This window comes from Pseudophryne corroboree, unplaced genomic scaffold, assembly GCF_028390025.1.
Source record: "Pseudophryne corroboree isolate aPseCor3 unplaced genomic scaffold, aPseCor3.hap2 scaffold_1071, whole genome shotgun sequence".
In the NCBI taxonomy this organism is placed as follows: Eukaryota; Metazoa; Chordata; class Amphibia; order Anura; family Myobatrachidae; genus Pseudophryne; species Pseudophryne corroboree.
Genome location: NW_026967698.1, coordinates 5,213 through 77,301, shown reverse-complemented (window position 1 = coordinate 77,301; position 72,089 = coordinate 5,213). Strand labels below are relative to the sequence as shown.

General features: G+C 47.0%; 1 protein-coding gene and 1 long non-coding RNA gene across 2 annotated transcripts; one reads left to right on the top strand and one right to left on the bottom strand.

The window, feature by feature from the left end:
- The first annotated feature begins 35,505 nt into the window (after nt 1-35,505).
- Nucleotides 35,506-36,309, top strand: LOC134988513 (uncharacterized). The gene is made up of 3 exons (XR_010193957.1): nt 35,506-35,551; nt 35,627-35,839; nt 36,225-36,309. It is a non-coding gene; the product is annotated as an uncharacterized LOC134988513 (long non-coding RNA).
- Nucleotides 36,310-42,178: 5,869 nt separating this feature from the next.
- LOC134988511 (pancreatic lipase-related protein 2-like) lies at nt 42,179-64,407 on the bottom strand. Its single transcript, XM_063950555.1, has 4 exons — nt 64,292-64,407; nt 63,210-63,321; nt 61,268-61,435; nt 42,179-45,530 (listed from the first exon to the last, which is right to left on the bottom strand). The coding sequence occupies exons 1-4, from the start codon at nt 64,380-64,382 to the stop codon at nt 45,461-45,463; spliced, it is 441 nt and encodes a 146-aa protein (XP_063806625.1). The 5' UTR covers nt 64,383-64,407; the 3' UTR covers nt 42,179-45,460.
- Between the last annotated feature and the right edge of the window lie 7,682 nt (nt 64,408-72,089).

Here is a 72,089-nt window from a genome sequence, read left to right as displayed (position 1 = left end):
CGGGCTGCCGAGTGCCGACACAGAGGTAGCCACAGCCGTGAACTACCGCACTGTACTGTGTCTGCTGCTAATATATAGACTGGTTGATAAAGAGATAGTATACTCGTAACTAGTATGTATGTATAAAGAAAGAAAAAAAAACCACGGTTAGGTGGTATATACAATTATGGACGGGCTGCCGAGTGCCGACACAGAGGTAGCCACAGCCGTGAACTACCGCACTGTACTGTGTCTGCTGCTAATATATAGACTGGTTGATAAAGAGATAGTATACTCGTAACTAGTATGTATGTATAAAGAAAGAAAAAAAAACCACGGTTAGGTGGTATATACAATTATGGACGGGCTGCCGAGTGCCGACACAGAGGTAGCCACAGCCGTGAACTACCGCACTGTACTGTGTCTGCTGCTAATATATAGACTGGTTGATAAAGAGATAGTATACTCGTAACTAGTATGTATGTATAAAGAAAGAAAAAAAAACCACGGTTAGGTGGTATATACAATTATGGACGGGCTGCCGAGTGCCGACACAGAGGTAGCCACAGCCGTGAACTACCGCACTGTACTGTGTCTGCTGCTAATATAGACTGGTTGATAAAGAGATAGTATACTACTAATATTATATACTGGTGGTCAGGTCACTGGTCACTAGTCACACTGGCAGTGGCACTCCTGCAGCAAAAGTGTGCACTGTTTAATTTTAATATAATATTATGTACTCCTGGCTCCTGCTATAACCTATAACTGGCACTGCAGTAGTGCTCCCCAGTCTCCCCCACAATTATAAGCTGTGTGAGCTGAGCAGTCAGACAGATATATAATATATATAGATGATGCAGCACACTGGCCTGAGCCTGAGCAGTGCACACAGATATGGTATGTGACTGACTGAGTCACTGTGTGTATCGCTTTTTTCAGGCAGAGAACGGATATATTAAATAAACTGCACTGTGTGTCTGGTGGTCACTCACTATATAATATATTATGTACTCCTGGCTCCTGCTATAACCTATAACTGGCACTGCAGTAGTGCTCCCCAGTCTCCCCCACAATTATAAGCTGTGTGAGCTGAGCAGTCAGACAGATATATATAATATTATATATAGATAATAGATGATGCAGCACACTGGCCTGAGCCTGAGCAGTGCACACAGATATGGTATGTGACTGAGTCACTGTGTGCTGTGTATCGCTTTTTTCAGGCAGAGAACGGATTATATTATGTACTCCTGGCTCCTGCTATAACCTATAACTGGCACTGCAGTAGTGCTCCCCAGTCTCCCCCACAATTATAAGCTGTGTGAGCTGAGCAGTCAGACAGATATATATAATATTATATATAGATAATAGATGATGCAGCACACTGGCCTGAGCCTGAGCAGTGCACACAGATATGGTATGTGACTGAGTCACTGTGTGCTGTGTATCGCTTTTTTCAGGCAGAGAACGGATTATAAATAAAAGTGGTGGTCACTGGTCACTATCAGCAAAACTCTGCACTGTACACTACTGAGTACTCCTAATGCTCCCCAAAATTAGTAAATCAAGTGTCTCTCTAATCTATTCTAATTCTAAACGGAGAGGACGCCAGCCACGTCCTCTCCCTATCAATCTCAATGCACGTGTGAAAATGGCGGCGACGCGCGGCTCCTTATATAGAATCCGAGTCTCGCGATAGAATCCGAGCCTCGCGAGAATCCGACAGCGTCATGATGACGTTCGGGCGCGCTCGGGTTAACCGAGCAAGGCGGGAAGATCCGAGTCGCTCGGACCCGTGAAAAAAAACATGAAGTTCTGGCGGGTTCGGATTCAGAGAAACCGAACCCGCTCATCTCTAATGTACATAGTGGATCTGTTTGCCTTGTGCCTTTATCACCTTGCACATATCACTGCTTATTCACTTCCTTATGCCTTCTCCAGGTTTATACATCTGCACCACTGTTAGTACATAGAAAATAAAATACACTAATGATCAGCCATCCTTGCAATAATCAACAACAACAAGCAGATGGTGTTAAGGTATTTTTAGATGGATATTTGTCAGATGGGATGTTGGCCATATCAACACATTTTTGAAACATAATTGTTGAAGTAAAAAAACAACAGAAATGTTAAGTCTCATCCAATTGTTTTGCATGGCCAACAACACCACTTCTAAACATAGGGCACCTTAATACTTTTACAGCCATTGTTAATGTGTACATTTTAGGCCACTATATTTTTTTATCGATTTTGGCCAGACCACTGACTGCCTTGAACAATGTATGAGTGTATTGGCCAACACATTTATTGTATTGTGTGTGTTGTTCCAAAGGAAGCTTCATACCCAATATGTAAATGTAGTACTTTGTATTTGTTAGAGTTCTTCGTGTTTAAACAGTAATTATGGCTCAGAATCCAACTATACCCCCCAAAAAAACAAACAAATGAGTAGTAAACGTTAGAAGCCATATATTTTTAAAAAAAGGTGAGCAACATGGTTAAGTTTTATGCCACAATCTATTTAGCAATTACAGTATTAATATTAAGAAGTAATGCATGTTGAGGTAAAGCTATAGTAAGACCAATGCTACATATTTACTAAATAGTGGCTGTCTTCAACCCCATACAGACCCAGCCATCATCACCGAGGATGCCCAGCAGGAACGTGACCAGGAGACCTTCACACTCCACCTGCAGGCCATCGATCCTACCCAGCCAACCACGCCGCAGGACATACCCCAACCACCACAAACATCCCACAGCCCCCAATTAAGCACAACACAAGTCCACACACAAATGGGCCCTGAGTTTTGGAGCCGTTGGTCGTCACAACAGGCGCAATACTGCGCAAACCTCAACACCCACAGCCAATACCTGTCAAGTCTGCCCCATCATTTGCCTAGACTGAGTCGCAACTCAGGCAGACTTATAGTGCAGGTGGGCCGAATCGCAAACTCCATGGAGCAGATGAGGGCAGACAACACCCAAATGCAGTCAAACCTCCAACGCATCTAGGATGATCAGCAGCGGCAGCAACAATCACTTATACAGATAATACAACACAACCAAATGATCAACGACAACCTCTCACGCATGATAGCTAACAACACTGCCGCTAACACTCAGCTCACAGCAAGCTTGAACAATCTAAGCCAAAGCCTTAGTGTGTTGGCATCACACCATGCCACATCTAGTTCTGGGATAACGACACCAAGCCACACCCCAGTTCATTCCCCAGTCCGACGCTCAAGTCGAACCCGCACCAACGAGCCAGCACAATCCTCGGCACCCAGCACACAAAAAAAAAAACATTAATAATGTTCGGTCAGAATATATTGACCATTACAGTGTTTTTTCTTTTAGATTGGTCTCAAAAAGTTGTGTGTTTAAATTAATAAATTGTGAACACGCAATATGTGTATTGTTTAATTAGCTCCACATGCACATTAGTGTCTTGGGCCAGATGTGGATTGTAAGAAATATATTGGATGCCCCTATGTGTCCTCAACTCAACATGTGTGTAAGCTATGTCACCCAGCACATTGTCCATGGCCGCAAGATCAGATAAAGCTACCCTGACTGCATGCCACTGCGACTCCTGGGTAGGGAAGCAGAGAGAGGCATCTATGTAGCCCTTCAAAAATTAAAGGTGAGTGTCATGACCTGTAATCAATACAATACTGTTTTCTCTTACATTACAGAAGCACTACTTAGACATAGACGTGTATGTATGTTTTAACTCACCTGAATTAACTATTTTTAAAAGGTGGCCTGTGAGATACTAATTACATTGCCAGTCACAGGCTGGAAGCTGCCGGTAGCCATAAAGTGCAACACAGCCAGGAGTTTGTGCAGGCCTAAGACAGAGCGAGAGCGTGCTGTCTCAGGGTCTAGGGTCAGTTTGACAAGGTCATACAGAGGGAAAAAAATAATTACATTTAGTCTGCTCATCTGTATAACATGGTCATCAGCAAATTTGATATCGTTTAAAGTCCCTAAAAAAAAAACAAGCCATGGCCAGCCTACGCGGAACATGTACAACCTGCTGACCCTGTTGATTTTCCTGGCCAGGGTTTATTGTAGCCTCATGGAGCAGTGTCAGGTATCCCCCAGCAAACCAGACATCAGTACTACACAGTAGCAGCCATTTCAGAGTGAGAGAGGAGAAAAATGTGCTTGGGTCCCTTTTAAAGGTCCAAAAAGTCAGGTGTGAGTAATGTATAATTGACAACACATGTAAACACGCTTCTCAAAAGCAGGTCTACTTTTTTTTAGGCTTTTTGTATGATTAGTAATTTTTCCCGGCCGCAAATCCATTTTCACGGAAGAGATTTCAAATACGAATGCTTAGTAAATGACCGAGTTCTAGATCTAAACAGCCGCGTTTGACCGATGGTGGGGTATATTTACTAAGGTCCCGATTTTGACCGAGATGATGTTTTTTCTTCAAAGTGTCATCTCGGGAATTTACTAAACTCAAATCACGGCAGTGATGAGGGCATTCGTAATATTTTGGAAGTCCTAGGAAAAAATTACGAATCAATACACCATCGGTCAAATACGCCTGCAATTTGGTAGAAATCGGTCATTTACTAAAAAGTGCAAATCACAAACACTGCCGACAATAGCCAAACACTGCAGTGCAGAAATACAATTCGTGAAAAAGTGCTAAAAAAAACAGACCTGCTTTTTTTCCCCGTGTTTGGATAGGCATGCACGGATCCATGAGATCCGTGCATGTTTTTCAGTGGGAAGGGGATGGGAAAGTGTTATTTTTTAAAAAAAATTGCGTGGGGTCCCCCCTCCTAAGCAAAACCAGCCTCGGGCTCTTTGAGCCGGCCCTGCTTGAAAAAATATGGGGAAAAAAATGTCAGCGGTTCCCCCATATTTAAACAACCAGCACCGGGCTCTGCGCCTGGTCCTGGTTCCAAAAATACGGGGGACAAAAAGCGTAGGAGTCCCCCGTATTTCTGAAACCAGCACCGGGCTCCACTAGCCAGATACATAATGCCACAGCCGGGGGACACTTTTATCTAGGTCCCTGCGGCCCTTGCATTACATAACCAACTAGTCACCCCTGGCAGGGGTACCCTGGAGGAGTGGGGACCCCTTCAATCAAGGGGTCCCCCCCCCCTCCAGCCACCCAGGGGCCAGGGGTGAAGCCCAAGGCTGTCCCCCCCATCCAAGGGCTGCGGATGGGAGGCTGATAGCCTTTTTGTCAAAAAATGAATATTGTTTTTAGTAGCAGTACTACAAGTCCCAGCAAGCCTCCCCCGCAAGCTGGTACTAGGAGAACCACAAGTACCAGCATGCGGAGGAAAACCGGGCCCGCTGGTACCTGTAGTACTACTACTAAAAAAATACCCCCAATAAAAACATAAGACACACACCTTGAAAGTATAACTTTAATGCATACATCCACACCTCCATATACACATACTTACCTATGTTCACACGAGGGTCAGTCCTCTTCTCCATGTAGAATCCATGGGGTACCTGTTGAAAAAATTATACTCACAAAATCCAGTGTAGATGGCTCCTCTTTTAATCCATTTGTAATCCAGGTACTTTGCAAAAAAACAAAACGAACACCCGACCTCGCACTGAAAGGGGCCCCATGTTTTCACATGGGACCCCTTTCCCCGAATGCCAGGAACCCCCTCTGACTTATGTCTAAGAGGGTTCCATCAGCCAATCAGGAAGCGCCACATTGTGGCACCCTCCTGATTGGCTGTGTGCTCCTGTAGTGTATGACAGGCAGCACACGGCAGTGTTACAATGTAGCGCCTATGCGCTCCATTATAACCAATGGTGGGAACTTTGTGGTCAGCGGTGAGGTTACTTTCGGTCAACCGCTGACCACAAAGTTCCCACCATTGGTTACAATGGAGCGCATAGGCGCTACATTGTAACACTGCCGTGTGCTGCCTGTCATACACTACAGGAGCACACAGCCAATCAGGAGGGTGCCACAATGTGGCGCTCCCTGATTGGCTGATGGAACCGTCTTAGACATAAGTCAGAGGGGGTTCCTGGCATTCGGGGAAAGGGGTCCCATGTGAAAACATGGGGCCCCTTTCAGTGCGAGGTCGGGTGTCCGTTTTTTTATTTTGACAAGTACCTGGATTACAAATGGATTACAAGAAGAAGAGGCTTCTACACTGGATTTTGTGAGTATAATTTTTTCAACAGGTACACCATGGATTCTACATGGAGAAGAGGACCGACCCTCGTATGAACATAGGTAAGTATGTGAATATGGAGGTGTGGATGTATGTATTTAAGTTTTACTTTCAAGGTGTGTGTCATGTTTTTATTGGGGTATTTTTTTAGTAGTAGTACTACAGGTACCAGCGGGCCCGGTTTTCCTCCGCATGCTTGTACTTGTGGTTCTCCAAGTACCAGCTTGTGGGGGAGGCTTGCTGGGACTTGTAGTACTGCTACTAAAAACAATATTCATTTTTTGACAAAAAGGCTATCAGCCTCCCATCCGCAGCCCTTGGATGGGGGAGACAGCCACGGGCTTCACCCCTGGCCCTTGGGTGGCTGGAGGGGGCGGACCCCTTGATTGAAGGGGTCCCCACTCCTCCAGGGTACCCCGGCCAGGGGTGACTAGTTGGTTATGTAATGCCAGGGCCGCAGGGACCTAGATAAAAGTGTCCCCCGGCTGTGGCATTATGTATCTGGCTAGTGGAGGCCGGTGCTGGTTTCAGAAATACGGGGGACCCCTACGCTTTTTGTCCCCAGTATTTTTGGAACCAGGACCAGGCGCAGAGCCCGGTGCTGGTTGTTTAAATATGGGGGAACCCCTGTCATTTTTTCCCCTATATTTTTTCAACCAGGACCGGCTCAAAGAGCCCGAGGCTGGTTTGGCTTAGGAGGGGGGACCCCACGCAATTTTTATTTTTATTTTAACACTGATTTAATTTTTTAAAAAGGTGCACAATTAAGCCCAGCACGGATCTCTCAGATCCGGCCGAGATTCATTGTATTAAAGTCGGCAGTGTTTTACAAGTCACTCACGTAAAACACTGGAAAAAAAAACGAATGACATCGACATCGGTAAATCCGAAAATGCAGAATACGACAGCTTAGTAAATTAGTCGTAATAAATTCAAAAAGTTGCAACTTTACACTTTTGATGTCATTCGTGATTGAACTTTGACCTTAGACGGGAAAATACGAATTTTAGTAAATATACCCCGGTGTATTCATTCGTATTTTTACTACACAGCCGTAATAAAAATACGAATGCACTCATCACTGCCGTGATTTGAGTTTAGTAAATTCCCGAGATGACACTTTGAAGAAAAAACACCATGGGGTATATTTACTAAAAATCGTATTTTCCCGTTTGAGGTCAAAGTTCAATCACGAATGACATCGAAAGTGTAAATTTGCAACTTTTTTTAATTTATTACGACTAATTTACTAAGCTGTCGTATTCTGCATTTTTGGTTTTACCGATGTCGATGTCATTCGTTTTTTTTTGGCAGTGTTTTACGTGAGTGACTTGTAAAACACTGCCGACTTTAATACAATGAATCTCGGCCGGATCTGAGAGATCCGTGCTGGGCTTCATTGTGCACCTTTTAAAAAAATAAAATCAGTGTTAAAATAAAAATAAAAAATTGCGTGGGGTCCCCGCTCCTAAGCAAAACCAGCCTCGAGCTCTTTGAGCCGATCCTGGTTGCAAAAATATGGGACAAAAAATGTCAGGGGTTCCCCCATATTTAAACAACTAGCACTGGGCTCTGCGCCTGGTCCTGGTTCCAAAAATACGGGGGACAAAAAGCGTAGGGGTCCCCCGTATTTCTGAAACCAGCACCGGGCTCCACTAGCCAGATTCATAATGCCACAGCCGGGGGACACTTTTATATAGGTCCCGGCAGCCCTGGCATTACATAGCCAACTAGTCACCCCTGGCCGGGGTACCCTGGAGGAGTGGGGACCCCTTCAATCAAGGGGTCCCCCCCCTCCAGCCACCCAAGGACCAGGGGTGAAGCCAGAGGCTGTCCCCCCCATCCAAGGGCTGCGGATGGGAGGCTGATAGCTGTTTTGTTAAAAAATTAATATTGTTTTTTGGAGCAGTACTACAAGTCCCAGCAAGCCTCCCCCGCAAGCTGGTACTTGGAGAACCACAAGTACAAGCATGCGGAGGAAAACCGGGCCCGCTGGTACCTGTAGTACTACTACTAAAAAAATACCCCCAATAAAAACATAAGACACACACCTTGAAAGTATAACTTTAATGCATACATCCACACCTCCATATACACATACTTACCTATGTTCACACGAGGGTCAGTCCTCTTCTCCATGTAGAATCCATGGGGTACCTGTTGAAAAAATTATACTCACAAAATCCAGTGTAGATGGCTCCTCTTTTAATCCATTTGTAATCCAGGTACTTTGCAAAAAAACAAAACGAACACCCGACCTCGCACTGAAAAGGGCCCCATGTTTTCACATGGGACCCCTTTCCCCGAATGCCAGGAACCCCCTCTGACTTATGTCTAAGAGGGTTCCATCAGCCAATCAGGAAGCGCCACATTGTGGCACCCTCCTGATTGGCTGTGTGCTCCTGTAGTGTATGACAGGCAGCACACGGCAGTGTTACAATGTAGCGCCTATGCGCTCCATTATAACCAATGGTGGGAACTTTGTGGTCAGCGGTGAGGTTACTTTCGGTCAACCGCTGACCACAAAGTTCCCACCATTGGTTACAATGGAGCGCATAGGCGCTACATTGTAACACTGCCGTGTGCTGCCTGTCATACACTACAGGAGCACACAGCCAATCAGGAGGGTGCCACAATGTGGCGCTCCCTGATTGGCTGATGCAACTGTCTTAGACATAAGTCAGAGGGGGTTCCTGGCATTCGGGGAAAGGGGTCCCATGTGAAAACATGGGGCCCCTTTCAGTGCGAGGTCGGGTGTCCGTTTTTTTATTTTGACAAGTACCTGGATTACAAATGGATTACAAGAAGAAGAGGCTTCTACACTGGATTTTGTGAGTATAATTTTTTCAACAGGTACCCCATGGATTCTACATGGAGAAGAGGACCGACCCTCGTATGAACATAGGTAAGTATGTGTATATGGAGGTGTGGATGTATGTATTTAAGTTTTACTTTCAAGGTGTGTGTCATGTTTTTATTGGGGTATTTTTTTAGTAGTAGTACTACAGGTACCAGCGGGCCCGGTTTTCCTCCGCATGCTTGTACTTGTGGTTCTCCAAGTACCAGCTTGCGGGGGAGGCTTGCTGGGACTTGTAGTACTGCTACTAAAAACAATATTCATTTTTTGACAAAAAGGCTATCAGCCTCCCATCCGCAGCCCTTGGATGGGGGAGACAGCCACGGGCTTCACCCCTGGCCCTTGGGTGGCTGGAGGGGGCGGACCCCTTGATTGAAGGGGTCCCCACTCCTCCAGGGTACCCCGGCCAGGGGTGACTAGTTGGTTATGTAATGCCAGGGCCGCAGGGACCTAGATAAAAGTGTCCCCCGGCTGTGGCATTATGTATCTGGCTAGTGGAGGCCGGTGCTGGTTTCAGAAATACGGGGGACCCCTACGCTTTTTGTCCCCAGTATTTTTGGAACCAGGACCAGGCGCAGAGCCCGGTGCTGGTTGTTTAAATATGGGGGAACCCCTGTCATTTTTTCCCCCATATTTTTTCAACCAGGACCGGCTCAAAGAGCCCGAGGCTGGTTTGGCTTAGGAGGGGGGACCCCACGCAATTTTTATTTTTATTTTAACACTGATTTAATTTTTTAAAAAGGTGCACAATTAAGCCCAGCACGGATCTCTCAGATCCGGCCGAGATTCATTGTATTAAAGTCGGCAGTGTTTTACAAGTCACTCACGTAAAACACTGGAAAAAAAAACGAATGACATCGACATCGGTAAATCCGAAAATGCAGAATACGACAGCTTAGTAAATTAGTCGTAATAAATTCAAAAAGTTGCAACTTTACACTTTTGATGTCATTCGTGATTGAACTTTGACCTTAGACGGGAAAATACGAATTTTAGTAAATATACCCCGGTGTATTCATTCGTATTTTTACTACACAGCCGTAATAAAAATACGAATGCACTCATCACTGCCGTGATTTGAGTTTAGTAAATTCCCGAGATGACACTTTGAAGAAAAAACACCATGGGGTATATTTACTAAAAATCGTATTTTCCCGTTTGAGGTCAAAGTTCAATCACGAATGACATCGAAAGTGTAAATTTGCAACTTTTTTTAATTTATTACGACTAATTTACTAAGCTGTCGTATTCTGCATTTTTGGTTTTACCGATGTCGATGTCATTCGTTTTTTTTTTGGCAGTGTTTTACGTGAGTGACTTGTAAAACACTGCCGACTTTAATACAATGAATCTCGGCCGGATCTGAGAGATCCGTGCTGGGCTTCATTGTGCACCTTTTAAAAAAATAAAATCAGTGTTAAAATAAAAATAAAAAATTGCGTGGGGTCCCCGCTCCTAAGCCAAACCAGCCTCGAGCTCTTTGAGCCGATCCTGGTTGCAAAAATATGGGACAAAAAATGTCAGGGGTTCCCCCATATTTAAACAACTAGCACCGGGCTCTGCGCCTGGTCCTGGTTCCAAAAATACGGGGGACAAAAAGCGTAGGGGTCCCCCGTATTTCTGAAACCAGCACCGGGCTCCACTAGCCAGATTCATAATGCCACAGCCGGGGGACACTTTTATATAGGTCCCGGCAGCCCTGGCATTACATAGCAAACTAGTCACCCCTGGCCGGGGTACCCTGGAGGAGTGGGGACCCCTTCAATCAAGGGGTCCCCCCCCTCCAGCCACCCAAGGACCAGGGGTGAAGCCCGAGGCTGTCCCCCCCATCCAAGGGCTGCGGATGGGAGGCTGATAGCTGTTTTGTTAAAAAATTAATATTGTTTTTTGGAGCAGTACTACAAGTCCCAGCAAGCCTCCCCCGCAAGCTGGTACTTGGAGAACCACAAGTACCAGCATGCGGAGGAAAACCGGGCCCGCTGGTACCTGTAGTACTACTACAAAAAAAAAAATACCCCAATAAAACCATAAGACACACACCTTGAAAGTATAACTTTAATGCATACATCCACACCTCCATATACACATACTTACCTATGTTCACACGAGGGTCGGTCCTCTTCTCCATGTAGAATCCATGGGGTACCTGTTGAAAAAATTATACTCACAAAATCCAGTGTAGATGGCTCCTCTTTTAATCCATTTGTAATCCAGGTACTTTGCAAAAAAACAAAACGAACACCCGACCTCGCACTGAAAGGGGCCCCATGTTTTCACATGGGACCCCTTTCCCCGAATGCCAGGAACCCCCTCTGACTTATGTCTAAGAGGGTTCCATCAGCCAATCAGGAAGCGCCACATTGTGGCACCCTCCTGATTGGCTGTGTGCTCCTGTAGTGTATGACAGGCAGCACACGGCAATGTTACAATGTAGCGCCTATGCGCTCCATTATAACCAATGGTGGGAACTTTGTGGTCAGCGGTTGACCGAAAGTGACCTCACCGCTGACCACAAAGTTCCCACCATTGGTTACAATGGAGCGCATAGGCGCTGCATTGTAACACTGCCGTGTGCTGCCTGTCATACAGTACAGGAGCACACAGCCAATCAGGAGGGTGCCACAATGTGGCGCTCCCTGATTGGCTGATGGAACCGTCTTAGACATAAGTCAGAGGGGGTTCCTGGCATTCGGGGAAAGGGGTCCCATGTGAAAACATGGGGCCCCTTTCAGTGCGAGGTCGAGTGTTCGTTTTGTTATTTTGCAAAGTACCTGGATTACAAATGGATTACAAGAAGAGGGGACCCCTACGCTTTTTGTCCCCCGTATTTTTGGAACCAGGACCAGGCGCAGAGCCCGGTGCTGGTTGTTTAAATATGGGGGAACCCCTATCATTTTTCCCCCATATTTTTGCAACCAGGATCGGCTCAAAGAGCCCGAGGCTGGTTTTGCTTAGGAGGGGGGACCCCACGCATTTTTTTTTAAAGAAAATAACACTTTCCCATCCCCTTCCCACTGATAAACATGCACGGATCTCATGGATCCGTGCATGCCTAGCCAAACACAGGGAAAAAAAGCAGGTCTGTTTTTTTTAGCACTTTTTCACGAATTGTATTTCAGCACGGCAGTGTTTGACTATTGTCGGCAGTGTTTGTGATTTGCACTTTTTAGTAAATTACCGATTTCTACCAAATTGCAGGCGTATTTGACCGATGGTGTATTGATTCGTATTTTTCCAAAATATTACGAATGCCCTCATCACTGCCGAGAATTTTGCTTAGTAAATTCCCGAGATGACACTTTGAAGAAAAAACATCATCTCGGTCAAAATCGGGAGCTTAGTAAATTTCCCTAATAGTGTCTATTACATCCAACGAATATCCCACTGCTTGTAGTGAATAAAAGCTGTATGGGATATATATATGAATGTGGCATAAAACCCTATAATACATTTTACACACATGTATGCGATCGGTGTTGACATATAAATCAACAAGTGTGGATCACAATCACACAGAATAAGAGCATTGTAATTATAACATTAAAATCACTGCTCCAATGTCAATAGTGCACTAAAAGACTTGACGTGGATTGTGATATATAAAACTTTCCTAATACGTTACATGTGTGTATAATTGGTGTTGATACATGAACTATAAATAAGGTGCATTGCTATATAGAACAGAACACCTTGAAGAATAATTACATGTCTCATATATAGAGAGCAGCAGCACAAGGGTAATAATTCTCCTAGGAGTAATAAATTCCTAGTAAATAATAGTAGACATTCAAAGGATGGTTCACCACCCAAGCATGATTAGCCAGTGATGCGCACACTGCAAACATGGAATAAAAGTTGTAATGAAATCATAACAGGAGCCTTTTACTCCTAGATACAAAGGTATCATTATCAGACATAAGGCAACTAGCATTGCTACAGATATTGCAACATTGTTCAGATACTGGAGACAGTGAAGAAACACAATAATCACAGTGGCCAAGCTTTTGAATTCACTTTATTATTATTTTCTCACAACTTTATTCACATGCACTATATTTCACTCATGTTTTAAAGATCCTAATAAAAGTTATATTTTAGAATTTGTGGTCATCTATCATGACAGATATTTGACTTTATGAAAGTATTATAGTCCGAGTGTGCCCAATAAATGGAATCTTCTTTTTTCTTTTGACCTTCTATCATTTGATATTACACAGCACAGTCCCCCATGCGGTAATGCGGGAGTCGGAGTGTGAGAGAAGGAACAGGTGATGGAGGAGAGGAGGTGCCGGAGTATGAGTGATGGAGGAAAGGGGGAGCTGGAGTGTGAGAGTAGGAACAGGTGATGGAGGAAAGGAGGTGCCGGAGTATGAGAGATGGAGGAGAGGGGGAGCCGGAGTGTGAGAGAAGGAACAGGTGATGGAGGAGAGGAGGTGTCGGAGTATGAGTGATGGAGGAGATGGGGAGCCGGAGTGTGAGATTAAGAACAGGTGATGGAGGAGAGGAGGTGCCAGAGTATGATTGATGGGGGAGAGGGGGAGCAAGAGTATAAGTGATGGAGGAGAGGGGGAGCCGGAGAGAAGGAACAGGTGATGTAGGAGAGGAGGTGCCGGAGTATGAGGGATGGAGGAGAGGGGGAGCTGGAGTTTGAGAGAAGGAACAGGTGATAGAGGAGAGGCGTTGCCGGAGTATGAGGGATGGAGGCGAGGGGGATCTGGAGTGTGAGAGAAGGAACAGGTGATGGAGGAGAGGAGGTACCAGAGTATGATTGATGGAGGAGAGGGGGAGCCGGAGTATGAGCGAAGGAACAGGTGATGGAGGAGAGGAGGTACCAGAGTATGATTGATGGGGGAGAACGGGAGCCAGAGTATAAGTGATGGAGGAGAGGGGGAGCCGGAGAGAGGGAACAGGTGATGTAGGAGAGGAGGTGCCGGAGTATGAGGAATGGAGGAGAGGGGGAGCTGGAGTTTGAGAGAAGGAACAGGTGATAGAGGAGAGGAGTTGCCGGAGTATGAGGGATGGAGGCGAGGGGGAGCTGGAGTGTGAGAGAAGGAACAGGTGATGGCGGAGAGGAGGTGCCAGAATATGAGTGATGGAGGAGAGGGGGATCTGGACTGTGAGAGAAGGAACAGGTGATGGAGGAGAGGAGGTGATAGAGTATGAGAGATAAAGGAGCGGAGGTGCCGGAGTATAAGTGATGGAGGAGAGGGGGAGCAGGAGTATGAGTGATGGAGGAGAGGGGGAGCCGGAGTATGAGCGAAGGAACAGGTGATGGAGGCGAGGAGGTGCCGGAGTAAGAGTGATGGAGGAGAGGGGGAGCCAGAGTATAAGTGATAGAGGAGAGGGGGAGCCGGAGTGTGAGAGACAGAATAGGCGATGGAGGAGCGGAGGTGTCGGAGTATAAGTGATGGATGAGAGGGGGAGCCGGAGTGTGAGAGAAGGAAAAGGTAATGGAGGAGAGGAGGTGCCGGAGTATGAGAGATGGAGGAGAGGGGGATCCAGAGTGTGAGATAAGGAACAGGTGATGGAGGAGAGGAGGTGCCGGAGTATGAGTGATGGAGGAGAGGGGGAGCCGGAGTGTGAGAGAAGGAACAGGTGATGGAGGAGAGGAGGTGCCGGAATATGAGTGATGGAGGAGAGGGGGAGCTGGAGTGTGGGAGAAGGAACAGGTGATGGAGGAGAGGAGGTGCCGGAGTATGAGAGAAGGAGGAGAGGGGGAGCCGGAGTATGAGTGATGGAGGAGAGGGGGAGCTGGAGTGTGAGAGAAGTAACAGGTGATGGAGGAGAGGAGGTGATGGAGTATGAGAGATAAAGGAGCGGAAGTTCCAGAGTATAAGTGATGGAGGAGAGGGGGAGCCGGAGTGTGAGAGAAGGAACAGGTGATGGATGAGAGGAGGTGCCGGAGTATAAGTGATGGAGGAGAGTGGGAGCTGGAGTGTGAGAGAAGGAACAGGTGATGGAGGAGAGGAGGTGCCGGAGTATGAGTGACGGAGGAGGGGTGGAGCCGGAGTGTGAGAGAATGAACAGTTGATGGAGGATAGGAGGTGCCGGAGTATAAGTGATGGAGGAGAGGGGGAGCTGGAGTATGAGCAAAGGAACAGGTGATGGAGGAGCAGAGGTGCCGGAGTATGAGGGATGAAGGAGAGGGGGAGCCGGAGTATGAGCGAAGGAACAGGTGATGGAGGAGAGGAGGTGCTGGAGTAGAAGTAATGGAGGAGAGGGGAAGCTGGAGTATGAGCGAAGGAACAGGTGATGGAGGAGAGGAGGTGCTTGAGTATGAGTGATGGAGGAGAGGGGGAGCCGGAGTGTGAGAGAAGGAACAGGTGATGGAGGAGCGGAGGTTCCGGAGTATGAGTGATGGAGGAGAGTGGGAGCCAGAGTGGGAGAGAATGAACAGGTGATGAAGGAGAAGAGGTGCCGGAGTATAAGAGCAGAGGTGCCGCAGTATGAGTGATGGAGGAGAGGGGGTGCTGGAGTATGAGCGAAGGAACAGGTGATGGAGGAGAGGAGGTGCCGGAGTATGAGGGATGAAGGAGAGGGGGTGCTGGAGTATGAGTGATGGAGGAGAGGGGGAGCCGGAGTATAAGTGAAGGAACAGAAGGAACAGATGATGGAGGAGAGGAGGTGAAGGAGCATGAGTGATGGAGGAGAGGGGGAGCCGGAGTGTGAGAGAAGGAACAGGTGATGGAGGAGCGGAGGTTCCGGAGTATGAGTGATGGAGGAGAGTGGGAGCCAGAGTGGGAGAGAATGAACAGGTGATGAAGGAGAAGAGGTGCCGGAGTATAAGAGCAGAGGAGCCGCAGTATGAGTGATGGAGCAGAGGGGGTGCTGGAGTATGAGCGAAGGAACAGGTGATGGAGGAGAGGAGGTGCCGGAGTATGAGGGATGAAGGAGAGGGGGTGCTGGAGTATGAGTGATGGAGGAGAGGGGGAGCCGGAGTATAAGTGAAGGAACAGAAGGAACAGATGATGGAGGAGAGGAGGTGAAGGAGCATGAGTGATGGAGGAGAGGGGGAGCCGGAGTGTGAGAGAATGATTAGGTGATGGAGGAGAGGAGGTGCCAGAGTATAAGTGTTGGAGGAGAGGGGGAGCCGGAGTATGAGCGAAGGAACAGGTGATGGAGGTGAGGAGGTGCCGGAGTATGAGGGATGAAGGAGAGGGGGTGCCAGAGTATGAGTGATGGAGAAGAGGAGGAATCGGAGTGTGAGAGAAGGAACAGGTGATGAAGGAGAGGAGATGCCGGAGTATGAGTGATGGTGGAGAGGGGGAGCCGGAGTATGAGCGAAGGAACAGGTGATGAAGGAGAGGAGGTGCCAGAGTATGAGTGATAGAGGAGAGGGGGAGCCGGAGTATGAGCGAAGGAACAGGTGATGGAGGTGAGGAGGTGCCGGAGTATGAGGGATGAAGGAGAGGGGGTGCCGGAGTATGAGTGATGGAGAAGAGGAGGAGTCGGAGTGTGAGAGAAGGAACAGGTGATGAAGGAGAGGAGATGCCGGAGTATGAGTGATGGTGGAGAGGGGGAGCCGGAGTATGAGCGAAGGAACAGGTGATGAAGGAGAGGAGGTGCCAGAGTATGAGTGATAGAGGAGAGGGGGAGTTGGAGTGTGAGAGAAGGAACAGGTGATGGAGGAGCGGAGATGCCCAAGTATGAGGGATGAAGGAGCGGAGGTGCCGGAGTATGAGTGATGGATGAGAGGAGGAGCCGGAGTGTGGGAGAAGGAACAGGTGATGGACAGTGGCGGTTCTTGCCACGGGCAAGCGGTACTTTTGCCCGGGGCGCCACCTTCCGGAGGGCGCCGGCGCCATCCGGAGGGCGCCGCACCAGGGCAAGATCCGCCACTGTGCCCCCCGTAGTGCCCTGCTGTGCCCCACCGCTTTGAAGGGAACCAGACGCGTAGTGTCTAGTTTCCCTTCATGGAGAGGACCTTAGTTGTGCGGTGCGCGATGACGTCATCGCGCACCGCACAGCAAAGGTCCTCTCCATGAAGGGAAACTAGACGCTACGGTCTAGTTTCCCTTCGTCTTGAGGACCTCTGCTGTGCGATGCGCGATGACGTCATCGCGCACCGCACAGCATAGTGGCACAGACACTAGGGGTCATAATTGACCTCTAGTGTCTATGCTGTTCTATGGGAGAGACGTAATAACGTCTCTCCCATAGATCGAAGAGAACAGAGGAGAGGAGAAGAGCGGCGCCGCCGGCGGAGGGGGTCTGGATCAGGAACGGGGATGGTAAGTATAGTTTTTATTTATTTTTATTTTTTCTTTCAGCGAGCTGACCACGCCCCCAATCGAAGCCACGCCCCCATATTTTGCCCGGGGCGCCACAGATCACAGAACCGGCCCTGGTGATGGAGGAGAGGAGATGCCGGAGTATGAGGGATGAAGGAGAGGGGGAGCCGGAGTGTGAGTGATGGAGGAGAGGGGTAGCTGGAGTATGAGCGAAGGAACAGATGATGGAGGAGCGGAGGTGCCGGAGTATGAGGTATGAAGGAGAGGGGGTGCCGGAGTATGAGTGATGGAGGAGAGGGGTAGCCGGAGTATGAGCGAAGGAGCAGATGATGGAGGAGCGGAGGTGCCGGAGTATGAGGGATGAAGGAGAGGGGGTGCCGGAGTATGAGTGATGGAGGAGAGGGGTAGCCGGAGTATGAGCGAAGGAACAGATGATGGAGGAGCGGAGGTGCCGGAGTATGAGTGATGGAGGAGAGGGGGAGCCGGAGTATGAGCGAAGGAACAGATGATGGAGGAGAGGAGGTAGCTACTGTATGACCTCCACGGCGATAGCCACACTCATGGCACAGACCACACCCCCTATTTATACCAAACTGGTCACATCACTAGTCACACCACCGCAGCGCTTGTCACACCTCCTTCCGAGGCACACAATAGGCCCTTCATACGTTTCAGCTCCAGGTCCATGTGGACCTTAATCTGGCACTGCATACATACATATATACATACATACGTACATACAACATACATACATACATACATACATACATACATACATACAATGTAGCGATCCTCCTTTAGGTAAAGCTGTCACTGACATCCGTTACTTTCCTAGGTTCTATCCCAAGATAATTGAACCCTTTAATCACGCTGCATCTTCTTTTTTCTTACAATCTTAATTTTATTAATCATAAAAGAAAGACATAGGGTATTATGAAGATGCATGTAGTAACCGCATTGTGGATATGGGGATACGGAGAGTACATAATGCAATGTATAGCACAAGGCTGCATCTCTTATCCCTAGTCTCTGAGCTGCAGCTGTCAGATAAGAATTATAAACCACAGATACAGCACGCTCATCGTGGCTACATCTGCACCGTACCGCGCCATTCACGGCGTGACATCGGGAACTTCTGGGGTGCACGCGTTCTTTGACGCACACACGCCTCATTTGCATAAATGGGAGCATCTTTTAAATCTGCACGGTGCGGCTAGGCGCGGGCATGCCAGGTGGCGCTGAGAATGCATGTTTGTGATGTAGCCATGGCTACATCTGTATGTTTTCCTAACTGAGCCAGGCTGCTACCTCAGGCTGTAACTATGTATACAACTCAAGCTAAACTAAACTTTTAGTCAATGTAGAAGTCTATGTATAGATACCGCTCATTACTATATAAACATTTTATTCAATCACATAAAATAAAAGCATAAAAAATGTAATGCATATTTTCATAAAATAATTATTCTCACTGCTGATATTATTTACATGCTGCCATATACTGTATCCCAATTGTATATTGCACAGATGTCCACATCCAAAAGACCAGTGTGGCTGGTTCGCTCCAAAGCAAATTATAAAGTCCCAATTTGTTTTAGGGAATGTGAATGGTGTTCACTAGATGGTGAGTGTTCAGCTATATAAACGGTGGGCGCTATGCTACTACCTCCCCCAAACAATTTTGTGCTCGCCACTTATTCCTTAGAGTCTCATGTGAGGCTGGCTGTCAGCATGCGGAATCCGTTGTGGTTGGTGGGAGGGCGCCGTTTGTAGCTGCAGAATTCAGCCAGTTTGCCGTGTGCTGGAGTCCGGACTGTGGTGCTGTGCTTGTGTAGATCTCAGGGAAAAACATTTTAGATGCAGTTAATTTTATTATGACCCACAACTATTTTACTTTTGATGCACAGTATTATCTGCAGGTTCTCGGTGTGGCCATGGGTACCAGGTTCGCCCCAGCTAAGCAAACTTATACATGGGCCACCTTGAAGAATGCTATGTGTGGGAAGGTCCATTTAGGGCGAACCTGATGCTCTATGGACGCTACATCGATGATATGTTCATTATTTGGGATGGGGATATGCACTCAGCTTCTCAATTTTTGACCCACTTAAATGACAACACATTTGGATTATCTTTCACTAGCACTATCAATAAATCTCATATCACATTCTTGGATATTGCCCTCGATATAAACAAGGGATCCATCATTACATCCACCTTTCGCAAAGAGGTAGATACTAACAATTTTCTCAATTATTATAGTTGTCACCACCGCCCCTGGCTGAATAACATACCAAAAAGCCAATACCTTAAACTTAGACGCAATTGTTCCAATACGGAACAGTATAAAGCCCAAGCTCACGAATTGGCAGAAGCTTTCCATGAACAAAATTATCTGGCAGATCTAACAAGTCAAGCTTTCTCTGAGGCACTGAGATGCGATAGAGAAGCGCTACTAACATCTAAATTGAAAAAAAATACAATAGAGAACAATACGGATAATCAACCTAGATTTATCACCAAATATAATTCCTTTTCTAGGGAACTTAAAAACATCATTCAAAAGAATTGTCCTATCCTCAAAACGGATTATATCCTCTCAGGGGAAATAGCGGAAACTCCATGTATTACATTTAGGAAAGCATCAAATTTGCAGAACTTCCTTGCCCCTAGCCATTATAAATCTGATACCAAGTCACAAACTAGGAAGATTACCTGGCTCCATGAAACTCAAATAAAAAAAGGGAATTATAAATGTTATAAACCTAGATGTACTACGTGTAAGTACACGATGGATAAAACTAGTCAAATTAGATCTCATTCATTGGGCATTTCCTTTAATATAATGGAATACATAAATTGCCGTACCTCTTATGTGGTCTATGTAATTAACTGCATTTGTGGGGTGCAGTATGTAGGGCGGACAACGAGGATGCTTCACACCCGATTTCTAGAACATAAAAGCACTATTTTGAGGGGCAAGAGTAAACATAGTTTAGCTCGACATGTCAACTGGAAACATCAAAACAATATAAATTGTCTTAGTATACAAGGTGTAGAGCATATTAGAGAGACCACAAGAGGTGGAGATCATTATAATCTCCTATGTAAACGTGAAGCCTTTTGGATATTCTCTCGAGGTACTCTGTCCCCAAATGGTCTCAATGATTGCATTGAGATGAATAATATATAGATTTATTCTCTTTTCTTCCCTTTTTCCTTTATGGTCCATACTGTGATGAGTTATATGTATTCTCTGTTTAACAGCATGATTATAAGGGCATGTGCTAGTAGCATGAACAGCCTACTTCTGAAATGTATAGCTCTAAGGAGGTAGATACATCTGCCATAACATTTTTTTGTATCACTTTCAGTCTCATATAAATTTTTCTAATCATAATTTGTATCAACCAACGTAATATTTATGGTTAGTTTACAACATATATATTAAATAAATCCTATGTGTAAGAACTACTGTCAATAATATGGTTTTATATTTCTTACGAAATATTCATCTTTCTGTCATCCAGTCAGGTGCCCCAAGTGAGACCAATCACTGGATGGGACAGCATTGTTTTTTTCTGGTTTCCTTCCGAAGAGCTATATTGTCTTATGTTTTGTTTAATAAGCAATTGATACTTTCTTCCCAAAATATATTTTATTTATTTGGAACAGGGTTAATAGAAGACTATCCAGTTCAGCTTCTCCTCATTGTCAAAGTCAGAAAAATATCATGCTACACGTTGCCATATATTCACCTCATGCGCGTGCCTGCTGCACGTGCACATTCTCTCCCGTGCGTGCGGATACTCGCAGCCGCGTGATGGCGACTCGGCCATGCGCTCGATCGCGTGGTATGTGCATTTACGGTAAAGTTTGTGTGCGTCTAGCGGGCGACTCAATCATTAAATAATAACACCAAATAGTATGTTTTATAGATAATGTTCCCCTTAGTGATAACTGTAAGTTTGTTTAATGTGACTTGTTCACGGACTTGGGAATCCCTCTTTACGTGGTACAAGGGGTCTGATTAAGGTTGAACAGTGGTGTCTGGTACCTAACCGAAGAGTATTTTAATAGCAATAATCCGGTGCTAGTTAGGTAAAGATTAATCGCTCCTGCGTATAGATATGGCCATTAGTATTTTCTGGACATTTACTATATTTGCGATTCATTACCCATGCGGCGGGAATCTTCAGATTCCCTCCCACCTGAGCAGTTTGATATAGTCGCAGCCCACCTGTTCAAACTAACCTATGACCTTTTGTTATGATGCGAGGAGACATTCCTGTGTCCAATGAACAATGAGATTATAGGTCCCTTTGTAGTATACTGTACTCAGTGTATATAAGATCAGCCAGCCTGGGCAGCTCTCTCACTCTCCACAAACGGTTTTCATCTTGACTAACTCGGAGCTGGTACCGATCATTCCCAGTGTGTGTAAGTAATTCTCTGCAAACCAACTTATTCTCTGTTTGTATTGGCCATTCCCTCTCTCTCTGTTATAGTATAAGTTTGTGACGCTATTGTATATTTCTGTCTAGATATTCTGTTAGAATTATATGTTAGCTTGTAGTGTATGACTTGTAACTGTTTCCCCTTTTCAATATAACTGAAAGCTTGTTAGTAAAGGTGTTGGAACCTTAGCAAGGTATCGTGTGTTCATTACATTGCAGTGGGTAATAGGAGCGTCTCGATCGCTCAAACAGCTTTAGCATAAACAAGGTTAAGCAGCGTTATATCGCTACAGTATTTCAGTACAAGGTTTACAGCATAAGAGTATCCTTTCTGTGTGTGTTACATTCAAGGTTTACTGACTGACATCCTGTGAGCGTCTGCGCCGCTCGTGATCTCCTCGTGGTCTCGAGCGTCCGCTACGCTTGTAGCGTAGCATTACGGTAGTCAACCGCCTGTAGCGTGCTCGACACCACGCATTAAGCTGTGAACGAGCGTGTCGCATGTGCGTCTCGATCACGGCTGAGCGTATGCTACGCTAAGTGCGTACCCTTACGGTACCCCATACGCCAATTACGTACTGTGTCTCTTACCCATTATTGTGAATGTTATAAGATACATAGTTAGCTTTATCAATTGGCGGCTTGTCCGTCCTCCACATATCCGCACTAGCGAACACAGACTTTATCTGTCAGCAAGGGCGGGAAGGCAGTATCCCTTCGTATCGGGATACAGTAGTGCTGGCTAGATAAGCGTCTGTTTCGCTACGTTGAAGGAGTGCTGGTGGAATCCGGAACCGGAGGTAAGAACAATACGCTAGTGTCTTTTAAAACTGATTATTTCTGTTTTGCGTACACACGCACGCACACACCTGTATTTCTTTTCATTTGTGTATTTTCACATATCACTTTCCTGGTTGCCATTTCACAATTGATAACGTGCTGAGAAAGATTTGTTGCTATTAGTAGTTAAAGAGTAAAGATAATACGTTAAGGAGTAATTTGTAACACACGCGCACGGCTTGCCTAAGATACAAGGAAGTTTGGTGTGGTGTTCAGTAGATGATTACAGTTAAAGATCATCTACATTGATATAAAACGTGTTAATTGTATTTCTATGGATATACCTGGCTGGCGTACACGTGTCTCTAACAAAGGGCGGGACTAGTGTACGCGACGCAAGGGCCGATGCACGGAGCGTATATTACGCAACGGAGCGTCTGGGTATGCCCACATAATACAAATCACATGATAGTATTGTTTTAGTTAGGCGATAAGGAGGCAACGCGATAATAGCGCAAATCGATCTCAGTGTCCAAAATGTTAAGCTAATAGATCCTTCTCTAGTTGTAACTCCTCTGGATTAGCCTGTGATACTGAATGAAAGGGATTTCTGCGCAGAAACGAAAGTAAAGAGTATATGAGGTGAAAGAGTGTGTATACATATATATAAGTTTCTAATTTTTGGGGTTGAACCAAAGGAAATCATCGAGTTCTCGTGAAGGTACATACGTGTAAGTGACTGCATGGTGGCTTGGGAGGCATCCCTTGTTAAACATTTAAAAAAGAGCATTAGAGAATAGCGGACCAGGAGGTCTACTGTAGCACAGACCAGGAGGTCCAGACAGACCAGGAGGTCTAGGTACAGCAGACTAAGAAGTCCGCTATAGATAAAGAGTAAAAGAGCACAACACCAGAAAGGGTTGGTGCGGTACCCATATAGGCCATTAAGCTCAGGCTGAAGGAATTCGCAGCCGCAATTTTCGATTCCACTGGTCTCTCCGCACATAAGATTAGTTGCTTATGTGCAGAACGATTGTACCGCACGTAATTGTGTGCATTAGTTAGTAACTTGACCCAGTACCATTTGCGTACGCTAGAGGGGTCATAAACGCTATTTGTACATTCTAACGTGATTTGTGTAATTTTTTTATTTTAAGGGAAGTTCGCTGGTCACTTGGGAACTATCCAACAACCAATAGTTACTGGAAAGGGTTAAGTGCTCTTTGGATCACACCCACATGTTCCAGTAAATAGAGGTTCAGGTCGCAGGGGCCCTAGGTCGAGTATGCCAGCGCTAGAGCAGTGTGTGGGCGTATTGGTCGACGTGGGCGAGTGAGTGGAGTACTCGGTAAACTTCCGCCGCCGGCCTACCCCGGACATCTTGGTTTTTGTAAGGGTTCGCTGAAGACCCTGATTTGAAGGTCAGAGGTAGTGAAAGCAACACCTGCAAAGATGGGGGCCGGTTGTTCAGGTAGGGGGCGATCAACCTCGGTTCGGGTTGATTTAGTAAACCGACCAATCGGGTCGGCAAGGTATGTAATGTGTGAGAAATACGGTTCACACACAGAAGTTTTGTGCGATGAATGGGAAAGAATGACTGTGCACGATGGGGAAAAGTTCCCACGGGTAGGCAGTTTTAGTCCCGAGGTGTTACAGAATCTAAGGAGAAGGATATGTCTCATTAAATCTGCAAAGAGACGGATCAAACATTATGATTATTTACAGTTATGGCAACAGGAAGGTGAAATACAAAGAGGATTGGCTCAAGCGGGTGGATCTAACCCTATCAGAAAACTGATAGCCACCGCGCCACCACCACCATACATAACGGGAGAGAAGGTGGTTGCAGAGAATGGCACACTGGTGAATGATAAACATGCACTTAGTAACTGTATAAATGTTAAGACTAATGTAACCAAGATTGTTGATGCTAATGTTAACCCGTGCAAGCTGTACCCTGTTTTAAACTTTCCCCAGGATTGTGACCAAGAGGATGAACCAACAACAATATCGGCACTCTCTCTAGCAGCCACCATAGCAGAAACAACAGTGGGCACGGCCCAACCCGTAAGATTAGTATCAAAGGCCCCTAGAGGAGGGACAGGTGAGATCGTATCAACTGGTAAGTACGGCACCATACAATATGCTGAAACCATTTCACCACATGCTGTAGAATCTACTCAGAATGATGTTACTGGACTTAATCCCGTTAGGGTAATTGCAGTGCCAAATGGGAAAACTGACACTTCAGGAGTCACTCCTCTCAGACACATTGCCATGCACTGCCCCTTTTCCCGAATGGAATTAAGATCAATGGTGTCTGAATTCCCTGATCCTAGGAAAGATCTAGTTGCAAGCCAGGAATACATTAGAGAGCTAGGAAATACTGTGGAGCCCAATAACAAAGACTGGCAGATATTGCTGAGGGCATGTTTACCCTCCAATGTCGACTCAGATAAATTTTTAGCTGACTGTAAATTAGATGAAGATGTACCCCTTACGGATGTGTACAACCAAGATAATGTAAAGAGAATAAATTTACAGTTAAAAGAGTATTTTCCAGCTGTTGTCAAATGGAACAAAATTTCTCCATCAAAAAGCGAAGATGTAGTGCTAGGACACAACCTCACAATTCATACACCACATGCAGTGTCAGCCTTACTGAATTCTGCCCAAACCAGACACATCTCATCAGCGCGGTTTACAAGATGGGAATTGGCATTGATGGCCCCCGTAAACATCACCATAAGGAGATGCAGCGCATTAAATCCTGCAACGTATCTCCCAGGTGTGCCTGGACAGGCACAAAGGGTGGAGCATGAGAGTGATGGCGAAGGAGGATTTAATACAGGGGATGACACGCATGATTGTATGGAATATTTGACCCAAAATTTCACGGCAAGGCCTGACATCAGTGACAACCCACTGGAAGATGTAGATTTTACTTTCTACACTGACGGTAGTTGTCACAGACAGACGGACTCGGGAGACTTGTGTACTGGATACGCAGTCGTAGATGACCAAGGTACCATAGAAGCAAAACCGCTAGGCACACCACACTCAGCACAAGTTGCTGAACTGGTTGCCCTAACCAGAGCATGTGAATTGGCTAAGGGCAAGTCAGCCAATATTTACACAGATTCTAGGTACGCCTTCGGAGTAGTCCATGATTTCGGAGCCCTATGGCGCCTCAGAAATTTCATGACGGCAGCTGGCACACCCATAGCGCATGCAGCCCACATCAAAAGACTTCTAACAGCGATACAGGAACCCGACAGAGTGGCTGTTATCAAGTGTAAAGCTCACACATATAGCCAAGACCCGGTATCACTTGGTAACAGCCGAGCAGATGAAGCTGCTAAATCAGCAGCTAGTAACCCCATACAAACAGATAGTACACGACTGATGGTATTTAATACTGTAAACACACAGAAATTGTGTGAAATGCAAAATTTGTGTTCCCCGCAGGAAAAGGCAGTTTGGAGGTCAAAAGGATATGGCCAGGAGTCCTCAGGACTCTGGACAGATGGACATGGTAAACCAGTGGCACCCAGAGCATACCTTCCAAGTCTAGCGGAAGCAGCACACGGGCTGACTCATCTAGGCAAAGAAGGAATGTGTAAGCTAGTAAGAGCTTATTGGTGCGCCCCAGGGTTTTCTTCCCATGCAGGTAAAAGAGCGATGACATGTTTCACCTGCTTGAGGAAGAATATCGGAAAGGCAATACCGACAGAGCCATCCCATATCCCTCCGACAGATGGTCCTTTCCAGGTAATACAGATTGATTTCATACAATTGCCACCTTGTAGAAATTTAAAATATGTATTGGTCTGTATTGATGTGTTCTCAAATTGGGTTCCCGCGGCCACAAATACCGCTGTATTTACTGCAAAGAAAATTGTGCAGGAATTTGTGTGTAGGTACGGTATCCCTAGAATAATTGAAAGTGATAGGGGTACCCATTTCATAGGTGAAGTCTTTCAAACAATGTGTAAGTTGATGGGAATTAATAGTAAGCTGCATACTCCGTACCGCCCCCAGGCGAGCGCGAAGGTGGAAAGAGTAAACAGCACTATTAAAAATAAATTGAGCAAGGTAATGACTGAAACAGGACTGTTATGGCCTGAAGCTTTGCCAATCGTACTATACAGCATCAGAACCACCCCCAGGTCCCCTCTTAATCTGTCTCCTTTTGAAATTCTGTTTGGTCGACAACCCCATGTTATGATTAACCCCCAGGATGATTTGAAATGTAACAATGAAGTAACCGTAAAGTACTTGGTTAAGATGAGTAAGCAATTGAGGAATCAGAATGATAATCTAAAGTTGGTGATTCCTGATTTGCCAGACAGTAATTGTCATGACATTGAACCTGGGGATTATGTAATGATACAGAATTTTCTACGCTCAGGTTGCCTTATTGACAGATGGGAAGGACCATATCAAGTCTTATTGACCAGCACAACTGCTTTGAAGGTTTCTGAGAGAGAGACTTGGGTCCATTCGTCTCATTGTAAAAAGGTCACTGACCCAGAGAGGTCCCGTGATAAAGAACAGACGGTAGAGGTTGTATCACTAGAGTGTCTGTTCAGGGAGGATTGAGACGACACCTGAGCGCTGAGAATAACAAAACCGGAAGCTTGTTGAGCCAGATTTCTTTTTCCCGTTTGTTATTTTCTCCAGTTCCCACCTCCCTCCTATTTCCTTTCCCCCTTCTTATTTTTCTCCTTTTACTCCTCTAAGATGGACTTGCCCCAAGAGACTGTGATCCGGATTTTCCTGTTGACCATGATGTTGACCAGAGCAGTCTGTTTCGGTGAGAGTACCATGGAGGTCGAGAAAGGATCGGGAATGGGTTCTGATGACCAGGATGCAGGCGTAGATTTCCAAGAACAACATAATCTCCGAGTAAAGGCGAGTATCAGAAAACGATCTGGTAGCATTGACAATAGAAGGAATTGTGAAGGATTGTTAGCTGAAGAGAACTGCATCTGTAGGCATTGTGACAATATAGTTGAGGATGGGTGCATAAAGAAATGTCAGTCCAGTTTTAATGTCCACATGGACCGGCATCCATTGAGTGACTATCACTCCTTAGTGGGTAAAGTGTTAAATCAGACAGACTGTTGGGTATGCTCTCAAGTACCTCAAGGCCATAGCAAATCAGGACTAGTACCATTCCCATTAACTGTAGGAGAGGTACTTGAGCTAAGTGGTGGGAGGCCGGTGGACAAGAGGTTTAATATCTCTAGTCCTCCTAGTTTGAAGCTCCACCAATATCATGTGGATAGGTCTTTAGTATGCTTTAACATTTCCAATCCCCGAAAGCCGGGAAATTGGGAAGTGTCATGGAGTAATCAAACCATGACCTTTTCATACAGACCCGACAGAATGCCCATAGACACAGAACTTATACGCCAGATAGCCGACCACAGGAAATTTTTCCGGTATAGGTACACCTTAGGAAGTAGGACCATGCGAGTTGGAGAGGTATCACCAGGATACTGTGCACAGATCGTACAAACTGATACGTGTACTAAACAGATGGGAGAATTAGGCTTAGGAGATTTCACATGGAAAATTTGTAACATGATAATGTCATACTCCATCCCATATGTTCTCCCCGATGATGCATATTTCATATGCGGGAGGAAGGCGTATAAGTGGCTTGCCCCAAACTCAGAGGGATTGTGCTATATTGGAAAAGTACTGCCTGAAGTAATGACTGTAACCCTTAACAAAATGAAAGATATTCACCGCAGTGCCCAAGCTCCTTATACTCACACTCATTACGAGCACGTCGTTAAACGGCACCTGATAGAGAGAACAGAGCATCCGACCTCTGACCTGATCCATGAATCCACCGGGATTCAATTCCTAATCGCGTTAGATATTACTCGTACCGCCAGAGGAGTGATAAATTATAAATATATATCTGCGCTTGCAAATTTATTAGACAATATCACCGAAATGTATGACGACACATTCAGGTACACTGGGAAAGAGTTACAAGCCTACAAAACAGAACTGGTTCAGCATAGGATGATTCTCAATTACCTCACAGCTGTGACAGGCGGGTATTGTGTTACCCTGGCAACTCAATATGGAATCAAGTGCTGCACGTACATTACAAACAGCACGGAGGACCCAGCCGAGGTCATAGACCAAAAGATGGATGACATTTTACAATTAAAATGGGAGTTTCGAAGGAAACACAATCTCACACTCGCTGCTGTGGGTAATGAGCTGACCAGTTGGGTGTCATGGTTGAACCCACGAAATTGGTTCTCGGGCTTAGGAGAATGGGCCCAAGGTATTATTATGGATGTAGGGAAATTTCTTTTGTGTATTCTGGGAGTCGCCATATTGGTTGGCCTGATATTTAGATGCGTTCGGGTTTTAGCGAAGCGTAAAAGTAATACCAGAGTGATGAGTCTAAGGAGCGAAGACACTGTATCAACAACAACTAATATGATTTATGACCCAACGATAGAGACAATGTTGTGATGAAAATGTGATTCCACGGTCCGTTTCTTTCACCCGTTTCTCCTTTGTTTTCCTCCAAGGTACAAAGACATCCGCTTGGAAGAAGAATTTGACAACCTCTTTTATACAGACCACTGATGGACAATGCCATAGACCCCCATTTTCCCTAGTGACTTTAACTTTCACGATAGCCCAAAACTTTAAAGATTGTAAGTCTATGGACATTGAGAAAGCTTTTTGCTCACCACATATAGCAAAAGCATCGGGAGACTACAGTCAACATGTACATCGAGACAAGACACAAGACAAGACCTCAATCGGCAAATGTATATTAAACTCACATAGTTTATGACTGCATTTACCATAACTGCTTCTTATCTTCATTTCTACAATCTTCAGGTAATGACACACATAGTCAATAGGGAATATAGGCACAGATATCAGTACTCACATATCCCCCCAATCATGTATCATCAACTAAAATGTGCTCCCCCATTTTGTTACAACTAAAAGCCGAAAAGAGCTCGGTAAAGTTTGACAGCCCATCCACAGGCCCGTAATACGGGATAAGAAGGAATTCAAATGTATACTTCGCAATACCTCAAAGCTTGATCTAAAACACGTACGGCACGATGATACATGACCCCTCAAACATGGATTCATACACACATGCTTCTACTATCTCACTAGGTCATACTTTTTTCCCACCTGATCCTCTTCTCCCTTTACCTAATCCTAGAAATGTATTTATACATGACATATATTTTTCTCTTTTTGAACTGTTTTAGGAAGTGGCAGTTATTGATGACTGCCAAAGGGTGGACTGTCAAAGTCAGAAAAATATCATGCTACACGTTGCCATATATTCACCTCATGCGCGTGCCTGCTGCACGTGCACATTCTCTCCCGTGCGTGCGGATACTCGCAGCCGCGTGATGGCGCCTCGGCCATGCGCTCGAGCGCGTGGTATGTGCATTTACGGTAGAGTTTGTGTGCGTCTAGCGGGCGACTCAATCATTAAATAATAACACCAAATAGTATGTTTTATAGATAATGTTCCCCTTAGTGATAACTGTAAGTTTGTTTAATGTGACTTGTTCACGGACTTGGGAATCCCTCTTTACGTGGTACAAGGGGTCTGATTAAGGTTGAACAGTGGTGTCTGGTACCTAACCGAAGAGTATTTTAATAGCAATAATCCGGTGCTGGTTAGGTAAAGATTAATCGCTCCTGCGTATAGATATGGCCATTAGTATTTTCTGGACATTTACTATATTTGCGATTCATTACCCATGCGGCGGGAATCTTCAGATTCCCTCCCACCTGAGCAGTTTGATATAGTCGCAGCCCACCTGTTCAAACTAACCTATGACCTTTTGTTATGATGCGAGGAGACATTCCTGTGTCCAATGAACAATGAGATTATAGGTCCCTTTGTAGTATACTGTACTCAGTGTATATAAGATCAGCCAGCCTGGGCAGCTCTCTCACTCTCCACAAACGGTTTTCATCTTGACTAACTCGGAGCTGGTACCAGAAGCTGCGCAGCGATCATTCCCAGTGTGTGTAAGTAATTCTCTGCAAACCAACTTATTCTCTGTTTGTATTGGCCATTCCCTCTCTCTCTCTGTTATAGTATAAGTTTATGACGCTATTGTATATTTCTGTCTAGATATTCTGTTAGAATTATATGTTAGCATGTAGTGTATGACTTGTAACTGTTTCCCCTTTTCAATATAACTGAAAGCTTGTTAGTAAAGGTGTTGGAACCTTAGCAAGGTATCGTGTGTTTATTATATTGCAGAAGGTAATAGGAGCGTCTCGATCGCTCAAGCAGCTTTAGCATAAACAAGGTTAAGCAGCGTTATATCGCTACAGTATTTCAGTACAAGGTTTACAGCATAAGAGTATCCTTTCTGTGTGTTACATTCAAGGTTTACTGATTGACATCCTGTGAGCGTCTGCGCCGCTCGTGATCTCCTCGTGGTCTCGAGCGTCCGCTACGCTTGTAGCATAGCATTACGGTAGTCAACCGCCTATAGCGTGCTCGACACCACGCATTAAGCTGTGAACGAGCGTGTCGCATGTGTGTCTCGATCACGGCTGAGCGTATGCTACGCTAAGTGCGTACCCTTACGGTACCCCATACGCCAATTGCGTACTGTGTCTCTTACCCATTATTGTGAATGTTATAAGATAAATAGTTAGCTTTATCATCATTCTATCTTAGGTGTATTGTATTTCTTGGTCTTCAATTGCCTCATACACAGACGTTTTCAAAATAACTAAAAATTAAAAAACATAAATATTAAAATTAAATTAAAATGATTCTAAAGCTATTCATAACTAAAATGATTCTCCTAAATATGGAAATAGTGATTATAGATATTAATATTAAAAATTAACACTAATTATCCCTGAGTGGGATTCGAACACTGGTTGAGCCGCTGATAGATGCAGGGGATTAGCTCACTGAAAACATCAATACTCCTACGTTTCTCCATATAATTCTTATAAATGATTTTACAAATGATTATATATGTATATATTTATTATATATGAAATGTGATAAGTTGTGTTGCCTACAGCTCTATATATACAGTTTATCCGTGTATTGGTGAATATATAAAATGTTAAGTATGGTGATTGAAACCTGGTCTATTAACAGCATAAAACACCTGCTGATTAACTAATCGAGACACCTGTGAACAAGCACCTGAGAACCTGCAATCACAATGCTTCTATGATTGGTTACCGTGGAGCTTAAATAGAGCTCTCCTCTGCACTGTTTTACCTTCTGATGAAACTGTGGTTTGATTTTCACGGAGAAACATGTTAAGGACATCTCACGCTGCTGTTTTTGCCTGAGATCTACACAAGTACAGCACCACAGTCCAGTCTCCAGCACACGGCAAACTGGCTGAATTCTGCAGCTACGAACGGCGCCCTCCCTCCCCGGTGAACTGAATAGAACACCGCCGCTCCCACCAACCACAACGGATTCCGCATGCTGACAGCCAGCCTCACATGAGACTCTAAGGAATAAGTGGCGAGCACAAAATTGTTTGGCGGTCGGGGGAGGTATTAGCATAGCGCCCACCGTTTATACAGCTGAACACTCACCATCTAGTGAACACCATTCACATTCCCTAAAACAAATTGGGACTTTATAATTTGCTTTGGAGTGAACCAGCCACACTGGTCTTTTGGATGTGGACATCTGTGCAATATACAATTGGGATACAGTATATGGCAGCATGTAAATAATATCAGCAGTGAGAATAATTCTTTTATGTAAATATGCATTGCATTTTTTATGCTTTTATTTATGTGATTGAATAAAATGTTTATATAGTAATGAGCGGTATCTAGCGCTCTCTTGTGATATTGCATGTTTCACAATTACTTTATCTATTTGAGTATCGCAGAATACTCATGTGGGAGCAGCTATAAGTAAATAGATATCAGTATATCAATTCTATTATATAAGTTGGGTGACCAACAGCTTTATTTTGTGCCTTATATCAGAGCGCCTGATTTGATTTTAGGAGTCATAATTATCAAGCACTATAGTCTATGTATAGATGGCAGAACTTGTGAGTGGTGGCCCCTCCGCCTCCTCCCCAACCCAAGTTTACAATGTGTCACAAGGCATTGGGTGGCAGAGAAAGGCAGAGGGTGCCCATAGAGAGGAAGAGAGAGATAAAGGAAAGCAAGGGGAGGCAGGAGGTGACAGCGGAATGCAGCAGGAGGGAGAAGGTAATAGGGGGAGGCAGTGGGTGATAGGAAGAGGGTGACAGAGAGAGACAGTGGGTGACAGGGGAACAAGCACAATGTCCTGTACAGTGTGGAGAACAGGGGGCATGTACCTTGGTGGGGGCTCTGCCCCTGATATGGACCCCCATCCCTCGTGCTTTCCTCAGTTTGTCATCGGTCAGGCAGACTGTAACAGTGCCCGTTACACAGGCTGCGGCTGCCTTTAAATCACAGACAGCAGTGAATAAAAAATATGTGCAGGTATCTGTTAAACATAGGCAGTATGTGGCTGTGACCATCAGCATTGATAGCTGGCAGGACACCTCAATCAGTCCAGCACACGCAGTGGCGTAAGTTTGTCATAGTTGCCCGGAGGCAAGATAAATATTGGTGCGCCCCTATTTCCTATATTAAGATAAATATATGTATGTGTGTGTATATGGAGTGTTCTGAAAAAAAATTATATACTGTATTTATACATTTAATTGTCTTTTATTTTAAATCACACACTTCTTAGCAGTCATACCCAGGATTAGAACCCATGTAACAGCAGACACCTTACTGATGGAGTTATTTGCTCCTGTAGAGGAAGCATGAGAATTCTAACTATATGAAGTTACGTGTAATTGTCAGAGAAGTTTCTTCATATAGTTAAAATTCTCATATTTCCTATACAGGAGCAAACAGCTTCATCAGTAAGGTGCCTGCTTCCAGTGTAATAGGTTGTGGTTTCTAATCCTGGGTGTGATACCTGTAAAAATAAGATTTTACTTACCGGTAAATCTATTTCTCGTAGTCCATAGAGGATGCTGGGACTCCGTAAGGACCATGGGGAATAGACGGGCTCCGCAGGAGATAGGGCACTTTAAGAAAGCTTTGGACTCTGTGGGGTAAATTTACTAAGATTCGTATTTTTCAAAATCATGCCCAAGTTCAATCACGACTGACATCGACAGTGCAAAATTGCAACTTTTTGAATTGATTACGACTCATTTACTAAGCTGTCGTATTCGTATTTTCCGTATCTTCCGATGTCGATGTCATTCGTGCTTTTCTGCTGTAGATTGCGGCCGCGTTTGCTCTTTCGCGGCCGCGTTGTTGTGTTTTTTTTTACGACTGCGTCACAAGTCTATTACGGCAGTGATTTGGAATTTGCTGCCGCGTTTTTACTCCTAAGTTTCGTTTACGTCACGCGGCCGTGATTGGTTGTATTCGTGAAGGAGGAGTGTCTGTGCATATTACTATAAAAACGCCCCAAACACTCCGCACCTCGTGGGTTTAGCTAGTGGAGAGGAGAGAGGAAGGTGTATTTGGAGTTGGTGAGTTTGGTGGATTTTTTGGAGGATTTGGAGAGGAGTTTGGTGATTGTTGAGTGCTGTACTGTGTGTGTTAGTAGTCTTGTGATCTTTGTAGTATTGTTTTTTCACAGTTTGTCTAATTTTTTGTCCTTGTTTTTTTTTTACAGTCTTTTGTCATTATTTGTGAGTGAGTGAGCGTGTGTGTTGGCTGTGTGGTGTGTAGTAGGAGTAGTGGAGGAGTGTGTTTTGTGTTTTGAGTTTTCAGTGTATTTTGTTGTTTGTCATGTCCGACTCAGAGGTCAGTGTGGTGGCGGAGGTTAGTGAGGTGGAGGCTGGTAGTGAGGTGGAGGCTGGTAGTGAGGTGGAGGCTGGTAGTGAGGTGGAGGGGGGTAGTGAGAGAGAGGAGGTTAGTGAGGAGGAGGAGGAGGAGGGGGTGCCTGTTGCTGTATTTTCCAGTGATAGTGATGGTGTTGTGGCTCCGCAGTCACGCACCACTACCAAGACTGGCAGGAATATAAAGTTCAGCTATGCTGAAAACATGGCGTTGGTGCGTGAGCTGATGAAGCACCATCGCCAATTGTTTGGTCAGGATGCTGCCAAGGTGTCCTCCCGCAGGAAGTCTGTCCTGTGGGGGCAAGTAATACTTGCTGTGAATAGTGAGGGTGTGGTGCGGCGGACTGAGGACACGTGCCGCAAGCGTTTTTATGATATTAAGCGGCGTGTCAAGGCCAAGATGGCCAAAGAGGCCAAATTGGCAAGGAAAACCGGAGGTGGCCCACCTTTCCGTGTAAGCTTTCGGGACTGGGAGGAGCCTGTGCGGGCATTGATTCCTTCCGAAGTGGTGTCTGCTACTCATGTCCGGGATTCGGACCGACCCACGCAGGATGGTAAGTTTGATTTGTTATATTGTTTGTAAAATGTCCGTAAAATGTAGATAATGTCATTTTTAAAAGGTAAAGTATGTTTATTTTAAAATGAAAAAATATTGCAGGCCTATGCTCCCTTAAGGTGTGTTTTTGTTTAGAATGTGTTTTTTCCACCTTGCCTAGGCTATTTGTACAATTTAATTTAGTGCCAAAACGTGTTTTTTTTTTTTTTAAATATTTTTTTTTTTTTGGCGATAATGCTTGAACATGTTTTTTTTTTTGGTGTTAAAAAAAAGGCTTTTTTAAAAAACTAACAGAAAAGCGGGGCATTTTTAAACCCAATTTTTTAATTTTACATTTGCAAGTAGTTAATCTCTGCAATATCTGAGTCAAAATACAAAAATGAAACATATTTATTGTGGGCCACATCATGTACATTTGGATATTCAACTCCAAATCATGAAGCTTGAAGCTCTTAAGCTAAATAAATTTGGTTAATCAAAACCTAATAGATGGTTACAGTACAATAATGCTTTGCAGTGGTTTTTGTATACAAAAGCATAGTAATAATGTTTGGGTCTCTTTTTCAACAGTCACACAGACCAGCTGCCCAGACAGGCCTCAGCCAAGTCAGGATGATGCTGGGATTGCAGGTAAGTCTTCACTGTAGTCACATATTCTGAAAAAACATAGAAGTACAAAATATTAATTTTTTTTTGGCCACCTAGGTTCTGCTTCTGGAAGCCGACCTCCTGTAAGGCGCCCATCACAGGGCTTGGGCCACTTACCCAGGAGGCCAAGTAAGTCACGGCGTCTTGGCTCGGATTCTGCGGCTCCATCATCCCCACCCAGGCGAAGACTTTCTGCAGTGTCACCCCAGCCACCACTGGCACTATTGGCGAGTTCTCAGAGTGATGAGCCCCGATCACCTCAGTTATCTGGTGAGTAAAATCAGAAATTTTACACATAAGCAATAATATACACAGTACAGTTAATATGTTGTTAGTTGGTTTGGAGTTTACATGTTTTCCAGAACAAGCAATGTGTTGTTCCGTCTTCAATTGCTAAAGGTGGTCTTTTACAAATATATAAGGTCTTAGTGGATGTTCTCGACAACATCTTTGGTTGAAAAATTCTGATTTGTTTCAAAATTAAGCACACACACGGGAACATTTCGCAAAAAAAAAATAAAAAAAATAAAAAATGAAAAAGGTAAAATCAAGTGTTAATAAGTCAAAAAAGGAGTATTATAAATGTAGTAATGTGTATTATTAGCCTTGAAAATTCAAATAAATTAAAACATTGCATGTTGTCCACCCCATACAGAGCACAGCTTGATGGCCGACGAGGACCAGCAGGGCCAAGACCAACAGCCTACCATCACCCTGCAACTTACAGCTGTTGACCCAAGCCAGCCAATACAGTTGCAGGATATCCCCCAAGCATCCATCAGTCCACAACTGGCACAAGCTCCGCCCCCCAGCCAAATTCCAGATGATTTTTGGGCCAGTTGGACAAGCCAACAGGTCCAAAGCAATGCCAGCCTGACCGCACATACACAACACCTTGCCAGTCTGCCCCATCATCTACCGCGTATTAGTCGCAACTCGGGCAGACTGATAGTACAAGTAGGGCGAATGGCTACCTCAATGGAGCAAATTAGGGCTGACAACAGCCAAATGCTTGCCCATTTATCCCGCATTATAGATGAGCAACAGCGCCATCAGCAGGCACTCGTTCAGCTCATTCAACACAATCAAGTGGTGAATGAGTCCTTATCCAGGATTGTAGCCAGCCACACTGCTACTAACACTCAGCTGATTGCCAGCCTAAATAATTTAAGCAGTAATATTTCTTTGATGGGAGCTCAGCAAGTAACCTCCAGCTCGGGGACCACGACCCCTATCCAAACGCCAGTAACCTCCCCTGTTCGGCGTTCCTCAAGAGCACGTGCCAGTGATACAGCACCCAGCACACACAAGCGCAAAAAGTAAAAAATCTGTTAATTTACAAATAAAATTTTGCATTTGACAAACACACAACTTCCTGTGTCCGTCTCCAACATTGTCGAAGCAGCTGTGTATGTATGTATGTTTTTCTAGGGAAATGACTGCAAATGTTTTTTTAGCATAAACTAAGCACAATGGACACTCCACTCTAAACAACAAACAGTAAGTTACAAAACACACAATAGAAAGTAGTGCAAAGTGTTGAGTCAAGGATAATTACAGCCTTTTAAAACTGACCTGTAAAATATCGCTGGATCACTTCTTGCCGTACCTGCCTCCCTACATTTGTACTCACACTGTCACCAGATGGATCTAACTCCTCTGCTTGCTGACTGCTTTCTCCCTCATCATGTGCCAGATGTTGACTTAAACACAGATTATGGAGAAAACAGCAGCAGAACACAATTCTAGTCACCTTTGAGGGACTATACAACAAAAGGCCTGCAGATTTATCCAGACACCGAAACCGTGACTTCAGCACACCAAAACATCTTTCTATCACATTCCGCGTAGCCTTATGTGCATGATTGTAACTGTGTTCAGCAGGAGAATCAGGTAGGGACAATGGAGTAAGGAGCCAAGAGTAGCAGCCGTAACCCCCATCACCTGAAAAACATATATAGTCAACATTAGTACATATGTAAGATTATTCTTTCACCTCATCCAAACTCTAGTTTGTGGTTAAAAGACATACACACAAAACATTTTCAACATACCCAACAGCCAGCCATCAGGCATTTGTCCCTCCTCAAATTTATCGAAGAGCGATGACTGACTGAGGATGAAGGAGTCATGGCAGGCACCAGGGTAACCTGCAACAACACTCATAATTTTTAATTTTGCATCACAGACCACCTGGACATTAGTTGATTGATCCAGATGCCTATTAGTATAGATATATTGGCGGCCCTTAGGTGATCTCAGCTGAACGTGTGTGCAATCTATGGCCCCCAGCACATTGGGCATGCCTGCAAGCTCATAGAAAGCTACCCTGACAGCACTCCACTCCGACTCCTCGGTAGGGAAGCAGATTGAGGCTTTAATGTGTGGCTCCAACACATCCAAAACCTGAGTGGACATTAAAGAAGCTAAGGTGAGTGTCATGTTAGGTAGTCTCTACAATACTGTGGTGTTTCAACTTACAGAAGCAACACTTAGCCATAACCGCATATGTATTTTTAGACTCACCTGCATCAAATATTTTGAAAAGGTGGGCTGTGAGATACCAATGACGTCGCCTGCCACAGCCTGGAAGCTCCCAGTAGCCATAAAGTGTAACACAGCCAGGAGTTTGTGTAGGCCTGAGACAGAGCGAGAGCGTGCTGTCTCAGGGTCTATGCCCAGTTTGACAAGGTCATACAGGTGGAAAATGTTGGTTCTATTTAGGCGGAACATCTGTATGACCCTATCATCGGACAATGCATTTAAGTTTAAACACCCTCTAAAAAAACGAGGCTGCCGCAGCCTCCGCGGTACCTGGACAACCTGTTGACCATGTTCACTTACCTGGGCCTGATTCCTGGAAGCCTCATGGAGCAGTCTAAGGTATCCCACAGCAAACAAAAAACCATTGCCACACACCACAGCCGCCATTTCAGAGTGAGAGAAGTTCAGAATGTGGCTGAAACACTTTTATAGGGCCAAACATTCAGGTGTGAGTAATGGATAATTGAGTACACATGCAAACGCGGTTTTCAAAGGCTGGCACGTTTTTTTTTAGGAAAAAATTACGATTTGTAATTTTTCGCGGCCGCGAAAGCATTTTCGCGGCAGCAATTACAATTACGAATGGTTAGTAAATGACCGTGATTCATATCTAAACAGGCGTAATTTGACCGATGGTGTATTCATTCGTAATTTTAAACTTGGACTTGCACAAAATTACGAATGCCCTCATCACTGCCGTGATTAGTGTTTAGTAAATTACCGAGATGACACTTTGAAGAAAAAACGCCATCTCGGTCAAAATCGGGAGCTTAGTAAATATACCCCTGTGTGTGCACTGGCTCCTCCCTCTATGTCCCTCCTCCAGACCTCAGTTAGGGAAACTGTGCCCAGAGGAGATGGACAGTACAAGGAAGGATTTTTGTACATCTAAGGGCAAGATTCATACCAGCCACACCAATCACACCGTATAACTTGTGATAAACTTACCCAGTTAACAGTATGAACAACAACATAGCCACGGTACCACCGAAAACTATAACATAACCCTTATGTAAGCAATAACTATATACAAGTCATGCAGAAGAAGTCCGCACTTGGGACGGGCGCCCAGCATCCTCTACGGACTACGAGAAATAGATTTACCGGTAAGTAAAGTCTTATTTTCTCTTACGTCCTAGAGGATACTGGGGACTCCGTAAGGACCATGGGGATTATACCAAAGCTCCCAAACGGGCGGGAGAGTGCGGATGACTCTGCAGCACCGATTGAGCAAACAGGAGGTCCTCCTCAGCCAGGGTATCAAACTTATAGAACTTTGCAAAGGTGTTTGTCCCCGACCAAGTAGCTGCTCGGCACAACTGTAATGCCGAGACCCCTCGGGCAGCCGCCCAAGAAGAGCCCACTTTCCTAGTGGAATGGGCCTTAACTGATTTGGGTAACAGCAATCCTGCCGTAGAATGCGCCTGCTGAATCGTTTTACAGATCCAGGGAGCAATAGTCTGCTTTGAAGCAGGAGCGCCAACCTTGTTGGCCGCATACAGAACGAACAAAGCTTCAGTCTTCCTGATTCTAGCCATTCTGGTCACATAAATCTTCAAAGCCCTGACTACATCCAGGGACTCGGAATCCTCCAAGTCCCATGTAGCCACAGGCACGACAATAGGTTGGTTCACATGAAAAGATACGACCACTTTGGCAGAAAGTGAGGGCGAGTCCTCAACTCTGCCCTATCCACGTGAAAAACCAAGTATGGGCTTTCATGTGATAAAGCCGCCAATTCGGAAACATGTCTTGCCGAAGCTAACGCCAACAACATGACCACTTTCCACGTGAGGTATTTCAACTCCACAGTTTTGAGTGGTTCAAACCAAGGTGACTTGAGGAAACGTAACAACACGTTAAGATCCCAAGGCGCCACCGGAGGCACAAAAGGAGGCTGAATATGCAGCACTCCCTTTACAAAGGTCTGTACTTCAGGAATAGAGGCCAATTCTCCTTGAAAGAAAATGGATAAGGCCGAAATCTGGACCTTTATGGACCCTAATTTTAGGCCCAAAGTCACTCCTGTTTGAAGGAAGTGGAGTAGACGGCCCAAATGGAACTCCTCCATAGGAGCAGCTCTGGCCTCACACCAAGAAACATATTTCTGCCATATATGGTGATAATGTTTTAACGTCACGTCTTCCCTAGCCTTGATCAGGGTAGGAATGACCTCCGGAGGAATCCCTTTTTCCGCTAGGATCCGGCGTTCAACCGCCATGCCGTCAAACGCAGCCGCGGTAAGTCTTGGAACAGACAGGGCCCCTGCCACAGCAGGTCCTGCCTTAGAGGAAGATGCCACGGATCCCCTGCGAGCAACTCTTGCAGCTCCGGATACCAAGTCCTCCGTGGCCAATCCGGAACAATGAGTATTGTTCTGACCCTGCTTCTTCGTATTATTCTCAACACCTTGGGTATGAGAGGAAGAGGAGGAAACACATAGACCGATCTGAACACCCAAAGTGTCACCAGAGCGTCTACCGCTACCGCCTGAGGGTCCCTTGACCTGGCGCAATACCGCTTTAGCTTTTTGTTGAGATGGGATGCCATCATGTCGATTTGAGGCAGTCCCCCAACGATCCGTGATCTGTGCGAAGACTTCTTGATGAAGTCCCCACTCTCCCGGATGCAGGTCGTGCCTGCTGAGGAAGTACGCCTCCCAGTTGTCCAACCCCGGGATGAACACCGCTGACAGCGCACTTACATGGCCTTCCATCCCCACCGTAGAATCCTGGTCGCTTCTGCCATGGCCTTTCTGCTCCTAGTTCCGCCTTGGCGGTTTATATGAGCCACTGCCGTGACATTGTCTGACTGAATTAGAACCGGTTTTCTCCGAAGCAATTCCTCCGCTTGACGCAGGGCGTTGTATATGGCCCTCAACTCCAGGACGTTGATGTGGAGACAAGACTCTAGGCTTGACCAGAGACCTTGGAAATTTCTTCCCAGTGTCACTGCTCCCCAGCCTCGGAGGATTGCGTCCGTGGTCACCAGGACCCAGTCCTGAATGCCGAACCTGCGACCTTCTAGTAGGTGAGCACTGTTCAGCCACCACAGGAGAGATACCCTGGTCCTGGGAGACAGTGTGATCCTTAGATGCATTTGTAAATGGGACCCGGACCACTTATCCAAAAGGTCCCATTGAAAGGTCCTCGCATGGAACCTGCCGAAAGGGATGGCCTCGTAGGAAGCCACCATCTTCCCCAGGACCCGCGTGCAATGATGCACTGAAACCTTTTTTGGTTTTAATAGGTTGCTGACCATGGCTATGAGTTCCTGAACCTTTTCGATCGGAAGAAAACCTTTTTCTGGTCTGTGTCTAGAATCAGCCCCAAAAAGGTCAGACACATTGTAGGGACTAGCTGGGACTTCGGTATATTGAGAATCCAGCCGTGTAACTGCAACGTCTTCATGGACAGAGACACGCTGTCCAGCAACCTCTCCCGAGATCTTGCCTTTATGAGTAGATCGTCCAAGTATGGTATAATTGTGACCCCCTGCCTGTGCAGGAGTACCATCATTTCCGCCATTACCTTGGTGAAAATTCTCGGGGCCAGGGAAAGCCCAAACGGCAATGTCTGAAATTGGTAGTGACAGTCCTGCACTGCAAATCTCAGGAACGCCTGATGCGGGGGGAATATGGGAACATGAAGGTAAGCATCCTTTATGTCCAGGGACACCATCCAATCCCCCCCTCCAGGCTGGCGATGACCGCCCTGAGTGATTCCATTTTGAACTTGAACCTCTTCAAGTACAGGTTCAGAGATTTCAGGTTTAAAATGGGTCTGACTGAACCGTCCTGTTTCGGGACTACAAACAGGGTTGAATAATATCCCTCTCCCTGCTGGAGATGAGGAACTGTGACAATCACCTGTTGAATATACAATTTTTGTATTGCTGCCAGCACTAGCTCCCTCTCTGACGGGGAAGCCGGCAGAGTCGATTTGAAAAATCGGCGAGGAGGCAAGTCTTCGGATTCCAGCCTGTATCCCTGGGAAACAATCTCTAATGTCCAGGGATCCACCTGCGAGTGAACCCAGACGTGGCTGAAAAACCGAAGACGAGCCCCCACCAGATCTGCCTCCCCCCGGAAAGCCCCAGCGTCATGCGGTGGACTTTGCAGACGCAGGGGAGGACTTCTGCTCTTGGGAACTAGCTGTGTGCAGCTTTTTTCCCCTTCCTTTCCCTCTGGCGACAAAGGATGATCCCCGTACCTTCTTGTTTTAATTGGAACGAAAGGACTGTATTTGGTAATGAGGTGCCTTTTTTGTATGCTGCGGGGGGACATAAGGTAAGAAATTTGACTTACCAGCCGTAGCCGTAGAGACAAGATCCGAGAGGCCGTCTCCAAACAACTCCTCCCCTTTGTAAGGCAAGGACTCCATATGCCGCTTTGAATCGGCATCTCCCGTCCACTGTCGGGTCCACAAGAGCCGCCTAGCAGAAATAGACATAGCATTTATTCTGGAGCTTAATAAACAAATGTCTCTCTGAGCATCCCTCATATACAAGGCAGCATCTCTGATATGCTCTATGGTCATTTGAATGGCGTCCCTATCTAAGGTGTCAATTTCCGAAGATAAGGAATCTGCCCATGCTACAACCGCACTACAAACCCAGGCCGACGCCATAGCCGGTCGAGCAATAGTACCTGAATGAGTGTAAATGTGCTTTAAGGTAATTTCCTGCCTGCGATCAGCAGGTTCCTCGAGGGAAGCCGTATCCTGAGAAGGCAGTGCCACCTTTTTGGACAAGCGTGTCAGCGCCTTGTCTACTTTAGGCGAGGATTTCCAGCGTATCCTATCAGTTTGTGGAAAAGTATACGCCATGAGAATCCTTTTGGGAACTTGTGGACTCCTATCCGGAGATTCCCAAGCCTTTTCGCACAAGTCACTTAATTCAAATGAGGATGGAAAAGTGACTTCAGGCTTTTTCCCTTTATACATGTGTACCCTCGTGTCAGGGATAAGGGGTTCCTCAGTAATATGCAAAACCTCTTTAATGGCAATAATCATTTACCGTATTACCCTTAGCAACCTTCGGCTGTAATTTTGCATCTTCATAGTCGACACTAGAGTCAGTATCTGTGTCTGTATCTGTGTCATCGATCTGGAATATGGTGCGCTTCTGAGACCCCGAAGGACTGGCGCCCCAGGGACAGGCATGGACTGGCTACCTGACTGATCCCTAGCTTCTGCCTTGTCTAATCTTTTATGCAATAGATTGACATTTGCATTCAAGACATTCAGCATATCCACCCATTCCGGTGTCGGCGTTGCCGACGGCGACCTGACATTCAAGCACTCCCCCTCCACATTAAGCGAGCCTTCCTCATCAAACATGTCGACACACGCGTACCGACACACTTCACACACACACACAGGGAACCCCTTTCTGAAGACAGTATCCCTGTCAAGGCCTTTTGGAGAGACAGAGAGAGAGAGAGAGTATGCCAGCACACACCCCAGCGCAATAACCTTGGAGACCAACACAAATTGTTTTTCCCCAGCAGCGCTGTATAATATGAAAACCGCCAATTATGTGCCCCCCCCCTCTCTTTTAAACACCCTTTCACCGTGTGTAAGCAGGGGAGAGTCCAGGGAGCTTCCTCTCAGCAGTGTTGTGGAGAGAAAATGGTGCTGGTGAGTGCTGAGGGAGAAGCCCCGCCCCCTCGGCGGCGGGCTTCTGTCCCGCTCAAACTTAGTAAAATATGGCGGGGGCTCTTTTATATACATGTACAGAGCCCACCTGTACATGTATATAGTCTTTTTGCCATGCAGAGGTTTATATTGCCGCCCAGGGCGCCCCCCCCTGCGCCCTGCACCCTTACAGTGACCGGAGTATGTGAGGTGTATGGGAGCAATGACGCACAGCTGCAGTGCTGTGCGTTACCTCAGTGAAGCTGAAGGCTTCTGCCGCCTGACGACTTCTGTCTTCTGTACTACTAGCTCTGTGAGGAGAACGGCGGCGCGGCTCCGGGGGTGGACGCCCAGTAAGAACCTGCGTTCACCCCCTCTGGAGCTAATGGTGTCCAGTAGCCGAGGAAGCAGAGCCTATCTTTGACAAGAAGGTCTGCTCCTCTCTCCTCAGTCCCTCGATGCAGGGAGCCTGTTGCCAGCAGTGCTCCCTGTGAAAAAGTAGTAAAAGTAGAAAGAAAAATCCAAACAAAAATGCTTCTAGGCAGAGAACTCTGGAGAGCTCTCTGCAGTGCACCCATCTTGCTCTGGGCACAGTGTAAAACTGAGGTCTGGAGGAGGGGCATAGAGGGAGGAGCCAGTGCACACCCAGAGTCCAAAGCTTTTATTAAAGTGCCCTATCTCCTGCGGAGCCCGTCTATTCCCCATGGTCCTTACAGAGTCCCAGCATCCTCAAGGACGTTAGAGAAATGTGTATATTCAGTATAATAAAGAGGGTGTGATTTGTAAGGTGCAGGGACCAGTGAGGAAGTCGGCCACTGAAAAGACAGAGACCGCTATCAATTAACTTAATTCAATGGTGTCACAGAATGGGAGGAGAGGTGCCCCCCTTCAGAGCAGGAGCCCGGCGGCAGATGACTCCATTGCCTCCCAGAGTTCTGCCTCTGAGTACACACAAGGTCAGCCCTGCCTACCTAAGGAAAGAGGCCCCTCATGCAGTGGAGCCCACCCTGGTCTCTGCACTGAGCCATTCATCTGACATTTGCTCAAAATGGTCTGTGAGGGGGATCATTGATGGTCTGGGCTGCAAGAGGCCCCTTAGTCCTCAGGGGCCCCGGTGCAATGCACCTGCTACACTAGTGGCAGTTCTGCCCTCATATGGATGACAGCTAGTGTGTCTGCATTTAGGAGACTGTTAACTATTCGCTGAATTAATGCAGCCCAGGGACAATACATTGTAGACAGCCACAGGTCTTCTTACCCTCACCTGACTGGATGTAAAAATAGCGGGAATACCAGCCATGGAAGGTTGCCCTGGGGAGCCAGAGAGGTTAAATATGCCCTGCATCTGGTGGGAGGTGTGCAGTGTCAGCGTGGAGTGTTTTCTGCAGTGTGTCCAGCTGTCGGTAGTGTGAGAGGGGGTGGGTGTTGCAGCAGCCCCAAAAAGAGTGCGCCCAATCTATGGGAAGTGAGCAGAACAGTGTGATAGCAGTGGGCAGCGGTGACCTAGACTCAGGAGTTGGAGGAAGCTGTGCTGCAGAGTGCCAGAGACACAGGCTACAGAGAGAGAGTGACAGCAGTGTCGGAAGCTGTAAACCTCCACCAGGCAGAAGATAGCAGAACCCTGGAGCCAAAGCTAATAGGTCTGCCACTTCTGATTGTGTGACGTCTGCAATCACACACTGTAGCTGCAGCCAGAGGGCACAGACTCTTCTTATTCTCTGCAGGGATCCAAGGTTTGTACAACATTGTTTCTGACAGTTCCTGTTGTGCAGAATGAAGATCTGTGAAAGAGAAATACATCCAGTCATGTTGTCCATCTGTCAATCATTTCTGTTTTGTCATCAAGGTGACTACATCACTGTGGGGAACCTATGATACAATGGTTCTCCTGTTTACAGATGTCTGGTCATGAAAGCAGAGGTGCCAGTGAAGGTGACAGTATAACTCCATCTGCTTTCAGCACTTCTGCTAATACTCCCAAATATTTCTATTCATTCGGTCAGTGCAAAATGGCAGCAGCAACATTCACACATTCCTACAGTGATAGCACCTGATTCCTTGTACAGCATAGGCTCCGATTCCGTGGGTGCTCCCAGGCCTGAGCACCCACGGAACCAACCACCCACTAAAGCTAGCACCCGCAGGCACTGGCGTGCGCAGCACATTTTATTAGGGGGTGCACCGTCGGAGGGGTGTGTCTAGCACCGCCTTTTGGGCGTGTCTAGCACTATCTATTGATGGTCAACGCATAAAATATACACCTTTGTACCAAGCCTAATAAAGCAGATACATTGTCAGATGTTGTGGTGTGCACCAAACAAGCACCCCTGATGGCATTAACTGCAATTCCACTGCTCCTCCTCAGCCTGGTCTGGCTCCCTCTCTCTTTCACCTGCAAGCTGCAGCAGCTTACTTACAAATCAGTCACTCACTGACACTGACAGTCGCAGACTAGTACTGCTGCTGCTGGAAAAACTAGTGACGTGTCAATGCTGCTGCCGGCCGTCTGCCAGTATTGAATTTGTCTTCCTAAGAGGAACGCTGGCTGCATGCTGCTCCTCATCAGTGGCTGGCATTGGCATAGCATAGAAGGAGAGAGGTGTGTATGTGGTGGGTGTGACGGGAGGGCATGCGAGCAGCATGACGTAATCACGTCACATCATGCTGTTTTTGTACATGGTGGTGGAGCTGGGAATTTGAAAGCCGGTGGCAGTGGCACCCTTGATTAACCCAGGCGTCCATTCAGTAATGCAGTCCTGACAGGGTGCAGCGCAGAGGGGACAGTAATCAGCCTGCTCGGCGATCGCTGCATCAGGCATGTGAGATCGTGGTGCCAGACATTAGGGGGTGCCTGTGCGCACCAGGAACCCCCCCTGCGCACACCTATGCCCGCAGGGGATTGAGATGGCCTGGTGGCTGCGGAAGGGCTTCCGTACATTACAGTGTAAAAAGACCTACCAAAAATGGCCGCTGCCAAGAAGGAGACAAACCCTAGAGGTATTTTAAGGATTTTTTTACATGCAATGTACGGAAGCCCCTCCGCCGCCCCCAGCATGTCTCAATGCACTGCGAGGGCTGCGCGCAGGGGGGGGAGAGACATATACTCTATATGTAGGTGTGTCTACGCTCTGTGTGCATGTTCTATGTGTTTGTGTTGTGTGTGTGTGTTCTATGTGTGTGCCACCTTCCCTGTCACAGTTACATGTGTTATATATAGAGATGAGCGCCTGAAATTTTTCGGGTTTTGTGTTTTGGTTTTGGGTTCGGTTCCGCGGCCGTGTTTTGGGTTCGAACGCGTTTTGGCAAAACCTCACCGAATTATTTTTGTCGGATTCGGGTGTGTTTTGGATTCGGGTGTTTTTTTCAAAAAACACTAAAAAACAGCTTAAATCATAGAATTTGGGGGTCATTTTGATCCCAAAGTATTATTAACCTCAAAAACCATAATTTACACTCATTTTCAGTCTATTCTGAATACCTCACACCTCACAATATTATTTTTAGTCCTAAAATTTGCACCGAGGTCGCTGTGTGAGTAAGATAAGCGACCCTAGTGGCCGACACAAACACCGGGCCCATCTAGGAGTGGCACTGCAGTGTCACGCAGGATGTCCCTTCCAAAAAACCCTCCCCAAACAGCACATGACGCAAAGAAAAAAAGAGGCGCAATGAGGTAGCTGTGTGAGTAAGATTAGCGACCCTAGTGGCCGACACAAACACCGGGCCCATCTAGGAGTGTCACTGCAGTGTCACGCAGGATGGCCCTTACAAAAAACCCTCCCCAAACAGCACATGACGCAAAGAAAAAAAGAGGCGCAATGAGGTAGCTGACTGTGTGAGTAAGATTAGCGACCCTAGTGGCCGACACAAACACCGGGCCCATCTAGGAGTGGCACTGCAGTGTCACGCAGGATGTCCCTTCCAAAAAACCCTCCCCAAACAGCACATGACGCAAAGAAAAAAAGAGGCGCAATGAGGTAGCTGACTGTGTGAGTAAGATAAGCGACCCTAGTGGCCGACACAAACACCGGGCCCATTTAGGAGTGGCACTGCAGTGTCACGCAGGATGTCCCTTCCAAAAAACCCTCCCCAAACAGCACATGACGCAAAGAAAAAAAGAGGCGCAATGAGGTAGCTGACTGTGTGAGTAAGATAAGCGACCCTAGTGGCCGACACAAACACCGGGCCCATTTAGGAGTGGCACTGCAGTGTCACGCAGGATGGCCCTTCCAAAAAACCCTCCCCAAACAGCACATGACGCAAAGAAAAAAAGAGGCGCAATGAGGTAGCTGTGTGAGTAAGATTAGCGACCCTAGTGGCCGACACAAACACCGGGCCCATCTAGGAGTGGCACTGCAGTGTCACGCAGGATGTCCCTTCCAAAAAACCCTCCCCAAACAGCACATGACGCAAAGAAAAAAAGAGGCGCAATGAGGTAGCTGTGTGAGTAAGATTAGCGACCCTAGTGGCCGTCACAAACACCGGGCCCATCTAGGAGTGGCACTGCAGTGTCACGCAGGATGTCCCTTCCAAAAAACCCTCCCCAAACAGCACATGACGCAAAGAAAAAAAGAGGCGCAATGAGGTAGCTGACTGTGTGAGTAAGATTAGCGACCCTAGTGGCCGACACAAACACCGGGCCCATTTAGGAGTGGCACTGCAGTGTCACGCAGGATGTCCCTTCCAAAAAACCCTCCCCAATCAGCACATGATGCAAAGAAAAAGAAAAGAAAAAAGAGGTGCAAGATGGAATTGTCCTTGGGCCCTCCCACCCACCCTTATGTTGTATAAACAAAACAGGACATGCACACTTTAACCAACCCATCATTTCAGTGACAGGGTCTGCCACACGACTGTGACTGATATGACGGGTTGGTTTGGACCCCCCCCAAAAAAGAAGCAATTAATCTCTCCTTGCACAAACTGGCTCTACAGAGGCAAGATGTCCACCTCATCATCATCCTCCGATATATCACCGTGTACATCCCCCTCCTCACAGATTATCAATTCGTCCCCACTGGAATCCACCATCTCAGCTCCCTGTGTACTTTGTGGAGGCAATTGCTGCTGGTCAATGTCTCCGCGGAGGAATTGATTATAATTCATTTTAATGAACATCATCTTCTCCACATTTTCTGGATGTAACCTCGTACGCCGATTGCTGACAAGGTGAGCGGCGGCACTAAACACTCTTTCGGAGTACACACTTGTGGGAGGGCAACTTAGGTAGAATAAAGCCAGTTTGTGCAAGGGCCTCCAAATTGCCTCTTTTTCCTGCCAGTATAAGTACGGACTGTGTGACGTGCCTACTTGGATGCGGTCACTCATATAATCCTCCACCATTCTATCAATGTTGAGAGAATCATATGCAGTGACAGTAGACGACATGTCCGTAATCGTTGTCAGGTCCTTCAGTCCGGACCAGATGTCAGCATCAGCAGTCGCTCCAGACTGCCCTGCATCACCGCCAGCGGGTGGGCTCGGAATTCTGAGCCTTTTCCTCGCACCCCCAGTTGCGGGAGAATGTGAAGGAGGAGATGTTGACAGGTCGCGTTCCGCTTGACTTGACAATTTTGTCACCAGCAGGTCTTTCAACCCCAGCAGACTTGTGTCTGCCGGAAAGAGAGATCCAAGGTAGGCTTTAAATCTAGGATCGAGCACGGTGGCCAAAATGTAGTGCTCTGATTTCAACAGATTGACCACCCGTGAATCCTTGTTAAGCGAATTAAGGGCTCCATCCACAAGTCCCACATGCCTAGCAGAATCGCTCCGTGTTAGCTCCTCCTTCAATGTCTCCAGCTTCTTCTGCAAAAGCCTGATGAGGGGAATGACCTGACTCAGGCTGGCAGTGTCTGAACTGACTTCACGTGTGGCAAGTTCAAAGGGCATCAGAAACTTGCACAACGTTGAAATCATTCTCCACTGCGCTTGAGACAGGTGCATTCCACCTACTATATCGTGCTCAATTGTATAGGCTTGAATGGCCTTTTGCTGCTCCTCCAACCTCTGAAGCATATAGAGGGTTGAATTCCACCTCGTTACCACTTCTTGCTTCAGATGATGGCAGGGCAGGTTCAGTAGTTTTTGGTGGTGCTCCAGTCTTCTGTACGTGGTGCCTGTACGCCGAAAGTGTCCCGCAATTCTTCTGGCCACCGACAGCATCTCTTGCACGCCCCTGTCGTTTTTTAAAAAATTCTGCACCACCAAATTCAAGGTATGTGCAAAACATGGGACGTGCTGGAATTTGCCCATATTTAATGCACACACAATATTGCTGGCGTTGTCCGATGCCACAAATCCACAGGAGAGTCCAATTGGGGTAAGCCATTCCGCGATGATCTTCCTCAGTTGCCGTAAGAGGTTTTCAGCTGTGTGCGTATTCTGGAAAGCGGTGATACAAAGCATAGCCTGCCTAGGAAAGAGTTGGCGTTTGCGAGATGCTGCTACTGGTGCCGCCACTGCTGTTCTTGCGGCGGGAGTCCATACATCTACCCAGTGGGCTGTCACAGTCATATAGTCCTGACCCTGCCCTGCTCCACTTGTCCACATGTCCGTGGTTAAGTGGACATTGGGTACAACTGCATTTTTTAGGACACTGGTGAGTCTTTTTCTGAGGTCTGTGTACATTTTCGGTATCGCCTGCCTAGAGAAATGGAACCTAGATGGTATTTGGTACCGGGGACACAGTACCTCCAACAAGTCTCTAGTTGGCTCTGCAGTAATGATGGATACCGGAACCACGTTTCTCACCACCCAGGATGCCAAGGCCTCAGTTATCCGCTTTGCTGTAGGATGACTGCTGTGATATTTCATCTTCCTTGCAAAGGACTGTTGGACAGTCAATTGCTTGGTGGAAGTAGTAAAAGTGGTCTTACGACTTCCCCTCTGGGATGACCATCGACTCCCATCAGCAACAACAGCAGCGCCAGCAGCAGTAGGCGTTACACGCAAGGATGCATCGGAGGAATCCCAGGCAGGAGAGGAATCGTCAGAATTGCCAGTGACATGGCCTGCAGGACTATTGGCATTCCTGGGGAAGGAGGAAATTGACACTGAGGGAGTTGGTGGGGTGGTTTGCGTGAGCTTGGTTACAAGAGGAAGGGATTTACTGGTCAGTGGACTGCTTCCGCTGTCACCCAAAGTTTTTGAACTTGTCACTGACTTATTATGAATGCGCTGCAGGTGACGTATAAGGGAGGATGTTCCGAGGTGGTTAACGTCCTTACCCCTACTTATTACAGCTTGACAAAGGGAACACACGGCTTGACACCTGTTGTCCGCATTTCTGGTGAAATACCTCCACACCGAAGAGCTGATTTTTTTGGTATTTTCACCTGGCATGTCAACGGCCATATTCCTCCCACGGACAACAGGTGTCTCCCCGGGTGCCTGACTTAAACAAACCACCTCACCATCAGAATCCTCCTGGTCAATTTCCTCCCCAGCGCCAGCAACACCCATATCCTCCTCATCCTGGTGTACTTCAACACTGACATCTTCAATCTGACTATCAGGAACTGGACTGCGGGTGCTCCTTCCAGCACTTGCAGGGGGCGTGCAAATGGTGGAAGGCGCATGCTCTTCACGTCCAGTGTTGGGAAGGTCAGGCATCGCAACCGACACAATTGGACTCTCCTTGTGGATTTGGGATTTCGAAGAACGCACAGTTCTTTGTGGTGCTTTTGCCAGCTTGAGTCTTTTCAGTTTTCTAGCGAGAGGCTGAGTGCTTCCATCCTCATGTGAAGCTGAACCACTAGCCATGAACATAGGCCAGGGCCTCAGCCGTTCCTTGCCACTCCGTGTGGTAAATGGCATATTGGCAAGTTTACGCTTCTCCTCCGACAATTTTATTTTAGGTTTTGGAGTCCTTTTTTTACTGATATTTGGTGTTTTGGATTTGACATGCTCTGTACTATGACATTGGGCATCGGCCTTGGCAGACGACGTTGCTGGCATTTCATCGTCTCGGCCATGACTAGTGGCAGCAGCTTCAGCACGAGGTGGAAGTGGATCTTGATCTTTCCCTAATTTTGGAACCTCAACATTTTTGTTCTCCATATTTTAATAGGCACAACTAAAAGGCACCTCAGGTAAACAATGGAGATGGATACTAGTATACAATTATGGACTGCCTGCCGAGTGCAGACACAGAGGTAGCCACAGCCGTGAACTACCGTACTGTACTGTGTCTGCTGCTAATATAGACTGGTTGATAAAGAGATGTCTATGTAACTATGTATGTATAAAGAAGAAAGAAAAAAAAACCACGGTTAGGTGGTATACAATTATGGACGGACTGCCTGCCGAGTGCAGACACAGAGGTAGCCACAGCCGTGAACTACCGTACTGTACTGTGTCTGCTGCTAATAATATAGACTGGTTGATAAAGAGATGTCGTAGTAGTATGTATGTATAAAGAAGAAAGAAAAAAAAACCACGGTTTGGTGGTATACAATTATGGACGGACTGCCTGCCGAGTGCAGACACAGAGGTAGCCACAGCCGTGAACTACCGTACTGTACTGTGTCTGCTGCTAATATAGACTGGTTGATAAAGAGATGTCTATGTAACTATGTATGTATAAAGAAGAAAGAAAAAAAAACCACGGTTAGGTGGTATACAATTATGGACGGACTGCCTGCCGAGTGCAGACACAGAGGTAGCCACAGCCGTGAACTACCGTACTGTACTGTGTCTGCTGCTAATAATATAGACTGGTTGATAAAGAGATGTCGTAGTAGTATGTATGTATAAAGAAGAAAGAAAAAAAAACCACGGTTAGGTGGTATACAATTATGGACGGACTGCCTGCCGAGTGCAGACACAGAGGTAGCCACAGCCGTGAACTACCGTACTGTACTGTGTCTGCTGCTAATATAGACTGGTTGATAAAGAGATGTCTATGTAACTATGTATGTATAAAGAAGAAAGAAAAAAAAACCACGGTTAGGTGGTATACAATTATGGACGGACTGCCTGCCGAGTGCAGACACAGAGGTAGCCACAGCCGTGAACTACCGTACTGTACTGTGTCTGCTGCTAATAATATAGACTGGTTGATAAAGAGATGTCGTAGTAGTATGTATGTATAAAGAAGAAAGAAAAAAAAACCACGGTTAGGTGGTATACAATTATGGACGGACTGCCTGCCGAGTGCAGACACAGAGGTAGCCACAGCCGTGAACTACCGTACTGTACTGTGTCTGCTGCTAATATAGACTGGTTGATAAAGAGATGTCTATGTAACTATGTATGTATAAAGAAGAAAGAAAAAAAAACCACGGTTAGGTGGTATACAATTATGGACGGACTGCCTGCCGAGTGCAGACACAGAGGTAGCCACAGCCGTGAACTACCGTACTGTACTGTGTCTGCTGCTAATATAGACTGGTTGATAAAGAGATGTCTATGTAACTATGTATGTATAAAGAAGAAAGAAAAAAAAACCACGGTTAGGTGGTATACAATTATGGACGGACTGCCTGCCGAGTGCAGACACAGAGGTAGCCACAGCCGTGAACTACCATACTGTACTGTGTCTGCTGCTAATATAGACTGGTTGATAAAGAGATGTATATGTAACTATGTATGTATAAAGAAGAAAGAAAAAAAAACCACGGTTAGGTGGTATACAATTATGGACGGACTGCCTGCCGAGTGCAGACACAGAGGTAGCCACAGCCGTGAACTACCGTACTGTACTGTGTCTGCTGCTAATATAGACTGGTTGATAAAGAGATGTCTATGTAACTATGTATGTATAAAGAAGAAAGAAAAAAAAACCACGGTTAGGTGGTATACAATTATGGACGGACTGCCTGCCGAGTGCAGACACAGAGGTAGCCACAGCCGTGAACTACCGTACTGTACTGTGTCTGCTGCTAATATAGACTGGTTGATAAAGAGATGTCTATGTAACTATGTATGTATAATGAAGAAAGAAAAAAAAAAACCACGGTTAGGTGGTATACAATTATGGACGGACTGCCTGCCGAGTGCAGACACAGAGGTAGCCACAGCCGTGAACTACCGTACTGTACTGTGTCTGCTGCTAATATAGACTGGTTGATAAAGAGATGTCGTAGTAGTATGTATGTATAAAGAAGAAAAAAAAAACACGGTTAGGTGGTATACAATTATGGACGGACTGCCTGCCGAGTGCAGACACAGAGGTAGCCACAGCCGTGAACTACCGTACTGTGTCTGCTGCGACTGGAAGATAAATGATATAAAAAATATATATATATCACTACTGCAGCCGGACAGGTATATATTATATATTATATAATGACGGACCTGCTGGACACTGTCTGTCAGCAGAATGAGTTTTATTTTTATAGAATAAAAAAAAAACAACACACAAGTGAAGTCACACGACGAGTGTTTAACTTTTTCAGGCAATCACAATATAAGTATACTACTAACTATACTGGTGGTCAGTGTGGTCAGGTCACTGGTCAGTCACACTGGCAGTGGCACTCCTGCTCAAAAGTGTGCACTGTTTAATTTTAATATAATATTATGTACTCCTGGCACCTGCTATAACCTATAACTGGCACTGCAGTGCTCCCCAGTCTCCCCCACAATTATAAGCTGTGTGAGCTGAGCAGTCAGACAGATATATAATATATATAGATGATGCAGCACACTGGGCTGAGCCTGAGCAGTGCACACAGATATGGTATGTGACTGAGTCACTGTGTGTATCGCTTTTTTCAGGCAGAGAACGGATATATTAAATAAACTGCACTGTCTGGTGGTCACTCACTATATAATATTATGTACTCCTGGCTCCTGCTATAACCTATAACTGGCACTGCAGTGCTCCCCAGTCTCCCCCACAATTATAAGCTGTGTGAGCTGAGCAGTCAGACAGATATATAATATATATAGATGATGCAGCACACTGGGCTGAGCCTGAGCAGTGCACACAGATATGGTATGTGACTGAGTCACTGTGTGTATCGCTTTTTTCAGGCAGAGAACGGATATATTAAATAAACTGCACTGTCTGGTGGTCACTCACTAGTAAACTCTCTGCACTCTCTACACTTCTACAGTACTCCTCCTAGTCCTAAGCTCCAGTAAATCTCTCTCTCTTATAATCTAAATGGAGAGGACGCCAGCCACGTCCTCTCCCTATCAATCTCAATGCACGTGTGAAAATGGCGGCGACGCGCGGCTCCTTATATAGAATCCGAGTCTCGCGATAGAATCCGAGCCTAGCGAGAATCCGACAGCGTCATGATGACGTTCGGGCGCGCTCGGGTTAACCGAGCAAGGCGGGAAGATCCGAGTCGCTCGGACCCGTGAGAAAAAACATGAAGTTCGGGCGGGTTCGGATTCAGAGGAACCGAACCCGCTCATCTCTAGTTATATACAGGGTGTAGCTACCATAGGTGCAGGAATTGCGGCTGCTATGGGGCCAGAGCTGAGAGAAGCCACCTTCCCTGTCACAGTTACATGTGTTATATACAGGGTGTAGCTACCATAGGTGCAGGGAGTGCAGCTGCTATGGGGCCAGAGCTGAGAGGGGCCACCTTCCCTGTCACAGTTACATGTGTTATATACAGGGTGTAGCTACCATAGGTGCAGGGAGTGCAGCTGCTATGGGGCCAGAGATGAGAGGGGCCACCTTCCCTGTCACAGTTACATGTGTTATATACAGGGTGTAGCTACCATAGGTGCAGGGAGTGCAGCTGCTATGGGGCCCAGAGCTGAGAGAGGCCACCTTCCCTGTCACAGTAACATGTATTATATACAGGGTGTAGCTACCATAGGTGCAGGAATTGCGGCAGCTATGGGGCCCAGAGCTGAGAGGGGCCACCTTCCCTGTCACCGTTACATGTGTTATATACAGGGTGTATCTACCATAGGTGCAGGGAGTGTAGCTGCTATGGGGCCCAGAGCTGAGAGAGGCCACCTTCCCTGTCACAGTTACATGTGTTATATACAGGGTGTAGCTACCATAGGTGCAGGGAGTGCAGCTGCTATGGGGCCCAGAGCTGAGAGGGGCCACCTTCCCTGTCACAGTTACATGTGTTATATACAGGGGTGTAGCTACCATAGGTGCAGGGATTGCGGCTGCTATGGGGCCCCGAGCTGAGAGGAGCCACCTTCCCTGTCAGTTACATGTGTTATATACAGGGTGTAGCTACCATAGGTGCAGGGAGTGCAGCTGCTATGGGGCCCAGAGCTGAGAGGAGCCACCTTCCCTGTCACAGTTACATGTTATATACAGGGTGTAGCTACCATAGGTGCAGGGAGTGCAGCTGCTATGGGCCCAGAGCTGAGAGAGGCCACCTTCCCTGTCACAGTTACATGTGTTATATACAGTGTGTAGCTACCATAGGTGCAGGCAGTGTAGCTGCTATGGGGCCCAGAGCTGAGAGGGGCCATCTTCCCTGTCACAGTTACATGTGTTATATACAGGGGTGTAGCTACCATAGGTGCAGGGAGTGCAGCTGCTTTGGGGCCAGAGCTGAGAGGGACCATCTTCCCTGTCACAGTTACATGTGTTATATACAGGGGTGTAGCTACCATAGGTGCAGGGAGTGCAGCTGCTATGGGGCCCAGAGCTGAGAGAGGCCACCTTCCCTGTCACAGTTACATGTGTTATATACAGGGTGCAGCTACCATAGGTGCAGGCAGTGTAGCTGCTATGGGGCCCAGAGCTGAGAGGGGCCACCTTCCCTGTCACAGTTACATGTGTTATATACAGGGGTGTAGCTACCATAGGTGCAGGGATTGCGGCTGCTATGGGGCCCCGAGCTGAGAGGAGCCACCTTCCCTGTCAGTTACATGTGTTATATACAGGGTGTAGCTACCATAGGTGCAGGGAGTGCAGCTGCTATGGGGCCCAGAGCTGAGAGGAACCACCTTCCCTGTCACAGTTACATGTTATATACAGGGTGTAGCTACCATAGGTGCAGGGAGTGCAGCTGCTATGGGCCCAGAGCTGAGAGAGGCCACCTTCCCTGTCACAGTTACATGTGTTATATACAGTGTGTAGCTACCATAGGTGCAGGCAGTGTAGCTGCTATGGGGCCCAGAGCTGAGAGGGGCCACCTTCCCTGTCACAGTTACATGTGTTATATACAGGGGTGTAGCTACCATAGGTGCAGGGAGTGCAGCTGCTTTGGGGCCAGAGCTGAGAGGGACCATCTTCCCTGTCACAGTTACATGTGTTATATACAGGGGTGTAGCTACCATAGGTGCAGGGAGTGCAGCTGCTATGGGCCCAGAGCTGAGAGAGGCCACCTTCCCTGTCACAGTTACATGTGTTATATACAGTGTGTAGCTACCATAGGTGCAGGCAGTGTAGCTGCTATGGGGCCCAGAGCTGAGAGGGGCCACCTTCCCTGTCACAGTTACATGTGTTATATACAGGGGTGTAGCTACCATAGGTGCAGGGATTGCGGCTGCTATGGGGCCCCGAGCTGAGAGGAGCCACCTTCCCTGTCAGTTACATGTGTTATATACAGGGTGTAGCTACCATAGGTGCAGGGAGTGCAGCTGCTATGGGGCCCAGAGCTGAGAGGAACCACCTTCCCTGTCACAGTTACATGTTATATACAGGGTGTAGCTACCATAGGTGCAGGGAGTGCAGCTGCTATGGGCCCAGAGCTGAGAGAGGCCACCTTCCCTGTCACAGTTACATGTGTTATATACAGGGTGTAGCTACTATAGGTGCAGGGAGTACAGCTGCTATGGGGCCAGAGTTGAAAGGAGCCACCTTCCCTGTCATAGTTACATGTGTTTACATACAGGGGCTTAGCTACCATAGGTGCAGGGAGTGCAGCTGCTATGGGGCCAGAGCTGAGAGGAGCCACCTTCCCTGTCAGTTACATGTGTTATATACAGGGTGTAGCTACCATGGGTGCAAGGAGTGCAGCTGCTATGGGGCCAGAGCTGAGAGAGGCCACCTTCCCTGTCACAGTTACATGTGTTATATACAGGGTGTAGCTACCATAGGTGCAGGGAGTGCAGCTGCTATGGGGCCCAGAGCTGAGAGGAGCCACCTTCCCTGTCACAGTTACATGTTATATACAGGGTGTAGCTACCATAGGTGCAGGGAGTGCAGCTGCTATGGGCCCAGAGCTGAGAGAGGCCACCTTCCCTGTCACAGTTACATGTGTTATATACAGTGTGTAGCTACCATAGGTGCAGGCAGTGTAGCTGCTATGGGGCCCAGTGCTGAGAGGGGCCACCTTCCCTGTCACAGTTACATGTGTTATATACAGGGGTGTAGCTACCATAGGTGCAGGGAGTGCAGCTGCTTTGGGGCCAGAGCTGAGAGGGACCATCTTCCCTGTCACAGTTACATGTGTTATATACAGGGGTGTAGCTACCATAGGTGCAGGGAGTGCAGCTGCTATGGGGCCAAGAGCTGAGAGAGGCCACCTTCCCTGTCACAGTTACATGTGTTATATACAGGGTGTAGCTACCATAGGTGCAGGCAGTGCAGCTGCTATGGGGCCCAGAGCTGAGAGGGGCCACCTTCCCTGTCACAGTTACATGTGTTATATACAGGGGTGTAGCTACCATAGGTGCAGGGATTGCTGCTGCTATGGGGCCCCGAGCTGAGAGGAGCCACCTTCCCTGTCAGTTACATGTGTTATATACAGGGTGTAGCTACCATAGGTGCAGGGAGAGCAGCTGCTATGGGGCCCAGAGCTGAGAGGAACCACCTTCCCTGTCACAGTTACATGTTATATACAGGGTGTAGCTACCATAGGTGCAGGGAGTGCAGCTGCTATGGGCCCAGAGCTGAGAGAGGCCACCTTCCCTGTCACAGTTACATGTGTTATATACAGGGTGTAGCTACCATAGGTGCAGGGAGTACAGCTGCTATGGGGCCAGAGTTGAAAGGAGCCACCTTCCCTGTCAGTTACATGTGTTATATACAGGGTGTAGCTACCATGGGTGCAAGGAGTGCAGCTGCTATGGGGCCAGAGCTGAGAGAGGCCACCTTCCCTGTCACAGTTACATGTGTTATATACAGGGTGTAGCTACCATAGGTGCAGGGAGTGCAGTTGCTATGGGGCCCAGAGCTGAGAGGGGCCACCTTCCCTGTCACAGTTACATGTGTTATATACAGGGTGTAGCTACCATAGGTGCAGGGAGTGCAGCTGCTATGGGCCCAGAGCTGAGAGAAGCCACCTTCTCTGTCACAGTTACATGTGTTATATACAGGGTGTATCTACCATAGGTGCAGGGAGTGCAGCTGTTATGGGGCCAGAGCTGAGAGGGGCCACCTTCCCTGTCACAGTTACATGTGTTATATACAGGGTGTACCTACCATAGGTGCAGGGAGTGCAGCTGCTATGGGGCCAGAGCTGAGAGAGGCCACCTTCCCTGTCACAGTTACATGTGTTATATACAGGGTGTAGCTACCATAGGTGCAGGGAGTGCAGCTGCTATGGGGCCAGAGCTGAGAGGAGCCACCTTCCCTGTCACAGTTACATGGTTATATACAGGGTGTACCTACCATAGGTGCAGGGAGTGCAGCTGCTATGGGGCCAGAGCTGAGAGAGGCCACCTTCCCTGTCACAGTTACATGTGTTATATACAGGGTGTAGCTACCATAGGTGCAGGGAGTGCAGCTGCTATGGGCCCAGTGCTGAGAGGAGCCACCTTCCCTGTCACAGTTACATGTGTTATATACAGGGGTGTAGCTACCATAGGTGCAGGGAGTGCTGCTGCTGTGGGACCAGAGCTGAGAGGAGCCACCTTCCCTGTCACATTACATGTGTTATATACAGGGTGTAGCTACTATAGGTGCAGGGAGTACAGCTGCTATGGGGACAGAGCTGAGAGGGGCCACCTTCCCTGTCACAGTTACATGTGTTATATACAGGGTGTAGCTACCATAGGTGCAGGGAGTGCAGCTGCTATGGGGCCCAGAGCTGAGAGGAGCCACCTTCCCTGTCACAGTTACATGTGTTATATACAGGGTGTAGCTACCATAGGTGCAGGGAGTGCAGCTGCTATGGGGCCCAGAGCTGAGAGGCACCACCTTCACTGTCACAGTTACATGTGTCATATACAGGGTGTAGCTACCATAGGTGCAGGGAGTACAGCTGCTATGGGGCCCAGAGCTGAGAGGAGCCACCTTCCCTGTCACAGTTACATGTGTTATATACAGGGTGTAGCTACCATAGGTGCAGGGAGTGCAGCTGCTATGGGACCAGAGCTGGGAGGAGCCACCTTCCCTGTCACAGTTACATGTGTTATATACAGGGTGTAGCTACCATAGGTGCAGGGAGTGCAGCTGCTATGGGCCCAGAGCTGAGAGGAGCCACCTTCCCTGTCACAGTTACATGTGTTATATACAGGGTGTACCTACCATAGGTGCAGGGAGTGCAGCTGCTATGGGACCAGAGCTGGGAGGAGCCACCTTCCCTGTCACAGTTACATGTGTTATATACAGGGTGTACCTACCATAGGTGCAGGGAGTGCAGCTGCTATGGGCCCAGAGCTGAGAGGAGCCACCTTCCCTGTCACAGTTACATGTGTTATATACAGGGGTGTAGCTACCATAGGTGCAGGGAGTGCAGCTGCTATGGGGCCAGAGCTGAGAGGGGCCACCTTCCCTGTCACAGTTACATGTGTTATATACAGGGTGTAGCTATCATAGGTGCAGGGAGTGCAGCTGCTATGGGGCCCAGAGCTGAGAGGGGCCACCTTCCCTGTCACAGTTACATGTGTTATATACAGGGTGTACCTACCATAGGTGCAGGGAGTACAGCTGCTATGGGGCCAGAGCTGAGAGGGGCCCACATTCCTTGTCAAAAGTTACCTGTGTGATATACATTTTTTACCATTGGCTGTTACACAGAGGGACTTACACTTTTGCCTTGGGACCTATAATATATCTAGTTATGCCCCTGGACCTGCTCATAGTAATGTGTTGTAAAATGAACTGGAGGGCATTATACTGTTACATTATATGAACTGAGGCACTGCAATGTGGCACAGTATGAAGTGGAGGCACTATTTTGTGGAATAATAAGAACTAGGGGAACTGTGAATTGGGATAATGTGTTGCCTAATGTGCGCTGGTGGCCCTACAATGTGAAATAATGTGAACTAAGGCACTATTATGGAGCATAAAAGTTAACAATTGCTGCGGAGAGGTTTCTCTCTAGAAGAATTGGGTCAGGGAACCCTTCAAAATGTTGCTATGGGGCCACAAAGTTCTGGCTACGCTCCTGCTTCAGGGGCACTTCTATAGAGGAGGAGGGCTGTGTACAGACTCTGGGCCCCCTTCCTCTCTAGCTAGCAGCGCTGTAGACTCTGGGCACTAGGGTCACTAGGGGACCCTAGCGCTGTCCTAGAGTCTAGTGCACACAGCGTTATTTACAGGAGATTTGCTTAGAGATGCTGCCACCGGTGGAGGACTGTGGAGACGTGATTATTTATAAAATGGGTGCAGGATGTGTGGTGTGGGCCCCCTGGATGTCAGGGACCGCGTGCATTGCACACACGGCACCCATTAAAATACGCCAGTGTATACCTTCTTCCATCTTCTCCTGCTTGTATGTCTATTCTCTCTGCTCCCAACTCCATCTGGAAGACGTTAGACAGCAGCGGTGTCCAGCGGAAAGTCACAGTGTCAATGGGATGTAATTTTAGTCCAGAATCAATAAATGCAGAATATGTATTCTCGGGGATGACTTTGCCACTAGACAACAGGAAGAAACAGTGAGAACTTTCTACTTCATACTGATTGCACGGATGGATTGTAAAGAGTTATGACTGCAGAGAAGGGCACCAGAACCCGTGATGGCAAGGAAGAGGACAGGGGCCACCAGCAGGCTTTCTTATACCTAACATGTGTCAGACTGAGCCTCCCGCATAACCTCACCTCCCACACTCTCATTATCCATTGATGGCACAACCAGGGGCGTTTTAAGAGAGGAGGAGGCCCATGTTCAGCCTCCTCCGTTCAGGCCCCCTCCTCTCTGCCTGGAGCACTAGAGGGCTCAGACTCTACTGCGCATGCGCAGATCTCTGGGAAAATGGTGCGGTGGCCATTTTCCCTGAGATTTCTCTACTGCGCATGCGCAGAAATCCGTGAAATTGGCCACTGAGCCATTTTCACTGTGTTCTAACAGCACTGCGGATGCCGGCACTGGACTTCGGAGGGGTGAGTATTTTAAAAATGGGTGCAGTGTGTGCGGTGGGGGCCCCATCTGGACTCAGGGGCCCGTGTGCACCGCACGCACTGCACCCTTTATAGAAATGCCAGTGGGCACAACTATCTCCTCTAGCCCCCAAGTGCGCTGTCTTGGAGTAATCCTTGACTCCTCCCTCTCCTTCAAACCACACATTCAGCACCTCTCACAAACCTGTCATTTCCATCTCAAAAACATCTCCAGGATCAGACCCTTTCTCACCCAGGATGCTACCAAGACCTTCATCCACTCACTGGTCATCTCCAGACTGGACTACTGCAATCTCCTCCTATCTGGTCTCCCTCAAAAATGGCTCTTACCACTTCAATCTATCCTCAATGCTGCTGCCCGTCTCTTCTTCCTCACCAAACGTACTACATCCACATCCCCTCTCTTACAGGACCTTCACTGGCTACCCTTCCCATTCAGAATCCAATTCAAGCTTCTCACACTCACCTACAAAGCTCTCACCCACTCCTCTCCCAGTTACATCTCTGACCTTATCTCTCTTTACATTCCTGCCTGTCCTCTTCACTCTGCTAATGCACGCCGTCACTCCGGCCAACTGATTACCTCTTCCCATTCCTACCTACAAGATTTTGCACGTGCTGCTCCCTATCTCTGAAATGCTCTACCTCTCCCCATCCAACTTTCCACCTCTCTACAAAACTTCAAACGGGCTCTCAAGACCCACTTCTTCACCAAACCCAGCCAACTCTCCTCCTAACCCTCTTGTCTATGCTCACTGTCTACCCCTTCTGTGTCACTCCAGTCTGTTAGCTCATCACCTTTTAGATTGTAAGCTCACAAGAGCAGGGACTTCTTTCCTCATGTGCCTTTCCTTTTCTTACTTACACTGCTTACTCCCTTTGATGGCACCTGACCCCGGGTTTTCTATGTTGTCCTATATTGTCTTGTACTGTAAGTGCTGTTTTCTTGTTTGTTCACTTGATTATGTACTGTGTAATGGGTGCTGCGGATTCCTTGCGGCACCATATAAATAAAGGATAATAATAATAATAATGTAGAGCTACCTGGATGCTCCGGGCGGCTCTACACACTGCAAGAAGCATTACCAGAATATCTGGCCACAGGATGCTAGCCAGATGCAGGTGCCATGGGGCAACACCCTGGGCGATGGTACCACTTGCACACCCTTCCCTATGGCCCTGGGTAAATGACTACATAAGTTCCACAATTACAAATAGTAAGTGAAATATATGGTGAATCCTGCTTGCGCAGCACTATATGGTTATAAAATAACTGTACACTACTACCCACCTGAACAGCTTGTGATCCGTTATATTGCCCTCAGAGCCAAACAAGGAAATGTGGATGTTTCCATATGTGTCTGAGCTTCTTCTCAATGTTACTGAAACTTTATATCTCCAACCTAAGAACACATAGAGCAGATCTATATTAGATGATCTACTAAGCACACATAGAGCAGATCTATATTAGATGATCAACTAAGCACACATAGAGCAGATCTATATTAGATGATCTACTAAGCACACATAGAGCAGATCTATATTAGATCCTCTCCTAAGCACACGTAGAGCAGATCTATATTAGATCATCTCCTAAGCACACGTAGAACATATCTATATCAGATCATCTCCTAAGCACACGTAGAGCAGATCTATATCAGATCATCTCCTAAGCACACTTAGAGCAGATCTATATTAGATCATCTCCTAAGCACACGTAGAACATATCTATATCAGATCATCTGCTAAGCACACGTAGAACATATCTATATCAGATCATCTCCTAAGCACACGTAGAGCAGATCTATATCAGATCATCTCCTAAGCACACGTAGAACAGATCTATATCAGATCATCTCCTAAGCACACGTAGAGCAGATCTATATCAGATCATCTCCTAAGCACACTTAGAGCAGATCTATATTAGATCATCTCCTAAGCACACGTAGAACATATCTATATCAGATCATCTCCTAAGCACACGTAGAACATATCTATATCAGATCATCTCCTAAGCACACATAGAGCAGATCTATATTAGATCCTCTCATAAGCACACGTAGAACATATCTATATCAGATCATCTGCTAAGCACACGTAGAACATATCTATATCAGATCATCTGCTAAGCACACGTAGAGCAGATCTATATTAGATCCTCTCCTAAGCACACGTAGAGCAGATCTATATTAGGTGATTTCCTAAGCACACGTAGAGCAGATCTATATTAGATCCTCTCCTAAGCACACGTAGAGCAGATCTATATTAGGTGATTTCCTAAGCACACGTAGAGCAGATCTATATTAGATGATCTATGTAACCCTATAATAGCTCCACTGATATAGACTACTCGGCCATCCCAATAATACTCACTTGACAAATGGGAGAGATCTGGGCCAGTGTTTAAGTAGAAGGTTTGTCGCTTATCACTGATATTGTATAAGGAGTCTGAATAGTGCCCCATGGAAGGGCACCCTCCAGCTGGACAGGGGAAGCAGCCGCCCTGGAGAAGGTAAGTACACAGATCACATACTGACCATTCCTCAGTCCTTTATTTTACAGTCATGGCTGCATTATTATATAGGTCATGACAGATGAATGCGCTTATAACACAGGTCTGTGAAATGTAAGGTATTGAAAGCTTTTTTAATAATACTTTTATATTCTTAATTCTACTCCTGTGTACATCATGAAATAGGATATAAAACATGACCACATCACATTTACCTATAAGGGGGGTCACATACATTTTTAATAAAAAAACAAGAAGGTTAATTGTTCTTGACATATGTATTGTGAAATAGGAAGAAGTGTAGATGATATCCAGGGTCGGACTGGCCCACAGGAGTACCAGGGAAACCACCGGTAGGCCCCACTGCCTGAGTGCCCACTCCTTCCTCTGGGGATCAGGTTCCAGACTGTGCACTTATATTATACATGGTAGATATGTTGTATTACACTGCACTAAACTATTGTGTATTTCAAGCCTCTATGGAGGCTGGCCACACCCTTTGTAGGCTGACCACACCCCTAAGTATGGGCCCCTATAACTGCATTCCCCCGGTGGGCCCTTCATGACCCAGACCGACACTGATGATATCACTGTGTTTTTGTCTTAATTGCATAATAAAATAACAATAAAATCAAACAATAATAGAAACAAAACCATAATTGTTGAAAACATTAATATCTTGTTTTTTGTCTTCAAACTTTGTTTTGTTACTTTTCGCTTATAAGTTTTTTCTGTGTCGCCTCTGTGTATCATCCAGCAGCTAAGGGAAATATCAGGAGAAGTCTTCTCAGCAAAGTAGCCGGTGATCGCCAATATATATCAGCCAGCACAGAGGGGAGTCATCCAAGCGCTATTTGTATGTCCTGGGGGGAGCGGAACATATCCACAGATAGGTAAGTATCTGCGTGATCTGTCCACATGGGTGATGCCAGTGTCAGTGATCAGTGAGGTAATGGTAGAAGAGACATGGGCCTCATTCCGAGTTGTTCACTATTTGGTTCGCACAGCAGCGAACACATTGCACAAATGCGTACAAACGCCCACCACGTACTACTGCAAATGAGCATGCAACAATGCACAAAGTAGGTGTGTATTATTTAGCAGCACACGGTAGTTATCCGTTCGCATGACTGGCAAACGCATTGCTAGCAACACACACAGTGTCGCACGTGTGCTCTATCATATCAATCCTGGAATAGTGTCAGTGTGGGGCGAGAAGTGGGTAAAGGGCTTAATTCAGATCTGATCGCAGCAGCAAATTTGTTAGCTAATTGGCAAAACCATGTGCAGTGCAGGGGGGCAGATGTAACATGTGCAGAGAGAGTTAGATTTGGGTGGGGTGTGTTAAAACTGAAATCTAAATTGCATCGCAAAAATAAAGCAGCCAGTATTTACCCTGCACAGAAACAATGTAACCCACCCAAATCTCACTCTCTCTGCACATGTTACATCTGCCCCCCTGCAGTGAACAGGGTTTTGCCCAACTGCTAACAAATTTGCTGCTGCGATCAGATCTGAATTACCCCCAAAGTTCCTAGTATGAAGGTGTTTGAGATTCCAAAACCGGAGACTAGTCCTGGTTGGGAGCATAAACTGAAACTATAGTGAGGGCCATGGAATGAAGGGTTCCAATCACCATGAGGAACTGGCCTTCACGATCAGTCACAGTTTTAGTGTGAACAAATGGGATATTACGATGGATTAAGTTGGCCACCCCTTTTTATACAAGCTGTGGAAGCAAAGAAGGTTTGGGAGAGCCACCTACCTCGAAGCTGAGAATGCAAACCAGTAAAATACGTTTCTTGCAAGAAAGCGATATTGGCTTTCTCTCTCCTACAGGCCCCCAGGAAACTGTGCATTTATTAGGAGAGTTCAAACTATTTACATGAATGGATAACAATTTAAGAGGCATGACAGATTATGAGAAGGTTCACTATATATAAAGTATAATGGGGGTCATTCCGAGTTGTTTGCTCGGTAAATTTCTTCGCATCGCAGCGATTTTCCGCTTAGTGCGCATGCGCAATGTTCGCACTGCGACTGCGCCAAGTAAATTTGCTATGTAGTTAGGAATTTTACTCACGGTTTTTTCCTCGTTCTGGTGATCGTAATGTGATTGACAGGAAGTGGGTGTTTCTGGGCGGAAACAGGCCGTTTTATGGGTGTGTGTGAAAAAACGCTACCGTGTCTGGGAAAAACGCGGGAGTGGCTGGAGAAACGGAGGAGTGTCTGGGCGAACGCTGGGAGTGTTTGTGACGTCAAACCAGGAACAACAAGCACTGAAATGATCGCAGATGCCGAGTAAGTCTGGAGCTACTCAGAAACTGCTAAGAGGTGTGTAATCGCAATATTGTGAATCTTTCGTTCGCAATTTTGCTAAGCTAAGATTCACTCCCAGTAGGCGGCGGCTTAGCGTGTGCAAAGCTGCTAAAAGCAGCTAGCGAGCGAACAACTCGGAATGACCCCCAATGACTCAATAAGTCCTGTGTGAGGCCACAGGAGGGCCACCCCAACAGGGACAAACAGGAGGAAGATAAAGAGGTCAAAGAATGCCACAGAAAAGATAGAACATAGGAGAAGATAGAAAGGTAAAGCGCCCATACGGGAAGAAACCATTGGACAGCGGGTCCCAAACAAGGACCGCCACAGAAATATACAACATAATAAGCAATGCTATTGTTTAAGGGAGCACAGGGGGTTGTGGTAGAACTCTCTAGTGAGATCAGGTCTGCCTGGACTGTAGTGACAAAGGGGGGGTCATTCAGATCTGATTGCTGGGCTGACTTTTGTTTTCCTGCGTTCAGTCACCGCCTACAGGGGGGAGTGTATTATTGCTGTGCAAGTGTGCGTTCCTATGTGTTAGCAGAGCCGCAGCCCAGGACTTACTCTTCCTGTGCGATAGAATCCTGCTGATCAGGGCCGGAGCTGACGTCAGACACCCTCCCTCAAAACGATTGGACACGCCTGTGTTTTTCCGGACACTCCCTGTAAATGGTCAGTTGCCACCCACGGTCTCTTCCCGTCAATCACCTTGCGTATGCCCGTACGAATGGATCCTTCGCACCATCCCATCGCTTACCGGCGATGCCCGTTGAAGCTGTCCGATGCGCATGCGCATTGCGGCTCAGACGCATACGCTGTTAGGACCTGATCAACAGCTGTGAGAAAACGCAAACCAGTGATCAGATCTGAATGACCCCAAAGTCAGCAACTGCCGAGAAAAGTAGATATTAAACCCAAAATACAGAAAAACATATCAATTGAAGGGGAAACAGGGAAGGAGGAAAGAAGAGGAGGGATGGGAGAGGAAGGGGAGGAGGGACATGAAGAGGAGTGGAGAGAAAAGGGATGGAAGAGCATAATATGGCGATGCAAAACCATGGTGCAAAATATCGAAAAAGATCAAAGCCTAGAATACTACACAGAGAATAATATATGTATTAGAGAGTCAAGCAAGAGAACTAGACCTCTTTGAAACAGTGGCTGATGCAAAAGCAGGAAAATCTAACCCTGAAACCATAGGAGTAAACTTTAAGGGAATGTCCTCACAGTTCAGGGTGGTTCACTGTTCATGGTACGATGGTGGGACACCCTTGTCCATTCGGGAGAAAGGAGACCAAGAACGTTGTGGTTCAGGGGACAGTGTCAGAAGGAGGCTGAGTTTGGCCTTAAGAAAGGGTTTTGACGGTATGAATAGAGTTATTCGCTGTAACCTGGAGCATAAAGGGGATCCCCATCTAAACCGGACTTGATGCTGTTGCAAGATCCTAGTGAGAGGTTGGAGGTCCTGTCATTTTTTAATTGTAGAAGGGGTCAGGTCCTGAAAGACTGAAAAGCAATTGTATATCTCAGAAAAGGATCACTGGGGAGTCATGGATGGATGACAGGATCCGTTCTTTTGAGCAAAAATAATGTAGACAGACTATGGCTATGGATAGGATCATAGCCATCAAGATGAATGTTATACCAAAGTGGCTCTATCTTTTTCATTATGTAATGTTGTGCCTGAAAGTAAGCGAGGAGATTAGCCCGCAGAGACTTGAATTTAGCGGTTGCCTTAAGGAATGTCACTGGTTTTCTTGAAATTAAGTCAAGTAGATGACTTAAGATGCGAACACCACCTACCGCAGCGTAAAAGGATATTCCACCCCTCCCTCTTAAAAAAGTCATAATTACGTAGGATTGGGAGGTGTATCAATTTATGAGCATTAATGCAAGATTTGTGGTGTAGGATGTGCCAGAGATGTCTAGTCATCATTAATAGAGTTTTGTCTAAGACCTCTAGCAGAGCTTCCTGGTTATGGATGTGGAGAAGGTACTTTAGAGCAATTGTAGGTAGGAAGGGTATGTTAGCGTAAACATTTTGAGCTCTGCCACACTGATAAGAAATGACAGAAACAGCCAATTAATTAGCCAAATATCCTTTATAAATAGGGGAATGGGTAGTGCCTGCAGCATATAAAGGAGACGGTGGAAATTCATCATCTTGTTAAGGGTTCTAACCCTTGAGGTGGTCAAATGTTTCCAACCCCTGAGCTCCTCAGTAATAATTTAGTTCATCTGGGATACATTCATTTTACAGGTAAAAAAACCTCTCCATATATTCTAACTCTGAGAAGTCCCAGGAGAGAAGAAAGGATGAGCTCCAGGAAGGTGTAGTAATGGTGGGATGAAGGAACATCAGCTTTCATTTGTCCACTTTAATTTTTAAGGCAGAGATATGGCCAAACTGCCCAGACTTGTGCATAATGAAGGGTAGTGTGTGTTGGGCGTCCCCAATGTATAAAAGGTTGTTGTCTGCTTATACTGTACATTTAATGCTACGTGTATCCACATGGACTCCCTGAAAATGATACCATTGCTGTATAATACGAAGGAGAGTGTCTATAGCAGGATTGAAGAGGACAGGGTATAGAGAAGCACTAAGAGGGTCTGTGGCTGTTATTTGTGTCATTTCTTGTTATTTTGTACCTGAAATGTGTCCTGCTAAAAAATGTTTTTATAAATATATAATTTAGTGCAGCTGCCCACTCAATAAAAGCTAAATCAAATAAATACCTAAATGAGTAGAGAGATGCTAATTCAATTATCTGAGGGCAAGCAAGACTTACACTTACTGAATGGAACTGGTCGTAGCTGTGACAAGGGTAGCTTGTGAAGCCCTCTGGATGCCTGATGCTGTAGGTATAGTAGTGGAATGAGCGGAAGTGATTACACACCAGCGTATCGAAGGCTGCGGGGAACAGAAAGCGTTAGTGTGACTACAGAGGGTTCCAGGATGAAGAAGCTGCAGTTACTGTTTAATGAGCAGCTAATTATCCAAATTGTTTTATGCAGCCATAATAACGGGATTTGTTGTGTTTGGGATCCGCCGGTCACCATACCGACGCTGGGATTCCGATCTTTAGATTGCCGGTGGAAGGGGGGATGGTGAGTGCAACGAAGCCCCTTGTGGGCATGGGGGCTCGCTATACTCTCCACGCAGTAGGCATGGGGGCTCACTGTACTCTCCACGCAGTGGGCATGGGGGCTCGCTATACTCTCCACGCAGTGGCATGGGGGCTCACTGTACTCTCCACGCAGTAGGCATGGGGGCTCGCTGTACTCTCCACGCAGTGGGATGGGGGCTCGCTGTACTCTCCACGCAGTGGGCATGGGGGCTCGCTATACTCTCCACGCAGTGGGCATGGGGGCTCACTGTACTCATCACGCAGTGGGCATGGGGGCTCGCTATACTCTCCACGCAGTGGGCATGGGGGCTCGCTATACTCTCCACGCAGTGGCATGGGGGCTCACTGTACTCTCCACGCAGTAGGCATGGGGGCTCGCTGTACTCTCCACGCAGTGGGCATGGGGGCTCGCTATACTCTCCACGCAGTGGCATGGGGGCTCACTGTACTCGCCACGCAGTGGGCATGGGGTCTCACTGTACTCTCCACGCAGTGGGCATGGGGGCTCGCTGTACTCTCCACACAGTGGGCATGGGGGCTCACTGTACTCGCCACGCAGTAGGCATGGGGGCTCACTGTACTCGCCACGCAGTGGGCATGGGGTCTCACTGTACTCTCCACGCAGTAGGCATGGGGGCTCGCTGTACTCTCCACACAGTAGGCATAGGGGCTCGCTGTACTCTCCACGCAGTAGGCATAGGGGCTCACTGTACTCTCCACGCAGTGGGCATGGGGTCTCACTGTACTCTCCACACAGTGGGCATGGGGGCTCACTGTACTCGCCACGCAGTAGGCATGGGGGCTCACTGTACTCGCCACGCAGTGGGCATGGGGTCTCACTGTACTCTCCACGCAGTAGGCATGGGGGCTCGCTGTACTCTCCACACAGTAGGCATAGGGGCTCACTGTACTCTCCACGCAGTAGGCATAGGGGCTCACTGTACTCATCACGCAGTGGGCATGGGGGCTCACTGTACTCGCCACGCAGTGGGCATGGGGGCTCGCTGTACTCTCCACGCAGTAGGCATAGGGGCTCACTGTAATCATCACGCAGTGGGCATGGGGGCTCACTGTACTCGCCACGCAGTAGGCATGGGGGCTCACTGTACTCGCCACGCAGTGGGCATGGGGTCTCACTGTACTCTCCACGCAGTAGGCATGGGGGCTCGCTGTACTCTCCACACAGTAGGCATAGGGGCTCACTGTACTCTCCACGCAGTAGGCATAGGGGCTCACTGTACTCATCACGCAGTGGGCATGGGGGCTCACTGTACTCGCCACGCAGTGGGCATGGGGGCTCGCTGTACTCTCCACGCAGTAGGCATAGGGGCTCACTGTAATCATCACGCAGTGGGCATGGGGGTTTGCTGTACTCGCCACGCAGTGGGCATGGGGGCTCGCTGTACTCGCCACGCAGTGGGCATGGGGGCTCGCTGTACTCGCCACGCAGTGGGCATGGGGGCTCACTGTACTCGCCACGCAGTAGGCATGGGGGCTCACTGTACTCATCACGCAGTGGGCATGGGGGCTCACTGTACTCGCCACGCAGTGGGCATGGGGGCTCGCTGTACTCTCCACGCAGTAGGCATAGGGGCTCACTGTACTCATCACGCAGTGGGCATGGGGGTTTGCTGTACTCGCCACGCAGTGGGCATGGGGGCTCACTGTACTCATCACGCAGTGGGCATGGGGGCTCGCTGTACTCGCCACGCAGTGGGCATGGGGGCTCGCTGTACTCGCCACGCAGTGGGCATAGGGGCTCACTGTACTCATCACGCAGTGGGCATGGGGGCTCACTATACTCTCCACGCAGTGGGCATGGGGGCTAACTGTACTCTCCACGCAGTAGGCATGGGGGTCTCACTGTACTCTCCACACAGTTGGCATGGTGGCTCACTGAACTCGCCACGCAGTAGGCATGGGGGCTCACTGTATTCGCCACGCAGTGGGCATGGGGGCTCACTGTACTCGCCACGCAGTAGGCATGGGGTCTCACTGTACTCTCCACGCAGTGGGCATGGGGGCTCGCTGTACTCTCCACGCAGTAGGCATAGGGGCTCACTGTACTCTCCACGCAGTGGGCATGGGGTCTCACTGTACTCTCCACACAGTGGGCATGGGGGCTCACTGTACTCGCCACGCAGTGGGCATGGGGTCTCACTATACTCTCCACGCAGTGGGCATGGGGGCTCGCTGTACTCTCCACGCA

Bases quoted from the DNA above. Each gene is read 5' to 3' on its own strand.
- LOC134988511 (XM_063950555.1), bottom strand. From the start codon at position 64,382: ATGGGGCACTATTCAGACTCCTTATACAATATCAGTGATAAGCGACAA. The intron at 61,436-63,209 runs GTGGGTAGTAGT...CCTGTTGTCTAG, and splicing joins ACGGATCACAAGCTGTTCAG to TGGCAAAGTCATCCCCGAGA. The intron at 45,531-61,267 runs GTATACACTGGC...TCTCTTTCACAG, and splicing joins GCAGGAGAAGATGGAAGAAG to ATCTTCATTCTGCACAACAG.